This window comes from Dipodomys merriami, unplaced genomic scaffold (assembly GCF_024711535.1).
Source record: "Dipodomys merriami isolate MVZ:Mamm:240054 unplaced genomic scaffold, mDipMer1.0.p SCAF_42, whole genome shotgun sequence".
Taxonomy (NCBI): Eukaryota; Metazoa; Chordata; class Mammalia; order Rodentia; family Heteromyidae; genus Dipodomys; species Dipodomys merriami.
This window is the reverse complement of record NW_027205826.1, coordinates 10,042,063-10,113,768: the sequence shown is the minus strand read 5'-3', so window position 1 is coordinate 10,113,768 and position 71,706 is coordinate 10,042,063. Positions and strand designations below refer to the sequence as shown.

The 71,706-nt window shown below is 49.9% G+C and overlaps 1 long non-coding RNA gene across 1 annotated transcript; it reads left to right on the top strand.

Moving 5' to 3' along the window:
• Positions 1-40,650: 40,650 nt before the first annotated feature.
• On the top strand, positions 40,651-43,592 carry LOC138807506 (uncharacterized). Its single transcript, XR_011366182.1, has 3 exons — positions 40,651-40,865; positions 41,586-41,717; positions 42,878-43,592. It is a non-coding gene; the product is annotated as an uncharacterized lncRNA (long non-coding RNA).
• The last annotated feature ends 28,114 nt before the right edge of the window (positions 43,593-71,706 follow it).

The window sequence follows — 71,706 nt, the reverse complement described above, 5'->3', positions numbered from 1 at the left end:
ACAGTACAGACAGAGGCAGAGGTTGGAGGGATGTGGCCACAAGCCAAGGACTACCTGGCATTCTCAGAAGTTGGAAGGAGTGGGGAAAATCCTCTCCTGGTAGATTTGGAGGCTGCTGATGCCTTGATTTTGAACTTGTGAGTACAAGCTACAGGGCTGTGAGAAAATATATGCCTGCTGTCTGTTTGGTGGTGTTTTTGTTACAGTGGCCCCACCAAACTAATACAGCATCCTCTGAAACAAGTATGGACCCCAATTAGAAACAAAAATCTTACCCAAATATACAGTGCCCTACCTTTCCAAGGCCCCTATCAGCTCTGTCCTGGGGTGATAGGTACCGTAGTCAGGGGGACCGGTCACAAATATCTGGGCTCTCCCCACTTTCGGTGATGTGTTTGGCTCACACTCCTCACCTGCCAGATCTGGCCACATGACTAATTTAGGCCAGTTAAACATGAGCAGAAGGGAGGTGAGAGATTCAGGGACGGACCCAGTTCCATGTGACAGTCCTCTGGCAGCCTGGCTCCTGGAGCTGGCATGGTAACACGCGGGGCCGAGCCCCAGTTTGACCATGTGAATAAAGGAGACACAAACCGCTCATGTCTGTAAATGTCTGAGGCTGGGGGTGGGGGGTGGGGCGTTGTTTGTTATGCAGCCTGGTCCCTCCCAGCCTGACTGACAACAGGGCTGTGCAGACAGTGTGACTAACCGTTGTGTTACACCCGACTATCAACAAACAACAAGGGCGCACTCAAACATGCTAGGTTTTACAAGGTGATTTGAAGATGGCTGTTTTTCAGAGATATATTAGTCTATTTTCTCTCGCCAATCACACATCCCAGACTGAATGGATCGTGAAGAACAGAGAAGCTCACGTCTCTGGAGATCCAAGATTGAGAGGCTGTGTCTAGTGATGGCTTTCTTGTTGGCAGAGAACCAAGAAGCTTGGTTTGGAGCATCGCATGGCAAGAGACAGCACACAAAAGTGAGTGTGTATGTGCCTGTCTGGCTCGCTCTCCCAGGCTTCAGTCATTTGGATTCCATTCTGTGATCTCATCCTAACCCTAACCCCTTCCCAAAATCTCCAAGAAAAAGAGTTACAGTAAGTTTCTACACACTTTTTTTTATTTTGAGTTGGGAAGTATTCACTTTTATTATATTTTTATTTATTTATTTTTATTGTGAAAATACCGTACAGAGGGGTTACAATTACATGGGCAAGATAATGAGTACATTTCTTATCAAGCATTGTTGTCTCCTCCTTTGTTTCCCCTTCCCATCCCTTCCCATCTACCCCCCCACCCCCCCAAAGTTGTAAAGTTCTTTTTTCGACATAACAACTTGTACATCTCATTGTTGCAATGGGTCCACCTGTATCCCTATTTAAATGATTTGTTTTTACCCTTCCCCTCCACAAATTATACCAACATCAAATACAGTGAAAGCAGGGGTTATACTGTGGGGGAGGGACAAAGCAACAAAGAAATCATCTTATAAATATGTTAGAAACAATCGCAAGAAAGAAAAAAAACATTTGAATACTTATCTTGGGGTTCATTTTACCTAACATCAACTTATCTGACCTTTTCTGCTTATCTCAGACATATACTAGTTATTACAAATAAGGGAAACCATGGGACCTATGTTTCTTTGGGCCTGGCTTACTTCACTTAATATAATTTTTTCTAAGTCTTTCCATTTCCTAACAAATGGGGTGATGTCATTCTTTCTCATGGAGGCATAGAATTCCATTGGGTATATATACCACATTTTCTTGAACCATTCATCTACTGAGGGGCATGTGGGTTGGTTCCATATCTTAGCTATGGTAAATAATGCAATAAACATAGTTGTGCTGGTAGCTTTAGTATGGTCTTGTTTGTGATCATTTGGGTAAATGTCCAAAAGTGGGATTGCTGGGTCATAGGGGAGCTCTATGTGGAGTCTTTTGAGGAACCTCCATACTGCTTTCCAAAGTGGTTGAACACATTTACACTCCCACCAACAATGCAGTAAGGTTCCCTTCTGTCCCCATGTCCTCTAGCATCTGTTGTTATTAGAGTCCTTGATTATAGCCATTCTAACTGGGGTGAGGTGCTATCTCAATGTTGTTTTGATTTGCATTTCTTTTATGGCTAGAGAGGTTGAGCATTTCTTCATGTGTCTATTGGCCATTCTTCTTTCCTCTTTAGAGAAGTTTCTCTTTAAGTCTTTAGCCCACTTATTTATTGGGCAGTTGTTTCTTTGAGGATTTGTGGTTGGGGGATTTAATTTTTTGAGTTCCAGGTATCTTGTCCGTTGTATGGCTAGTGAAGATCTTCTCCCAGTCCGTGGGCTTTCTATTGATCTTGCTAGCTATGTCCTTTGCCATGCAGAAGTTCTGCAATTTCATGTAATCCCATTTGTCCAACCTTTCTTTGATTTGTTGTGTTTCTGGGTCTCTATTAAGAAAATTTCAGGGCTGGGAAGGTGGCTCAGTGGTAGAGCGCTTGCCTTGCATGCATGAGGCCCTGGGTTCGATTCCTCAGCACCACATAAGCAGAGAAAAAAAAAAGCCAGAAGTGGCGCTGTGGCTCAAGTGGTAGAGCACTAGCCTTGAGCTGAAGAGCTGAAGGACAGTGCCCAGGCCCAGAGTTCAGGCCCCACGACCGGACCAAAAAAGAAAGAAAGAAAGAAAGAAAATTTCAGCCTGTGCCAAGGAGACCTAGGGTTTCTCCTATTCCATCCTGTAATGTTTTCAGAGTGTCTGCTTTGACTCCGAGGTCTTTGATCCATTTGGAGTTAATTCTGGTGCAGGGTGACATATAAGGATCTAGCTTTAGTTTTCTACAAGTGATTAACCAGTTTTGCCAGCACCACTTACGGAAGAGGCTGTCTTTCTTCCATTTTATTATTTTAGCTCCCTTATCGAAGATTAGATGTTTATATGTCTGTAGGTTGATTTCTGGTTTTCAATTCTATTCCATTGGTCCTGAGGTCTGTTCTTGTGCCAGTACCAAGCTGTTTTGATTACTATGGCTTTGTAGTAGAGTTTGAAATTTGGTATAGATATTCCTCCAGCACTGTTCTTTCTGTTAAGGATCATTTTTGCTATTCTGGGTCTTTTATTGTTCCATGTAAAATTTTGGATTGCTTCTTCATTTTTGCTATTCTGGGTCTTTTATTGTTCCATGTAAAATTTTGGATTGTTTCTTCTATTTCCTTGAAGAATGGGGTTGGAATATTGATAGGTATTGCATTGAATTTTCTACACACTTTTTAAATTTTATTTTTTTGTCAGTTTGGGGCTTGAACTCAGGGTCTGAGTACCACCCCTAAGCTTTTCTGCTCAAGGCTATACTCTACCACTTTGAGCCACAGCACCACTTCTGGTTTTTCTGGTGGGTCATTGGAGATAAGGGTCTCACAGACTTTCTTGCCCAGGGTATTTTTGAACCCTCAGATCTCAGCCTTCTGAATGGCTAGGATTTACAGTCATGAGTTTCCATATTCTTAATAACTCATAATGGAGTTTGAATTTCAACCCACAAAGGTTTGGGTGATGATGGTCAGAACACATCCAAACCCCAATACCAGACTACAAGGAGCAAGTCACCACCATCAATAAATCTCCAGGGACTGTCACGGAATCTCTGGTTTTGTGGGGTGAGGCTACTTATACATACTACAGATCTGTTACAGCGTTCCTCCTCATCAGATAAGAGAAGTTAATCTGCAATGCACAATTGCTGAATTAAAGACACATCTTCCCTAAACAAGGCGCTTTGTTTTATAACAGTTATTCTTAAGTCTGTCATTCTGACAGTCATGGAAGACACAATCGTTGCTTTTTCTGAGACAACCAAGTCGAGGAAGCTCCTGATTTTTCTTCTTTCTTTTTCTATCAAAAGAGACTTATCCAGGAAATCTCAGGCCATTAAGACATATATTCAAAAGGAAGATGCCAGAACACAGTCTTGTTCTGCCTTCGCTTTGAGTGATCACTAGGTCTGCGAGGTGGCTGTTTCTGCCATACCTGACGCTCAGAACATCACTAGGTCCATGGCCCACAGTAAGTTCATAACTCTTAGCCAATAACCAACTTCTTCCACAAAGTCTGAAGTCAATAAAAGCTGCAGACAATCTGAGGTTCTCTTTATCAGATTTCTCCTCAAAATGAAAAAGGCTGTCAAAGTAATGAAGGGTAGAATAACGTGGTGACACCCTACTCATACCTTCAGGACGATTATTGGTTTGAGAAACTCGTATTTATTGTGAGCTGAGTCACCTATTAGACTTGTAGTTTCAAGGTGTACAACAAATAGACACTTGATTAAAAAGAATGGAAGAGACCAAATTCACTCATGTGCTAGCAATAATGAGGGCAAACAGGCTGGCACAGACTCTAGGAGAGATGAGGTCCCCTAATTCACCTTTAGTATTGATTAGGCATGTCCCAAGGTGAAAACAAAAATGTTCCAAAGCCCGAGAAACTTCTTGATTCGTCACAAGTGAAAATTTCTCAAGGGTGGGTCATGGTCAAAACACAGGTATATTAAAACAACAACAACAACAGATGATTTGGAATCTGTTTATAGACCGAATGAGGGCAGGGTGGGTGGTAGCCAGAGGCTCAGGACCAGGAACACCTGAGCTATTGACACCCAAGTCCTAAGAGGGACAAGGATCAGGCATCACCCAGGAGGAACTCACACAGGAAGAGGCTGCCATACACGGAGTGAAGTCATGGGTGGACACCCTGTAGGACAGCACCCTCCTCTCCCCCAAGAGATGACTGCCTGGTCTCATGCCTCTTTCCTTCAGATCTCTGACTGGGAATTCTGATTGGCCAATCACAGCCAGAAGCCACAGAGCCTGGGAACCCATGGGAGAGGGTGGCCCTTGGGACAAATACAAGATACCTGATGCCCCTCCTTTATCACCTAGCCCATGAGCATTTCCATTGCTGCCCTTTAGGATGCCAGCTCAGGAAAGTATGCAGGTGTGTGGGATCTGTTTTTTTCTTGATTGCCCTGGACTCTGCAATAGCAAAAGCTTCCTTTGACATGGGTCCACTGACAGGAAAGGAGAACCTCACATCTTTGAAGCACCTGGATGGTACAGAGACTGATTCTCGAGCATCAAGGTGTCATACCGGAAGTCAAAAGTCCCTCCCTTCAGTTCGGGATTCCCCAACTCCCAATCAATCAGGGTTGATGATTGCTAGCGCTCTCTGTAGCTCTTTCCCATCCATGGCCCAGGCACAGAGTACGGGATGCACAGGACACTGCCAGGAAAAGAGCTTGGCTGGGTGTGGGGAAGTCCTCTGTCTCTCCGTCAGTACACGAGATATGATAACCCTGAAATAAGACTCCAAGACTCCAAAACCCAGGTGTTTATTCAGTGCCTCTGCCTGAAGCTCTGGGCAAACATCAATTATTTCCTCCTAGGTTAAACTCAAGATGGCGAAGTGCTTACTTCTTTCACAGTTCAAAAACGTCCACCTTTTTTTTTTTTAAGGCAGAAAGTATCTGTAAATTAATCTTACAAATGTGGTGATCTTGGACTTGTACCCCAATTTTTCGAGCCTCCCTCTCCTTAGTATGTAGGAATAAGAACCCAGATTCATGACAAGTCAGGCATGGATTCCTCAGTAGGCAAGTCAGGGCATACATTCTACTGGTCAGCTATGCCCTCTGTTCTAATGGTAGGGTCATGAAATGGACTTAGGAAGAGGGGGAAACGTCTTGTGAATCTGTATGAATGTAGCATGTAAGGAACCAGAAGGGCCTCAGCCTGGCACTCATGGTGCCAGGTCAGGTCCTCAGGCAGGGAGGCTGGGATGGAGGCGGCGGGAAGCCAGAGAAAGCAGCCAGGGAGATGCTGGGCCCGGGGTGGACCTCTCCCCGCCAGCTGCTTAGTCTCCAGGTCCTCGGGGCTCAGTCAGCCTATGAATGTTAAACTTGTTTGTGAAACCTCTGGTTCTTCTAATGCACACACACACCGTGGGCTTGAGACATGCAGCAAGGTGGCTGAGAGCTCCATCTCTGGAGCTGGACACAGTTGGATTGACTCACAGTTTTGTCACAGGCTGAGGAGCCCCTGGGAAAGTTAATCACCCTCTCTGAAGCTCAGTTTCCTCATGAGTAAAATAGGGATAATAGTTCCATCTTCCTGAAAGGGTTAAGAAAAATATAAGGCGAGCACAGGTATGGTGTACATGTTTATAATCCCGGCTGCTTGGGATGGTTTTGGTCTGAGGCCAGCCCAGGCAAGCGCAAGATGATCCTATTTGATTTCAATTTCTTTCTTTTTTTGGGGGGGAGGGTTCTGGTCATGGGGCCTGAACTCTGGGCCTGGGCACTGTCCCTCAGCTCTTCAGCTCAAGGCTAGTGCTCTACCACTTGAGTTACAGCGCCACTTCTGGCTTTTTTCTTTTTGCTTATGTGGTGCTGAGGAATTGAAACCAGGGCCTCAGGCATGCAAGGCAAGTGCTCTACCACTGAGCCACCTTCCCAGCCCCAGATGATCCTATTTGAAACAAAACCAAACGAAACTAAAAGTAAAAAGGACTGGTGGAGGCAGATGGGTAGAGCTGGCTTAAGTGATAAGCGTACATGCCTATCAAACTCAAGGTCCTGAGTTCAAACCTTACTATTGCCAAGATGAGAGAAAGTTTGCTATTTCTAATCAGAAAATCTAAACCCCAACTACTCCTTTTTTTTTTAAGCCACTTTTGTTACCACATAAGCAAAAATTACTAAATGGGGCTCCATGGTTCATGCCTATACTCCTAGTGACGCGAGAAGCTGAGATCTGAAGCCATCTATTTGTCTGGGCAGACAAATCCATGAGATCCTTATTTCCAATTAGAAAAAAAGAAAAGTCAGGAGTGGAGACATGGCCCAAGTGGTAGAGCTCCATCCACGAGCAGAAAAAGCAGAGAGCATAAGGCCCTGAGTTTAAACCTCAGTACCAACACACACACACACACACACACACACACACACACACACACACACACACACACACACACTGCAGATTCTTCATGTATAGGCCAGAAACACCACAGGTGTGCAAATTAACTTTCAGGCTACATGTATACAGTATGTAGGAAACATAAATGAACTTTGTGATTAGACTTGGGTCCCATCTCCAAAATATCTTGTTATGTGTATGCAAATATTCCAAAACCTAAAAAAATAAAAGTTCTCAATCTAAATCCCTTCTGTCCCTGGCACTTTAGATAAGAGCCTGTATCTGTAAATCAGGTACCAGTGCCTACGTTTCTTGTGGCTCTTCCTGCCACCTTGACCTATTTTTCTCTAAGTTCATTTTGGGTACCTGTGTGCTGGGCAGGGGGCTGGGGTCCCAAAAATCAACACAAAAGTCTACGTGCACCATCTAGCAGGACAGACAGCCAAATAGCTTTGTGGCTGGGGCAGGGTCTTTTCGAAGCTTGAAGAAGTTACTAAAACGGAGTCACAGACAATAGATCAGTGAGTGGCTGCAGAGAGAAGCATCAGCTGGGGGACAGAATTGTGCGCAGCTTCTAGGGTAGGGAGATGGTAGCTCCCCGCTTGGCTATAGGGTGTGGGCTGCTGGAGGTCCATGCACCTTATGGAGAGAAAAAAGTTCAGAGGGTTTTCCTGGCCCCTCAGTCAGCATCGTAAGACATCATAACCTCCCAGGGATAAGGCCCTAAGCCGCCAGAAACCCAGTCGCTGTGGATATTTACCCAGCGCCTCTCTCCCAAGCCCTGGGCAAACACCAATTAGTTCTTCCTCCTACAAAGCTCTGAGCTCCAGGCCACTTCTCCCAGGGCAGACCCTTCCCGTCAGGAGCCATGCAGTCAGGATGGCCGCCCTCCTCTGCTGGGATTTGTCATAGGATCAGGGTGGTGGCGCCTGTGTCCCTTCATGACCTCAAATTAGAAGTGAAAATGTGGTCCCATTTGAGAGTTTAACCATATGTGTATAAGTGTGTATACACATAGCCATGCAAATTTATCCCATACATATGCACTGTATGTAAATGAACCCTATACATATGTACCATATGTAAATGAATCCCTGTGCATATATGTATGCACGCGTGGTGCGGGCACAAAGAGGAAAAACGGTGGAAAGAGAGGACTGGTGGCTGGGAGAGAGAGAGAGAGTGTGCGAGCGAGCGTACAAGTATACAGGAGGCGAGAAAGACATTTCACAGGTTTTTAATTTAGGAGTCTAAATATTTGAAAATCTGGAGAGCTATACATGTGCGGAAAATGCAGATCAGGCTTACAGAGTCAGCTATGAAGAAGCCAAAATGTTCACCCTGTTGAACTACTGTGAAGGGAAAATTGTGTGTTAAGGACTGTCTCTTTCACTCACACGTGCGCATGCACACATGCACACATGCAATTAAGGAGCCGTACAACACAATGCCAGGTAGACTCAGGGACAGGCAACAGGTGAGCATTCACCGTCCCGGCCAACTTCATGATCTCCTTCTCAGGCCTGACTGTAGCAGGTGCTGATGACACCTCCACCCCTACCCCCCCACACACACACCCTGCTTAGGCTTGCTTTCTGTGGACTGGCCAGACTCCAGCTGCTGACATCTGCCCTCCTGTGCCCAAGAGCTGTCCCCCAAGCTGCGCCAGGTGGCAGTGCCCACAGGGGCGTGGCCTACCAGAAGAGTTGAGAAATTCAGTCCTCTATGGGTTTAGTCCTCCGCACTGGGAGTGGCTGGCTGTCTGACCACCCCTGGGTGAGGTGAGTGTGGCATGTATTTTACAATGTTCCATGTATTTATTTAGCCCTTTTCCACTGTGATGTCGGCCTTCTTGTACCCCGCCCTTCCCTGGGCCAACAGGCTCCCTCTGTCTCTATAGTATCCAAGCATTTGAAATTCTTTTTGCAGACCAATTTTCTGAGGAACTTGGACAAACACGCATGGTCATCAGATGTCCCAGACTAGTGCCAGCAAAGCCATGCACAGACAAGTCTGCCTTCCTTCCTCACAGAGCCAACATGAAGATGATGCATAAGGGGCTTCCCCAGAGGTCTGGCTGTGTCTCTCTGTTCATAAAATACATGACTTGACACCCTAGCTACTCAGGAGGCTGAGATCTGAGGATCGTGGTTCAAAGCCAGCCTGGGCAGGAAAGTCTGTGAGACTCTTATCTCCAATAAACCACAAGAAAACCAGAAGTGGTAGAGCACTCACCTTGTGCTGAAGAGCTGAGGGACAGTGCCCAGGCCCAGAGTTCAAGCCCCAGGACCAACACCACCAACAACAAAAAGCTTGGCTTGAGTCCATTCTTTCAGGGGAGGAGGAGGAGGAGGAGGAGGAGGAAGAGGTGGAGGAGAAGGAAGAGAAGACAATGATGACATCTGGGTTGTTTGAATAACAGTTCAACTCTCAGTAACCCAAAAAGGCAATTTGTAAATTCATATAAATATACTACATACTTTAAAACAGAAGAAAAGGGTTGTCTTCTTTAGAAAGAGACCTTATAGAATATAGTTGGTTGGGACTGGTAGGGGGAATAAAGGATAAGAACTAACTTGTAGCGTTTCTTTTCTTCTTCCTTCTTCTTTTCTTCTTCTTCTTCTTCTTCTTCTTCTTCTTCTTCTTCTTCTTCTTCTTCTTCTTCTTCTTCTTCCTTCTTCTTCTTCTTCTTCTTCTTCTTCTTCTTCTTCTTCTTCTTCTTCTTCTTCTTCTTCTTCTTCTTCTTCTTCTTCTTCTTCTTCTTCTTCTTCTTCCTTCTTCTTCTTTTGAAGTACTAGGGATTGAACTCCGGACCTCTCATTTGGTAGACAAGCACTCTATCACTTGAGCCTGGCCACTCATCTTGTTGCTTTTAGTTTGTCTTTCAGATAGGGTCTTACACCTTTGTCCCAGTAGCTCTCAGACTACATATCTCTGCCTCCTGAGTAGCTGAGATTACAGGCATGCACTACTCTGCCCACAGAAACGTAAACAAGTATGTTAGCCCAATAGCCTTCTCTCTAGAGCTTAGCATGCTCTTTCCCTAGGCAACACTAGGCCTATTTAGTATAGGCAGTAAATGTAATGTAATCATTTACCCCCTAATCTGAGAGGGTTCTCCTTTGGGATAGCTATAACCATATAAGGCAGCAAGATTCCCCAAATCTCAGAGATTATAAAAAGATCACCTGAAAGCCGGGCACTGGTGGCTCACGCCTGTAATCCTAGCTACTCAGGAGGCTGAGATCTGAGGCTCACAGTCCAAAGCCAGCCTGGGCGACCAAGTCCATGAGACTCTTATCTCCATTAACCACTAGGAAATGGGAAATGGCACTGTGGCTCAAGTGGTAGAGCGCTAGCCTTGAGCTGAAGAGCTGAGGGACAGCACCCAGGTCCAGAGTTCAAGACCCATGATAAACAAAAAACAAACAAACAAAAAAAGGTCACCTAAGATAATAACCGGCACGTCTTCTCTCTTGTGAGAAGGGTCTTGCCCATCCCTTTGGTGGCAAGAAACCTTGTCTTTGTTCTTTGCACCTGGATGAATGTACGCTGGGTTTCTGGCAAAGTCAAATTTACTCTTAACAATGTGTAATGTTTACATTTATTTACCAAAAAGTATTGCATCGCATATTTTAAACAGGGGAATTATGGAGTATGTGTATTCCGTCTCAGTAAAGCTGTTCTACAAAAGCTTGCCGGAAACACTCAGCTTTAAGGCCCACATTGCCACTCCTGCCTCCAACAAGCTCTGTGAACAAGACCCCTCCAGCTCTCTGGAGCCTCTGTTTCAAGTGAACGCTTCTCCTTTAGAGTTGTTGAGCAGACCTGAGATACTTTGTACAGTGCTTGAAAAGTTCTAGGCATCGAACGAGTAGTTATTTTTAATAATTTTAATAATAATAATTAACAGCTGAAAATTACACAGAATGAACCCGCTACTAGAAATCACTATTGCATGTGAAATTCTCATTCATTAGCAAGGAAGGTAATTAGTGCTGAAAGGGAACCTCCCTCCCACAAGGAGCCTAGCTAGTAAAGACGGTTGGTTTAAGTGATGAGCGGTGTTAACGTGGGCTTTGGAAGGTACCGAGGGAGAGGCCCAGTGGTGAGCCACACTGGTCTTCTCCAAGTACCCGTCTCAAAGCAAGAGCGTGGAAAACATTAACATTAGACCCGAAGGGAAAATCACTTCTCTCCAATTGGCAAGTGAAGTAGGCAAAAGGGGGCCACGGGCTTTTCTGACACCCACAGGGTGGGTGGATTTAGGGTACCAAGGAGGCGGAGCTAGATTCCCAGACCCAGACCTGGAGGCTGCTTGCTGTCAGCAGGATTGTGTAAGATATTAAAAGAGGAGCTAATGTTGGGCTGAGTGTTTCCAATCTGTAATCCCAGAAGTAGGTCCGAAGGAGGAAGGCAGATGCCGGATGATCAGGAGCCTGAGGCCAGCCTGGGCTACATAACAAGACTATCTCAGAAAACCAAAAAGAACGGGGAGAAAGAAGAGGAAGAAGCCAATGCCAAGCTTAGACTCTAGTGAAACTAGAAACCAATCTTGGTGCCCGTAAGGTCCAATCTTGGTGCCCGTAAGGTCCACCCTGGGAAGGCCTGGCAGGCTCCTCCCTTCTCTTGGCTGAGTCTGTCCCGTACCTGTGTCACCCAGCCTTCCCAGGGCTTTCAGTGCCCAAGTTTTATATTTTCACTTTTTTTTCTTGCTGATTATATTGGGTTTAAACTCAGGAGCTCACACTTGTTTGTCTGGTTCTCTACCCCTTGAACCATACCCCCTAGCCTTTTTTTTTTTTTTACTTTAGTTAGTTTGCAGATAGGGTCTTGTGCTTTTGCCTGCAACTGGCCTCTGACCTCTGTCTTCCTACTGACGTCTCTTTGCATAGCTAGGACCTCAGCCATGTACCACCACACTGGGCCAGTGGAGAATGAGAGTGTCTCTTTGATCTTTCTGGTCTCTAGGTACTTCTGGAGTAGTTGAGATTACAGGCATGTACTTCCACTCCCAGACCTATTTCTTTCAACTCCCGATATAGATACAGACTCCAGCCGTTTCTTTATCTCCTAGAAAACGAAAAGGAACTAATCTATGCTCTTTCCTATCTAGTGCGGAAAGCAGTCAGTGACAGAGAATGAGTACTTTGTTTTAATATCTCCTGCTTACCCATCTCCTCAAAGCACAAGTGTTACTGAGAAAGAGATTAGATTAAGGCTCTAAGTTTAGGCTGGGCAAGGTCAGGTAGAGCTCCCACCCTATAATTAGGGGTGCGGAACCTTTTTCCTGCCAAAGGCCATTTGGGTGTTTCTAACACCACTCCTGGGGACACAGGAAATCATCAATACAAGCTGACAGCCTCGGGCAGCAGCTGGTGAACTGGCAGGAAGCGTGGTTCCTGTCTGGTCACATTTGACCCATGACAAATGATTCGTTGGGCCTCTTATGGCCGGAGGGCCAGACATTCCCAACCCCTGGTAGTGTAAGTTAGCACATCAGCCAGTCTTTCACACATGCTGGCAAAAGAAAGGGCGCCTGTGGGTGAGACACAAAGGACAGTTTATCACAGCAACCATTTAGCATCAGTCCCTCTAGCCACATTCCCATAAGGCACTGCAAAGCCAGCCAGGTGATTGGCCCATACACAGAGACTGAGGACTGGGAGATTTTTAACCAGAGCCTGAGAGCGGGCCTCAGCCTTCCCTCCACAGATCCTCACCACCACCAGGGTCCTCATCCAGATAGTCTGGGTCCAAGGCAGTCTGGTCTCTGCTGACCAGATGCACAGAAACATGGGCCCTCCCATTGTCTCCAGCTGTGTAATCCTGGACGAGTCACTTGTGCTCTCTGAGCTGTCTCCTCATCCGTAAAATGGTGATGACACCCATCTGGCATAGGGCTAGGAAGAAGAAATTTCACAATTCCTGGGAAACCTGGAAAATATTGTTCTCCTTCAGTTAAATAGAAGTTCAGTACAGACTTCATTCTATGCAAATCTATACTCACACCAACATCCCTCCCTCCCCCAGCCTCTTGAGGTATCATGCCTGTAATCCCAGGTATTTGGGGGAGGATTAAAGTTCAAGGCCAGCCTGGACAGAAGCTTGAGACCTATTTTCAGCTGATTAAAAGCTGGGGAGCAGTGGTGCAAGTCTGTAATCCCCCTGTTCCTGCAACTTCCCCAGGCAGGAACTGTGAGCAAGAGGATTGCACATCAAGCTGACCCAGACAAAAATAAAAATAAAAACCCTAAAGCAAAAAGGAGCTGGAGTATGTGTGGCTCAAGTGGTAAAGCACCTGCTTCACAAGATGAGGCAGAGTCAAGCTCCAGAATCATCACCAAATCTGAGTTGGAGGTGTGGTAAAGTGAGTGAAAAAGCTGAGAGCTTGAAGCCCTGGGTTCCAGCCCTAGTACCACACACACACACACACACACACACACACACACGCATGCACACACACGCGCACACACACACACACACACACACACACACACACACACACAGAGTCATCCTAGTACTCCTACAAAAACTTTACATGGTTAGTGTGCTTCAGGAGGGTGGCTTGCCTGAAAGGTAAACCCCATGAGTATTTAGATAGTATTTAGTATTATGTCAAACTTAGTGGATTTCAGCCCAGAGACCCACCATTAAGCATTTCAAGACTTCTAAACCCTCCACTTTAGCTGTTCTCTTAGTCACACATTTAAATCACCTGGAGAACTTTAAAGACTATGTCATCACACCTAATCCCCATTAACTCCCTTTGTGGGCTCATAGTTCAGGCCCCCACAGCTGGAGATTCTCAGATGAGCCCAGCACACAGCCAGGGAGCTGAGCTGGGACACTCCACACAGCAGAGGAATTTGCCTGTGCAACTTTGCAAAGTTAAGCCATTTCACTTAAGTTTAATTGGTCCAACTCTGCAAAGGTCACCAGACATTAGCAGATAGCTCACGGCATCCAGCAAGAGCTATGATGGAGTGGGGGAGAGAGAGGGGACACAGAAAAGAAATTGAAAAGGGGAAGCCAGGTACTGGTGGCTCAAGCCTGTAATCCAAATTACTCAAAAGGCTAAGATTTGAAGATTGTGGTACAAAGCCATCCTGGGCAGGAGAGTCCCTGAGAACTCTTATCTGCAATTTATCAACACAAAGCCAGCAGTAGAGCTGTGGCTCAAGCGGTAGAGCACCAGCCCTGAGCAAAAACAAAAACAAAAAACACTAAGGGTCAGTGCCTAGGCCCTGAGTTCAAGTCCCACTACAGGAACGCAAGAAAGAAAGCAAGTAAGAAAATGGGAGATTGCTTGTTCCCGTATGCTGTAGAATTCGCCATGGCTGAAGGGCAGGCCCTCCGTACCATGAGCACTCACAAATGGGTCAAGACTTCCCACCACTGCCCCCAGCATCAAGCATTCTGCATGCACACTTAGCATGGAAAACAGCTCCAGTACCAGCCTGGCTTCCTGGCAGAGTAGATTATAGGATTAACTCTTCACCTCCTGGCTGGACTGTGGGAATGCTCTTCTCCTCTTTCCCTTAGATCTAAACAATCAATAACATTGATTTTTTCCCTCTCTTCTCTCCTCTCTCCTTGGAGCCATCCTTAAGCTGCTATCTTTGCTTTACCTGAAGGTTTAGAAGGAGAAACTAAGGCAAGGCCCAGCCCTGAAGACCGTCCAACAAAGGCTCCCCGGCTACGTGCTGTGGTTCTGAACTGCTCACTTCCAAGCCCTTGCTTGCTCTCCTTCCCTGGAGTTGGGGATTCTCAGTCCCAAGTCAGAGGCTGGAATTGGCTTGGAGCTAGTGTTCATCCCCTCCCCCACACATGAACATGCAAATCGCCCAGGTAATTGGGACACCTGAAGTCCAAGTGTGCCTAATTTGTCTAAATAATTCAGGCAGGCTGTGGGTAAATTACCTGAACCTCATTGAAAGTAGGACTGGAGCCTTTGTCTCCTCTTGGTAAACCTGGCGGGAACAAAAAAAAAGCCACCAGCGCAGAGAGGATATTGAGGCACGCTCTTCAGTCCTCACTTTATTCCCAGTCACCTGGTCCTCAGCTGCAGTTCCAGGCTTTGTTCTCTGGAGCTGGGCGCCAGTGGCTCATGCCTATAATCCCAGCTTCTCAAGAGGCTGAGGTCTGAGGACTGCAGTCCAGTCTGCAGGAAGGCAGCTCAGGCAGGAGAGTCTGGGAGACTGTTCTTTCCAACATCACCAGTAAAAAGCTGGAAGTATATTCACGTGTACGTCTTTGGAAAGGTTGTGGGGAGGGTACTGAACTCGAGGGAAGAAGGGTAAAAAAAGTGCAGCAGTGGAGCTCACTGGACATGGATGAAAGTGAACTAAACAACTCGTGGGTGGAGAGGGGAGGGAGGGGCTGGGAGAGAGCGAGGGAACAGAAGACACTGTACGAAAGGAAATGTACTTTACCACCTGATGCATGTACATGTAAGCCCTCTATATTATCACTCCTATAATAACAATAAAGTAAATTAATATTTTTTTTAAAAAGCTGCAAGTGGAGCTGTGGCTCCAGCGGTAGAGCATCAGCCTTGAGCCAAAAGTCAAGTGAGAGCACAAGGCCCTACTTTGAAGCCCCAAAGCATGCGCACACACACACACACACACACACACACACACACACACACACACACACACACACACACACACACACACACACACACACACACACACACACACACACACACACACACACACACACACACACACACACACACACACACACACACACACACACACACACACACACAGAGCTCCAAAGTCTGATTTGGGCTACAGCTGGGGAGTTGAATGAGCTGGGCAGAGGTGCAGATGAGTGGGGATGGGGACTGAGGGCTTCCGGTCCGGCCTTTTGGAAGGTATGGGGCAGGAGGAAGAAAATGGCGCTCTGGGGGCGAGGCCACCCCTCCCTCTGTGACGCTGTGGCTTCCTAGGTGTTCAACTAGAAGAGGGGCTGCATGGGTATTGGAGGGAGGGGCTTTGGGGGATCATGCTGCGCGCTCCAGCTGCGCCTGCCCCTCTCCAAGCTGCTGGCGTGAGACCTGCCCCCCACCCCCCAATTTTTAGGAGGAATGATGGCACAAAAATAATTTTTTTTAAAGCGAGGTCTCTGTTCCTTCCCCCAGTGGCACGTGCTCGTCTCCTCCGCTCACCTGAAGGCTCCCGAGTGACATCACAGGCCTCTGGTCGCCTCGGAAACCAGCAATGAGGTCACACAGCAGGAGTTTGATGGATTCAGGGAGAGGAACCTGGCACTGATGGTGGGGGGGGGCATGTCTGGGGGATTAGAGGAGACACACAGTAAAGGAAAATGAGCCCCCCCCCCCCGGCCAGCTCAGGGGCTAAGTGGACCCGTGTTCGCAGAGGAACGCCGCCCCCACCCCCCACCTCCAGGAGACTCACGGCCTATTCTGGGCTGGTGACACTTGTAATTTGTTGGTGCAAAGGTCGGAATGGACACTTAAAGAAGATGGATTTCCTACTGGCTGTTCTTTGGAGGGGGCGGGGGGGGGGGGAACTGAGCACCCCAAACCAATTGGCCTGAATTTCAGCTCGATTTGGGCTTTTAAAACTCCCATCGGGAGTGGGAGTGGCCTCCCAGAAAGGAGAAAAAGAAAAGAAAAATGGAGACAAGTCAGAAGCAAGTGAGCATGTGGGGAGCAAGCCCGAGGAGGAGGAGGGAAGTCGGGGAGTGTGTGGGGGGAAGCGGGGACCGCCAATGGACTCCCAGGAGGCAAAGAGAAGAGGACACTTTACAAATCACCAGCTCCTTCAAGTAAAAAAATAAAATAAAATAAAATAAATGGAGTTCAGCCTCCCCCAGCTTCGCTTTGGAATTTATTCATGGTTTCATTTCCTTGGGTAATAATTCATTATCTCCCTGCTAGGCCAGGGAACGGGGCTGGCCCAGAAGTGACATTTACCTTCGTACCTTAAAAGTGATGCGCTTTTAGCTGTGTCATCAACCTCTACCCTCAGGCCCAGGCTACCCCTGGGCCTGGCAGGGCTGACTTTTGGTAGAGGTCTGGGGAGAGGGGGCCTGTCATTGTGAGAAGTTTGGGACAGTGGTGAGATGGCTCTGTCATGCTGGAGGACCTAGTGGAGAACTGGGGGGAGGGAGCAAGGGAAAGGGGGGAAGTATGGGCTGAGCTGGAAGATCTGAGCGGGCGATCTCTGTCTGGAATGAATGATGCGCTTTCTCTCCATGCACAGGGCCAGGTGATGCTCAGCCACTAAGCAAGCATCCTTTTCCCAACTTCCGGCATCTCAAAGCACCATGCGCCCCGTCAGGACTCGGGTGGGGAGTGCCCCCGTCACCTGCCCATCTGAGATGGCTCCCTGTCCATCTTCATCCTGCCCCTCTTGTATTCCTGACCCCGGCCCCTCAGAGTCCAGACACAGCGGTGTGCTGTGGTCCCGACAATCAAGCAGTGTGATCTGACATTTGGTGAATGCCCCGTTTGCTGCGTGTTTGCTGTAATGAGGGTCTGCGTGCCTTCTTTTCGCCGGCTAGTGTTTAACCCTTCTTTAGGCTGTTTGCTCTGCCATGGCTTCCTCGCTCTGACGATCAGTGCTTGGAGGCCCCGGGGCTCTGACTCTGGCTAGACTCCATTGCACATAGCACTGGAATCGCCAACTCATCACACATCAGAATCACCCAATGTCCAAGGCTGGGTGGGTTGCAGCTGAATGATGGCTGAGAGCTCATATCACCGAATCACCCCTCAGCCCCAGCTTCTCAGGGATACAGCAGCTACAGGGGAGGCTGCTCCTGGGTGCCCCTACTCTGCCTGTCCCCCAGGGAAGCTGCATTAGAAATCTCATTCTCCCCTGCCAGTTGACTTCTAGACATTTCTTATCTAACCCCACAAAGCCACCTTGGGCAGGCCAAACAAGGTGGTGCATTCTCTCCCCCAAAGGTCCCACAGCCAGGCCTAGGGAGGTTTATTTTAGGAATATTACTAAGCTCAGATCTCAGCCTTATTTTTAACCTGAACTTCGAGTTCTGTGAGCTAAACGGCTCAGGTGCCTCTGTTCGGGGCACCTGCCAAGAAAAGGGCTGAGGGGGTGGGGGACAGGAAGGCCTGATGAGAAGATGCAGGGAGAGGAGATGGGGCCAGGGGGCAGGGAGAGGGGATGAGGAGATGGAGGTCACCTTATTCCCCCAAACACAATGGGGTGGGCCTCTGCTCTCCAAAGGAGGATGTGTCATGGAGATATTGATTTGCTTTGTTAGTGCCCTGTTTCTGTTCATGAAGTGATGGCTTCGGTATTCTCTGAAATGTTCCACCTCTACCTTCATTGAGCAGGGACTGATAGCCACCATTTCTCATCCAAATAACTAAGGTATGAATGGAGAATGAGGAGCTGGATGGGTGGGCGGGTGCCGAGGGGAAGTAGATAAATAAATGATGTCAAATACTTGAGGGACTATTATATAGTCATTAAAAATACATAGACAAAGAATCTTTAATGACAAGGAAAATGTTCACGATATAAAATTACATTGGGGTTTTTTTTAAGGGCTTGAAACTGGGTTCTCATGACTGGTGCCTGTAATCCCATCTACTCAGGAGGCTGAGATCTGAGGATCGTGTTTTGAAGCCAGCCCAAGTAGAAAAGTCCCTGTGAGACTTTTATCTCCAAATTAACCACTCAAAAACTGGAAGTGGAGCTGTGGCTCAAAGTGGTAAAGCACTAGCCTTGGGACAGCACTCAAGCCTTGAGTTCAAGCCCTACAACTGACAAAAAAAAAAAAGCCTTGAAACTACTCATTTTGTACCAGCCATACTACACCATCCATTGAAAAAAGACCAGAAGGAAATTCACCGAAGGTTTGCAATGTGCCTTTATCCTGTCTTATTCTCAATTTTTCTTCATTTCAAACTCTTTTAAAAGTTACAAAACAAAAAAGACATTCTCTACGTATGAATAAATTCTAATTATACAGAAAAATAAATTCTAATTATACAGACAAGAAAGCTGTATTCGACCAGCACCAGGATTGCTTGTTTGGTATGCAGTCTCCAGAGATTTCTATCCAGTGCCTCCCTGTACTAACTAGACATAATCAGGTACCTAGAAGGGTCCCAAGGACTTCCCCTCCCCAATTTTGAGACATTTGCATATACATAATGAGATATCCTGGGGATGGGACTAGGCTGAACCTCCTCATTCATTGATATTCCACATTCAACTTAGACACACAGGCTGCAGTGATTTCACACGGTATTTTTAGTGAGGTACAAGCTGAGCTGCACCCCCCACCACCACACATTCCCCCCCCCATCATTCCACACTGCAGTGGCATGTTGGTGCTCAGAATGCTTCTGATTTGGGGTCACTTTGGAGCTGGAATTTTTCAGGTGAGGGAGGCTGAACCTAAAAATGTGTCTGTCTATACACATAAGGGTTGTCACACTAAAATTTAAAAATGGGGCCGAATAATGCACATACATATAAGGTTAGTGTTGAAAATGTCTAATTAAAATTTGTTTACTGCCAGTCGCCGGTGGCTCACGCCTTTGATCCTAGCTACTCAGAAGGCTGAGATCTGAGGTTTGCAGATCAAAGCTAGCCCATGCAGGAAAGTCCGAGAGACTCTAATCTCCAATTAACTACCACAAAACAGAAGAATTATTGTGGCTCAAGTGGTAGAGTGCTCGCCTTGAGCAGAAGAGCACAGGGACAGTGCCCAGGCCCAGAGTTCAAGCCCCATGACCGACAAAAAAAAAAAATTGTCTGCCTTAGTGGTCTGAACACAAGATTCACAATGGTGGATGTAATGGAGTGCGGGGGGGGGGGGGGAGAGAGAGAGAGAGAGAGAGAGAGAGAGAGAGAGAGAGAGAGCATGCACCCTGGTGTGTATATTGTGTCTAGTGGTCACAGGGTTCTATGAGAGGGAGGTTGAGGCTCAGAGTCCAAGAAGAGAGAGGAGGAGAGGAGAGGGCAGTTGATATGGCTGCTGGTGAGAGGAATACAGACAACCCCTGAAAGCTAGAAAGGGGTCAGGAGCTTTCTGGAAGCTTCTGGAACAATGCCAAGCTCTGAAGTGGTGGTTTTACCTTCTAAGAACAATTTGAGGCTTCTTATTGCTAGAACTATCAGATATTACAATTCTGTTTTAAGCGCTGTGTTTTAAATGATTTTATTAGTGTTAGAGTTTGAACTCAAGGCCTTGATCTCCCTGGGCAGGCCTTCCACCATGGAACCATGCCCCAGATCTTTTTGCTTGTTTAGTTTAGTTTAGTTTAGTTTTGTTTTTCAAAAAGGGTCTTGTGTTTACGCCTTGGCCAGCTTGGACTGTGAATCTCCTATTTATGCTTCCTGTGAGTAACTGGAGTGGCAGGCATGTGTCACCACACCCAGCCTTTTTTTTTTCTTTTTTCTTCTTTGCCAGTCCTGGGGCTTGAACTCAGAGCCTGGGCACTGTCCTTAAGCTTCTTTTACTCAGGGCTAGCCCTCTACCACTTGAACCACAGTGCCACTTCCAGCTTTTTCTGGGGTATTGAACCTAGGGCTTCATGTATACTAGGCAAGCACTCTACCACTAAGCCACATTTCCAGCCCTACACCCAGATTCTTATTGGTTGAGATGAAGTCTCTTAAACTTTTTGGCCTGGACTGGCCTCAAAGCATAATCCTCCCAGGCTATATCTCCCAAGCAGCTTGGTTTACAGGTATGAGCCACAGTGCCCATGTTAAACCTTTGTGTTTATGATCCTGTGTCACAGAACTGACAGAAACCTCACAACACCAGTTGATCTCGGGGCTTTCTGCAGGAGAGCTAGAATTTTGTTGAGTTCTTTGTGTCCAGTATGATGTTGCTACAATGCCTAGCTTCCATTTATATAATCAGAAAAACATATGCCAGGTGTCAGTGGCTCATGCCTGTAATACTAGCTGCTCAGGAGGCTGAGATCTGAGGATCCACAGTTCAAAGCCAGCCCAGGCAGGTAACTCCATGAGACTCTTTTTTTTTTTTTTTTTTTTTTTTGGGGGGTCCGATCGAGGGGCCTGAACTCTGGGCCTGGGCACTGTCCCTCAGCTCTTCAGCTCAAGGCTAGCGCTCTACCACTTGAGCCACAGCGCCACTTCCGGCTTTTTTCTTTTTGCTTATGTGGTGCTGAGGAATCGAACCCAGGGCCTTGAGCATGCAAGGCAAGCGCTCTACCACTGAGCCACCTTCCCAGCCCCTCTCTTACCTCCAATAAACCACTCAGAAAACCGGAAGTTGCACTGTGGCTCAAGTGGTAGAGCACTCACCTTGAGCTGAAGAGCTGAGGGACAGCACCCAGGCCCAGAGTTCAAGGCCAACAATTGACAAAAAAAAAAAATCATTACCAAGTAAGCCCAAGGACCAGCACCATAGCTGAAACTTTTGTAATCCAAACTATGTGGGAGGTTGAGATGGAGGAGGACCAAGGTTCAGTGCCAGAATGGGCAAAAAAGTTCTCGAGATTTCATCAATGGCTGGGCATGGCAGTATGGAACTGTCCTCCAGCTATAGGGGCTGGGCATGACAGCCCACATCTGTCATCTCAGCTACAAAGGGAACTAACTACAAACAGGAGGATCGTGGTCCAGGATATTCTAGGCATAAAGCAAGAAGCAATACCTGAAGGACCAACAGAGTGGCGCAGGTGACAGAGCACCTGACTAGCAAGTGTGAGGCTCTGAGTTCAATCCTCAGTATTGTCCCCACCAAAAAACAAAGAAAGAAAGAAAGAAAGAAAGAAAGAAAGAAAGAAAGAAAGAAAGAAAGAAAGAAAGAAAGAAAGAAAGAAAGAAAGAAGAAAAAAGGAAAAAATAGTAAGCACAAAGTTTTGACAGTGGGAAGAGCAATTATATATCCATACCATGAATGCTAGATAAATGCCCAGCAGGTGTGGGCATGGCTTTAGCTCAGGGTACACCAGTGATCAAAGCGCAGATTTCTGCCCTCAAGAGCTGCGACCCTGCAGTGCTGTGTGTGGGAGACAGATAGTAAATAATAAACGTAAGAAATAAATAAATGATGTCGTAGGAGGCAATGCACGCAGTGAGGCAGCCGGGGGCTTCCGTGGGTGGTGCTAGCCATCTTGGAGTCATTCTTTTAGCAGTTGTTCCTTTCACGCATGCTCCATGTCAGGCTCTAGGTACAAGCCATCTTCAATCACTGCATCCCCATTAGAACCCAAGAGTTGGTGCCGTTCTCCTGCTTTACAGAGAACTCTGGGCATAGAACCATGAGCTGACCTTTGCAGGGTCAGATGGCTAGCAAGTGGCAGAGAAAATGGCTTGAGGTCAGCTGGGAAGCACCAGACTTTGCTCTTATCCCCTCCATAAGGCTGCTTGGTATTCAGATGAAACATCCAAGGCCACACACAGAGATGTCTATGGGAAAAGCATTCTGGGAAGAAGGAACAGTTGAAACCAAGGTCCTGAGACAGGATCAGAGTTGAGCTGTTTGGCCACAATGGTACTCAGGGTGGCTGGGGTGGGATGGACGAGGATCCAGAAGGCACAGAGAGGCTACTTGGGCCACGATGTGAGGACCCCAAGTCTGTGCTGGGGACTTGATGATTCTTATTCTGGAGAATGTTCTGGAGAGTTTCCATAGGGGGCACCTTATCTGGGAAGCTGTGTTGAGAATGGATCGCCTCTGGTAGGAGGGGGGCGGGGTCACAGCCAGAGATGGTGGTGGCATAGGAGTAGAGCAGCATGATGGCAAATGCTGGGCAGGGTTTCCTGATGAGATGGATGGATGGAGGGATGGATGGAGGGATGGACACACAGATGGATGGGTGGATGGACAGATGGATGGATGGATGGATGGATGGATGGATGGATGGATGGTGAACAAGTGGATGGATGGACAGATAGATGGATAATGGATGGACAAATGGATAGATGGAGAGACAGACAGATGGATGGATGGATGGATGGGAGTGCATACTGGAAAGAACAGAAGCCATGATGGCTCAGAGCTGTCCATCAAGGATGAAACTGGAAGGACAATGCTGTTTATGCAGAGATGCTGGGTGAATCTGTATTCCACCATGTGCTGAGGGACAGCCTGACACCCTTGCTACTGGGACATTCAATCAAGAGAAGGGCTGCCAAAGGAATCTAGGGTTGGAAGAATACCTGAACCCAGGACTTCAGACCTGGGCCTCCAACAGTGAGGGCTTTGATGAGTTCCGTGGTTAGCAAGTCAGCAGAGGCATTCATGAACCCAAAAGGTTCAAGGCCAAGACCCAAGTTCAAGTCCTGCAAAGCGAGACACGGGAGGTAGGAGTTTCCTGAGTGCCCCCTAGTGGCTAGTTAAGCAAATGGTACCACAAAAAACCCAGCGCCCAGCCCTGGACCAGAGCTCGCTTCTCCTTGGACACATTCATGCGATTTGGTGTGCATTGTTCACCTTGGAGCTGTTGTCAGGTAAGAGGGTGAAGTCCCTTGATGACTTTTAAACTGGTTATACACGATGTCTCATAACACCTGCATTTTATCTTTCTTTTTCTGTTAGGTGATACTGGGGTTTGAATTCTGGGCCTCTTGCTTGTAAAGCAAACACTCCTACCCCTCTACCACAGCCCCAGCCCTTTTTTGCCTTAGTCATTTACTGGATAGAGCCTCCAGTTTCTGCCCAGGGGCCAGCCTCAAACCACAATCCTCCTCTGTCTTCTTCCTGAGAAGCTGGGATTACATCTGTGCTCTTCCATGCCTGGCTCAGTGTCTATATTTCTTTCTGTGATTGAAGGTGGGGTCGGCAAGGAATCCTCTTTGAACTGAACTCCAGACAGAAGAAACTCTCCTTGTAAAAGACTCTTGAAAGGTCCCTCTTGGAGCCCCAAGCTCCAAGATGCCTGGTGGTAGCAAAGAGCAGGGCCAGTGAAGATAATACAGAATAGCACAAGGATAGAGTACTCAGAAGAGGGGGACAAAGAGCTGCGAGGTCTCCTGGTCTCTTCCAGGAGAACGGAAGGTTGAGAGGCAATCACGGAAATAATGGATACTGGTAGCCACATTTTGAAGAACCCCAGTGGTCACTGACACCCATTCCTACACATGGCTCTTCAATGGACCTTTACTAACCACTAATTAAACGCTACCTCCAAGGCACAGCCCACAAAGCTGAAGGCAGGGCAGGTTCGCATGGAGCAGCTCCGCCATGGATGCCTATAGTCCAGTGAACTCAAGGGATTGCTTCAGCCAAGCCTCTTCTGCCGGCGTGGAAAGAAGCTAGATAGAAGGCCTGTCACCCAGGACCCTCCTGGGGGGAGGGGGGTCATCCGGTCCTGCCTTCTCCATCCCTGGCTGGGAGGATGGAGAAGGGGTGTGTCCTCACCTCTCACTTGATGCTGTCCATCACGTAACTCTCACTCATGAGTCCCTGTGTCTGCTTGTGAGGACGGTGCGTTTGGGAAGAGCATTCTGGAAGCTTCTGTGTCTCAGTCGATCTGTAAGCAAACATCTCTATACTGTTTTATGTTATGCCAGGCTGGGGTGATGCACTGTCCTATATAATAAACTCTCAATAAATATTTCTGAGCTTTCAGGGATGTAAACCTTATGAGCCTGGCTGGGCAGAAAGCCAGCTCCTACCTGCAGGTGCTTCTAGACCTTGTCCCTTATGCTATGTTCCAAGACAGAGGCAGTGGGGCCAGAACTCAGGTACCCAGGCTGGGGTAGATGCAACACTGGTTTTCTGCATGATGTGTCTCCTCCCCCACCACACACACACACACACACACACACTCACACACACACACACACACACACACACACACACACACACACACACACACACACACACATTCTGGGCCTTTGCCGAGCCTTTTTTTTTTTTTTTTGGAATGATGTGCTTCACTGTTAGTTCCCTGTTCGCCCACCATCTTCACACAAAGCATTTGAGCCCAGGGCCTTGGCAAATACCATCTCCCAGCCCTGGTCCTCCCCACCCCCCCTCCCCATCCCAGGCAGCCATCCTTCCCACTACCCTCAGCCAGGCTCCTAATTCAACTGGATCTGACCAGCCCCCGTCACACGAGTCCCGAATCTCGTGCTTTGGGTCTCATGGATCACACTGGCCAGGACAGCTGTCCACGCCGAGACAGGCCCAGGCCAGCGGTCACACGCTCACACTCGGTTATAAATATCTATAGTGTGCAATACCAAATAATTGTGGGGCATATTTCACCCTGCCTGTTGAACACAACGCAAGAAAGGAATTGATCCCTGCTGTTTCATTTATTAGATGGTGTAATACCACAAAAATCGTTTCCACAATATCCCAAACTAAATCATTTATTCTTGACAAAAATCCAATAAAGAGCTCAATCCTTCTCCATAGGCAGATAAAGCACAGATTAATGGGACTGCCTAGATCAAAAAAAAAAAAAAAGTGCTGGGAAAAGGAAAGCGAGATAGAGAGAGAAGGCTCCTTCCTCCTCCTCCTTCCCCAGGGCCACCTCGGCTCAGCGTTTTTATTACAAAAAGCCGCCTAAGTATTACAGGCTAATCCGTAAATCCCAGCCTAGTAAAATATGTGACGGATTTGTAAATTGTGCCCTTTACAAATCTGATTGAACTTTTTTTTTCCCCCTTTGGCTGAGAGTTTTTGCCTTTCTCATCTTCCTCCTCCTCTTACCTTTCCCCTCCTCACAGGCTTCTCCAGCTGCTGAAGATGCTGCACACAGCCGCCCGGGCTTCTATACAGCTTCCTCCCTCCGAAGCTCAGCCCCTTCCCTGACCTCTTCTCTCCCAGCTCAGATTTATGGAAGGTGGAGGGGCTGAGGGAAGCACTGGGAAAGTCGGGAGCAGGGAGTCAGGGCGGCAGGAGGCAGGGGTTTACCTACAACCACCTGTCATCAGGTAAAGGACGGAGGGCAGCGGTGAGGACCACATTGTCTCCCCTGGACTAGGGAGAGACTAAACTGGCCACATTACCAGGGATAGGCCAGGCTGGACGCGACTCTGTGGTAGAACTCATTTTGTCCCCTGATTGGAGCCAGGACCCCTCTAGATTCCCCACCCTGCTTCCCGCTCTGGGCCTTCTTCATGTGCTTGAGGATAAAGGGGGTCCCCAGCGTGCAGAATTCCTTCATGATAAAACCACATGAGCCTCAGGCAAGCCAAGATGTGTTATGCCCCCTTTGGCCCGCTGAAAGTTCCCGTCCCCTGCACCTCGAAAGGAGCTAGCACCACCCAAGCTGGCACCTAGCTTTCTCTGCCTGCTGCCCTGTCCTTTGCCCGTGTATGTGAGCCAGGGTGTGGGTTGGCTGGGCCCAGCATCAGACACTCATTTCCTGTGGGCGAGAGAGTATCATAGAGCCTTTTCCAGCCTGTTCTTCCTCATGAAAAAGAGGGCGAGTAATAGCTATTACATATGGTGTGTGTGTGTGTGTGTGTGTGTGTGTGTGTGTGTGTGTGTGTGTGTATACCAGTCAGTGCTGGTGCTTGAGCTTGGGGCCTTGTGTTGTTTGCTCAGCTTTTTCACTCAGCGTTTTCACTCAAGGCTGACACTTTACCACTTCAATCTTCCCTTCTGGCTTTTTGCTGGTTATTTGGAGATAAGAGTCTCATGGTTTTCAAGGATTTAGCTGTCCAGGCTGGCTTTGAACCACAGTCCTCAGATCTCAGCCTCCTGAGTAGCTAGGATTACAAGGGTAAGCCTTGGATGCTTTGTGTAATTAAAGGGAGAAGCCGATCGAAGCACCTGGCAAAGAGGCATTTAAATATCTCTTCTTCAACAAGAAGAAGTCTGAGAATGTTAGAAGAGTACTACAAGCTCAGTAAGCACCATCTTTCTTCCAGCCCACTGCAGGGGCAGAACCCACCACCCCACCCATCCTCAGCCCTGCAGCCAAGGCTGGCTGCACCTTCAGAGGAGCAGCTGGGAAGCAGAGGATGGCCGTGACCTGGCCTTTCTGCTTGGCACCATGCCACACATCGCTTTGATCCTATGGCTGTACCTCAGCACCCCAGAAAAATGACTGCTCCCTCTTGCTATACATTCCCCAAGGCACAGGAGAGAGAGAGAGAGAGAGAGAGAGAGAGAGAGAGAGAGAGAGAGAGAGAGAGAGAGAGAGAGAGAGCGCTGGGATGGTTGGTTGCCCTGGCAACTTTCTCCTGCCCCCTCCCACACTCAGGCCTGCTCAGAGTAGGAAAGAGTACCAGAGAGAAGTGAGGAGAAGAAAGGGTCCTGGGGCCCAGAGCTCCTGGAATGACTCAGTGGGCAGGTTTATAGAAATGGAGTAGAATACTGCCAGCCTTGAACCCCGTGCTGCTGCTCCCTCAACCCCTGCTTTGTTCCTATTGCCCACCATCCCAGGATGGAATGGTCCCTAAAATTCCCAAGTGATGGCTGATGGGAAATTCTTTCTACCTCCAGGCTATCAAAGATGGAAGGCATCTTTGGAACAAGAAGCAAGATGCTCCCAGCAGTGGCCTCTCTGCAGATGTGCTGAGTCCATGCAGTGACAGTGCAGGTTGCTTAGGTCCTAAGCTGGACCTTCTACAGGTCACAGGAAGTAGGAAGAGTCAGAGCAGGAGGGACTGGGTGGAGGTGGGTTCCCTGGAGATGAGAGCCACAGAAAATCCAAGGCCGGGGAACAGGATGGGGGACAGGGGCTGCAACGTGGCAGGGGATATGGACAGCTGGAGGAGCAGTAGGTGGGGAGGGTGTGTACTTCCCAAGAACATTCCAGAAAAGGTTGGGCTCCCATCTGCTGCCTTTCTGAAAGCATGGCGGGGAGGGGGAGGACTGTGTGACCTCAGCTGCTTCCCCAGGACTCTCCCTTCTGCTCCAGTTGGTGGGCTCTACTTCCCCTATGAACCTTGACCCCTGCGTCACCAGCCGAATGTTAATCTTGTGGCCTGCACTCAGGATAGGAGCTAGACATCCAGAAAGCCACTGGCTTGCACCTGTCCCCTGACCCTTGTTGGGTCCATGAATAGACTCCTCTGCCATTGCCCTGGGTAGGTTGCTTGAAAATGCCCCCTTTCAACTTTCCCACAGAGAATGGCAGGTCTTGACATGAAGATGCGATGACTCGGCCTGTGCAGTTGGTCGGGAAGTTGGTGATGAGGAGGATAGGAAAGCAGGTAAGGGGGCGCTGGGGGCAGGGCAGGTCCCTGAGCACCTGGGCCGCCTGGGCAGCCTGTGGTTAGAGGGAGAAGGGGAAGTGCCCAAATTCATTTGTGGACTAGAAGTTAAGAAAAAATGACCTCTCTTGTTTTGTGGGGCTCAAGTATAAGAACATTTGGGGGGGAAAGAAGCATTGATTTTTCTATTCTGGGACTGAGGAAAGATGGTATGAACGGGAGGTACAGAAGAATGGGGGTTCTCGTTCAGCTGGGTGTCCCTGCCTTACCTCCCACCCCCAAAACTCAAGTTATTGTAGCTTGAGGATAGGGGCTTTCAGGTATGAATTCTGGAACCCCTGTTTCCCCCCCCCGCCCAATCCCATTCCTACCCTATGATGCTTTGCGGAAGGCCATAGCACAAGCAAACTCCATTCCCAGGCACGCGGATTCTAGTCCCTCCTGGTGGATTTTACAAGGCAGGGAGTGAGTTCACAAGCCCAAGAGAACAGACAATGGCTCCTGTAGCTACAGAAGCTTGTGTGCACGGTACTGGGCCTCTCTGGTCTCCCTGACTCCCCAGGTTCTCGTCCCCTGGAACCTAAGGTGAAAAGGCCAGAGGTGTAGCCACTTAGGCCCCTGATGGCCTGCCTTCCACCACCACCCATTCGCCCAGGGGACTCCATGATGCCATGGGTGGAGCTGTCTGAGGAGCAAATGCACCGGGGTCAGGGTGAGCCGCTCAGTGACTTCTTATTTATGGGCCTCCTCCAGTCCCACAATCACTGCTTGTGCTCAATATTTTATTCTTGTTGCACCTGCTCAGAAGCAGGGCTGCAGGCATTTTTGATAAATGGATTGAAAGGTTTGTCTGGTTCGGCTGAAGCTTTTATAAGTGCCTCTGTATCTTCCGCTGAAATTACATTTCCCAACTTCCTACCGCGATCCCTTCTCCCCCGGTGGCCCCTCACTTCCTCCCACTGGCTCTCGTGCACGGGGAGCCCCTTGCACACATGCACACACAAGGTGTGCAGCTTGCACACAAGTGCAAATATGCATGCCCCGGGGCTGATTCCAGGGAGAGAAGGGTGGCCTCCAGTGAGCCTTCTCTGGGGACCCGGCAGCCCCTGCCCCACGAGCCAGCTGATTTTTTCAGCCTCCCCCCTCCTCCCTTCCTCCGTGGGCTCTGGAGGCCCCACAGGGCCAGCTGGAGGCTTCATCCAACCACATCTGAAACAGCTCAGGAGCTGCGCCTGGCCGCCAGCCCGTTTCCATAAATAACTCGCCGGGCCTGGCTCCCGCCCCCCTGGTGATGTCATTGGCTGCGGCCCAGTGATGAAGTCATAGGCTTCCCTTGCTCGCTCGCTCGCTTGCTCGCCCTCCTGGTGGAGTGAGAGACCGACCCTCCTTGCACAACTGTCTGCTGACAACTTGTCTTGTCCGCACCCCTTCCTCTTCCTGCCTGGCCCAGCCAGTGGCTGCGCTCTCTACCATCTGGACTAGCTATGTGGTAGTGCCAGACAGTATCTTCCCCGCCTCTCGTCGCCAACTTTTCCAGCCTCCCAACTTTTCCATCTCTCCCCCCACACCCCCGCTGCTTTCGCCCCTCCCCGGGCCTTCGTTTCCTAGAGACGGAGGCCTTATGAGCTTGGAGGATGGTGAAGGAAAGGCTGGCACCCTCCTAGAGCCCCACCCAGGCCCAAATAGTGGCTGTCTGTCCCAACCAACTAGCTGTGTGAGTTTGGACCAGATACTTTGCCTCTCTGTGCCTCTGCTTTCTGCTCTTTCCAACGGAGGTAAGAATAGGACCCCGCTGAAGGGTGGTGGTAGGCATACATGACTCAAACCTATAAAATCGGTGGCGGCACCGTGGCAGGCGCTGAGTAAATCCACTTGTGGTGGTGTTTCCAGGGGCCCATGTGTGGGCAAGGCGACCTCTGGCTTTGTGTGCTGGCTGCACTGTGACAGGCAGTGACACGGGCGATCCTCTCTGTGTGGCACCAACACTGCCCCGTGCCCAGGTGGAGTTCTCTTGGCCCCTTGGTCCTGTTTCCATGGCAACCTGGGCTCCTTCCCAGGGCCACTGCCTTGGGGCCGGCAGTGGAAGGAGCCAGAACTGAGGCAAGGGAGGAAAATGATGCTGTGAGCATCTATAGGTAGAAGCAGCTAGAATCCTCTAGAACAATCATGCAAGGAAGCTGTGGAGGTTATACTCTTCTAGATGAGGAAATCGAGGCAGACGTTAAAGAACGGACCTAAACAGTATCCAGAAACAGACACCATGGGACCAGCCCAGAGCCCTCGCCTTCATTTCCAGAGGAGAGTGAAGAGAGAACACAGGTGGGTGGAGAGCAGGCAAGCGTGTTTTGATCATTTGTTGTTATTTACTTGTCAATGTTTGAACTTTAGGCCTCTGAGCTTGCTCGGCTGGTGCCCTACCACTTGAGCCATGCCTCCAGGCCGGCTTTTTAGCCGGTTAGTTTGGACATGGTGTCTTATGAACTTCTCTCCCTGGGCTAGCTTTGGACCCCGATCCTCCAGACCTCTGCTTCATGGGTAGTTGAGATATTACAGACGTGGGACATTGGTGCCCGGATTCTCTATGGCTTTTGAGCCTGGGCTCTGCCTGCGTGTCACCATGGTCTGGCGCTGAGGCTCCAGGTATGGGACTAGGAGTGAGCTGGAAGAGTGAAGTGTGCACTGAGTTTTGAGGACTCAGTACAGAAAAGAGAACCTCATGAAGAAGCCTTCTACATTTACCTCATGCCGAGATGATACTCTTTGTCACAGGAAGGTTAAATGAGATATGCTGTCACAGACGACTTCCCCTTTCTCACGTGGCTGCTGGAAGATGGAAAGGTACACACAAGGCCTGTGTGTACTTTTGGTGGATAGCTCTGCTCTGTGCTCCCACTGAGTCCTGAAGAGTGTCCCATTGCTCTCTGGCTCCTAAGGTTCTGACAGTTTGTATGGGGCCTTGGGAGGAGAGAGCGCTTGCTGCCTCCAGCCAAATCAGCCATCTCCCCCTGTCCAGGACCCCAGGGGATGGGGTGGCTGAGCAGGTTGCCATTTCTGGCTCCTTCCACACAGAATGTCTGCTTCACATGTTTTGACCAAGGGCCCCCAATGTCATCCAGGGCACCCCAGCCTTAAATCTCTTCCTGTCTCCTGTCGGTGGTTTTTCCCCTCCTGGAACTTTGCCTAGAAGTCTTGTCTCTCTCTGCCATTCTTGGATCATGTTCATTCTTCAGATCCAAGATCAAAAGTCACCTCCTCCATGTAGCATCCCTGGACTGCTTCCGTGAACAAACGAATCAACCAGAACCTGACCTGAAAGGAAACATAAGGTACCAGACTATTTCTACTCGTAGGAACTCTTGGGAAAGTATTACAAGGTAGTTACTGGGATTATTCTTCTCTCCCTTCGAGGAAAATAAAGCAGAAAGATTAAACATTTTACCAAAGAGAGTAGGAGTAAGGAACGCCAGCAGACATGGTGGCTTCCAGATATTCAGGAGGCAGAAGCTGGAGGATCATGTGTAAGAGGCCAGCTGTGGTGCACGCGGGCGCGCGCACACACACACGCGCACACACACACACACACACACACACACACACACACACACACACACACACACACACACACACACACACACACACACACACACACACACACACACACACACACACACACACACACACACCCCAGGAAGCAGAATTTCTACCCACAGCGTCTGGTTTTCGGACACATTTCCAGTCACTGCTAGTTTCTTATGTGGTGCTCCAAAAAACAAATAAAAGCATTGAGGGCTTCAGTCACCCATGGCTGTGATCCCCACAGCATTGAGGCCCACAGTAGGTGCTCAATAAATGACCTCCTGCCAATCAGGGCTGAGTTATCCACTCTTCAAAGCCCATAGGTACCTCCCAGCCTCTTCCTCTCGGCCTCTCCCTCTCAGCCTCTCCCTCTCGGCCTCTCCCTCCCTGGAGTCCTCTCTGCTCCTGTTTCATATTCAGTTACTATCGCCTGACCTCTGTTGGGCAGGAATTAATTCTCTAGGTTGCCACTGCATAAAAACTAAATTCCCTTTTTATGCTCTGTGCATGCACTGCCCTTTCCCTTTACGTGGGATGCACTGCACTGCTGAGGAATAAATTCAGCGGAACTTTTATCAGCCTTAATCAACCACACTCTGTCCACTCGCTGGACCTGAGCTTCCTAGAGATATGGGAGGCACCTGGCCACCTTCTGGGACCTGGCCTGGCTGCACGGACAGCGTCACAAGTTCCTCGGGGAGGTCCATGGGTCCCTTGGTGCCCATTCTGGGCACTAACCAGCACCCGTGGCAACACACTGGGCTGCGGCTGGCAGGAAGGGTCTACTTCAGTTCAGCAGTGAGCCAAGCCAGGGCATGGCAGAGGCTGGCACCCCTGACACAGGGGGCTCAGGGGTCCAGGGCCCCAGCTGTTGTACCTGTCCTCCTGAGATAGATGCCAAGAGGATTTCTCTAGGGCTCTGGACCATGGCCTGTGATCTGAAGGAGAGGTGGGTGGGCATCCATCCCTGTGCGCATTCAGTGGGAGACTGAGGAAGCTGGCCGCCCCCCTGCCAGCCCCCAGGACTCCTGTCCCTCTCCTGCCCCTCCCTGGACCCCGGCACTCAGGGCCCCTGTGGGATGGAGTCTGATGAGCGATGCATCAGCTGTTGTGTGTGCATTTGGCTCCAAGGTTTTTAGGGGGGCCCTTGGGGCCTGGGGTCCCCACACCTATCTTTGAGGTCCCCCTTTATCTTACCATCACCACCGCCTTGGCTCAGCTGGGGAACCTGTATCCAGGGTATTTCTATATCTGGGGCTTCCCAAATGCACACACCCCCATCTCATGACTCCCCACCCTCCACCAAACCGTTCCTGGAGCACGGAGCAGCTGTCTCTAAGATAATTGCTTAATTAGAGGAAAATTACTTAAATTTCAGCAGCAGCAGCCATGGTGCATTTATGGCCGTAAAAGCCTCTAATCTCAGCTCACTCAGAAAGAAGATCTCTGCCCACGCCACACCCACGGCTTCTTCTCCACGGGGCGGGAGGTGGGGGGAACCCTGCGCTGGGGGTCAGGGATCTTTTGCACACTCCAGAGTGCAGGCACACACTGTTCTTGCTCTCAGCCTAGCCTGGCTTTGCTAGATGGACATTGGCACGTTTGTGCTTTTCCCCAAGGTGAGGGATAACACAGGTTACAGACTAGGCATCTGTGCTCTCCCAGAACTCCTGTATGCGGAAGCCTTCATCCACCATGTGATGGCATGTTAGAGATGAGGCCATTGGAGGGGACAGTTAGACCGGGCGGGGGGGGGGGGGCTTCTGGTGAAATTAGTGCCCTTGTAGTTGTTTTATTTTTAGTGTCCATCTAAAAGGAATCTCTCTCTCTCTCTCTCTCTCTCTCTCTCTCTCTCTCTCTCTCTCTCTCTCTCTCTCTCTCTCTCTCTCTCTCTCTCTCTCTCTCTCTCTCTCTCTCTCTCTCTCTCTCTCTCTCTCTCTCTCTCTCTCGTGAGAACACAGCAAGAAGGTATCTGTCACTCATAACATTCCATGGATATGTGTGAAAATGGAGCTAGGAAAATTGAGGGGTGAGGGGTTGGGGGAGCTGGGGGGAGAAGATTGAAAGGGGTGACATTGATCAAGATGCATTGTTCTCACAAACTGATGTGGCATATTGAAAGCCTTTTTGTACAGCCCCTTAAAGAGTAAAAATCAAACCAAATCGCAGGCCTGGTCCCTGCTTTACAGCCGTGGGCCATGCTCATGCAAACCTCAGTGGTGGCCCTTGGGCCAGAGTTTGCTCACCGTGTCTGAAGCTGACTCTTGGGGCTGCAGCTGCGGTGATGGCTGGGGAGTTGGGGGCTGTGTGAGCAGCCGAGTCCTCCTAGGGCTGGGAGGTAAAGAGGAACGCCACAGGCTGGCTCTGGCTGCAGGCTAGCAGCATCCCACTGAGGCCTGGGTGAACAGCTCCCCCTCTAATCGAAGCCCCAGGCCTGCAATGAGCCACTCGCCCACAGGGGGTGCTGGAGAGTAAACCCCGACCAATCTCCTAGGCACCCAGGTGGTCCTGCCAGGTGTGTATTCTTCACGTCTCCTCTTTCTAGGCTGCCTGTTGCACCCCAAGCCTCCTGTAGACAGGTCCCTCCCAGCCAGAGCACTTGTTCCCATACCCTCCTTCCCAGAGTCCCCACAGCCTCCTCTAAGTCCACTGTGGGCTGGAGAGGAAGCTTGGCTTAAAAGCAGCTGTCAGTGCCGTAGGACTGGGCTTGAGGAGCTGGTGCCGGTGCTAATATTGATGCCAGGAGAGACAATGCATGCCCACATAAGGGCCAGGCCACTAAGTGTGGGGAGGGTGAGGGCAGGAACCCCAATAGTGACCATCGGCAGAAGACGGAAGCTGATGCCCAGCATGCCAAGTGGGAAGTAGGGCTGTGCCTTCAGAAAGCTGGGAGAGACATCTATCCATCTGTCCAGGCCCTGGTGCTGGGGGAGCCAGGGTCCAGAGATCAGCATGCTGCTTCCCAGAACAGATCCCTTGCTGAGTTCCCCACCTCCCCACCCCGGGGAAGATGCCACAACTCTCTCAGAAGAGTTTTCACCAAGAATAATCATGAGAGCCCTGGGGGTTGGGGAGTGGGAAAGGAACGAGCCAGAAAAGTGCTTGTGCATGTTATACCCAGTAGTTAGAAGCAGACATGGAGGCCATCCGGGATTCATCACCAGCCCCCACTCTGTGAACTGAAGAGTGTGAGCCTGAGCCATGACTAAGGGACATGAGGTCTGGCTTCCTTGAAAGTCACGTCCAAACTCTATGTGCACCGTGCACAGTGGATCCAGGCACCAGACCACAGCAGCAGGAGAGAAACCCCACTCTTGTGATGCCCAGATCCAGTGTTAAGATGCAGACAGCAGCTGGAGGTGATCCACGCTGGGAAATTGGTGGGCGTGTCCATGTGGGCTCCTCTTCCTGGACTGTTGCCCCCCTCCCGCTGACAGCCTTACAGCCTCTTGCCCTGCCCTGGCTAGTTGCAGAAGCCTCTGAGAACGGCTGCATGCAGCTCTGCCCAAGGCCGATTCGCCACCCTTTCTAGCCAGCTAGCAGCCAGATTGGAGGGGTTCTGGCTGGGTGGTGTAGGGCCTGCATCCACAGGGTGCTGGGCCTGAGCAAGATGGTCTTTCTCATCGCTGGACTGGAAATCAGGGACATCGATGTTAGCCTCCTTGTCCAAGGGAACCCCGTTTTTCTCCCACCTGCCCAATTTATGGGTCTGACCTGCCTCCTTCTTACCTCTGTGCACTTGCGACCTTCAAATATGGCCCCAAGCCTGAACTTCTTATCTACAGGTTGGGGAGATTACACAGGCCTGGCCCCTCAGTACCTCAAGAGAGGTAGACTCTGGCCTCAGCCTCATTCCCTTGGGACTTCAACTTTGCCCCTGTTTCCAGGTTCTGTGCTGCATTGTTCTTCCGATCCTTTTCAGCATCTCTGAGACCATGCAAGGTCTTGCCACCTACTGTCCACATCTGGGCTCAGCCCCTCACTAGCCCCCTGCAGGTAAGATCTCTGCAGCCCGTCTCTCCTCACCCCATCTTCACATATGTTATTGCCCCTTCTTCCCCCACTGGTGGTCTTGCTTCCCCGCTCCTCTGTCTGCTATGATCTAAAGTCCCTGGCTCCCTGGGCTGCACCTGGGAGCTGGTTGGTTGGAATTGCAAATTCTGCACTGCAATGGAGACAGAGACGGAGACGTGCTGAGTCAGGAACCATGGGGCAGAGGCCAGCTGTCTGTTTTCACAAAACCTCCCAGGCGATGCTGAAGTTGTCAAGGCTGAGAACCAGTGTCTAGCAGCTTCCAGAGAAGGCTCTCCCAAACCCACGCCAAGTCCTCCCTTTCCCCTGCCCACCGCCAGTGGGACTTCCTCCCTGCCATCTTCATTCAGAATTTCTTTATCTTTTCTTTTCTTTCTTTTTTTTGGTGCCGATTCTGTCTTGATCTCAGGGCCTGGTGCTGTTCCTGAGCTTTTGTGCCCAAGGCTAGCACTCTACCACTTGAGCCCCTGCCCTACTTCTGGCTTTTGGGGTAGTTTATTTAAGATAAGAGTCTTAAAGGTTTTCCTGCCTGGGCTGGCTTTGAACTTCAATCCTCATATCTCAGCCTCCTGAGTAGTTAGGATCACAAGCTCGAGCCACCGGCACCCAGCTCAGAATTCATTTCTTAAGCACAGGACCGGAAGTCCTTCTCCTCTGAATGTCCCTCACTAGCCTCTTCTCCTCCTACTCCCCTCTCAGCCCAGCTACTCCTTAGCTGCCCAGGCTCCTGCTCACACATTTGGCTCTTGCTTCTCAGTGCTCCAAGTGCGGGCTACCTCTCCTTCTCCTACCACACTAATGTGCAGAGCTATTTGGGAATGTGTCAACCTCCCACTCACAGCAGGGTTATCTCCAAGTGGGGATAATGGTCTTGGTTAACATCACCGTCCAGTGCCGGCCACTGGGCTGGTGCCGAGTCATGTCCAGCAGCTCTGCTAGTTGACAGGAGAGACAATGACTCTCTGGAGCGTCTGTCTCTAAAAGCCCTAATCCACCCTGGCTACGCTGCCAAGCCTGGAGTGCAGAGGGAGACAGAGGCCTTGTGGGCTCTCTCTTGATCCCTAGGCAGGAGGGTCTTTTGGGGCTAAGTCGTTTCTAGCATAGTTATTCTGCAGCCCAACAGTACATAGGAAAAGCGAAGGGCAGGTGGTTCCCAGGGCCTGGTCGGGCTGCCGAGGGTCCGTCCCCTCCCTGGAATGTCAGGAGGAGACAGCCGTGGGATCTGTCACTCAGATCCCTGCAGATGCTACCAGCTGGTTTCCAGGAACAGAGGAAAGCTCCAGACAGTCCTCACCAGTAGCTACCCTCCCACCGCTGTAGGGAAGGGCATTAGGTAATATTTCTTTATTCATGAATGTATTTATTTATTTTTGGTGGTCCAGAGATTTGAATTCAGGGCTTTATGCTTGTCAGGCAGGCACTCTACTGCCCAAGCCAGGCTTCTAGGCCTTTTGGCTCTGGTTATTTTTGAGATAAGAGTTTTGGGGAAAGGAGGTTGGTCCCCTCTATAGGAGGGGACCAACTATGCTTCCATAATAGCTGGGATAACAGGGGTACATTACTGCACTGGGTTTTTCTGTGGAGAAGGGGAGTGATCATGAACTTTTGTTGCCTTGGCTGGCCTAGAACTGTGATCCTCCTGGTCTCAGCCTCCCTTGTAGCTAAGATTAGTTACGTCTCACCATACTTAGCTATTGGCTGAGATGGAGTCTCTTCAACTTTTTGCCTGGATTAGCCTTGAACTTCTATCCTCCAGATCTCAGCCTCTTGAGTAGCTAGGATTATAAATGCAAACCACCATGCTGGACGATATATTTGCCTTGCTTCCTTCCTCATAAGTATGTCTGCTATTTCTATGTTAACATGGGTTTGCTTTCTCTGACCACATAGCAACTGATATTATGGCAGGGCGATCCTACGAAACAGCAATGAAATCACAGCTTTACCTTCTAGGAGCCCCAGGGAAATCGTTGGGAGTGGCAGGACATTTTTTTTCTTTTTGGTGAGGCCTGTGTGACTTGATTGACATCTGGGCGATACCTTAGAGCTGTGTGTGACTGCACCGGCTCCTTAGATGCATTTTGTAATGTATGAAGCAAATCCTCCATGGCTTGGTGCCAGGCAGGGGTTGAGGGGACATTCCTGGGGTCCTCACTTCTCTGAGCCCTCCCACCCCTGAGGCTGGAGTCCTTCCAATGCTGCTGAACTTAAGGACTGTGAAGAAGTGGTCGTGAGAATGTGTAGTTGGTCTCCGCGGCCTCCTGCTGCTGGCTGGATAGAGCAGTTGGGTTTTGTCCCATTCATTCTCAGTTACAGTGAAGCACACCCCACAAGGGACCCCAGGACAACACTCTGGAGAGAGCAAGCAGGACCTCCCTCTCATCTGCTCAAGCTTCCTCACAATGTCCCAAGTTCCTGTCCCATTCAACCTTCTTAGAGACACCCACCCCCCTCAATGGCATTGTGATAGAAACCCACTCCATCCTTTCTCTCTGTCAGGTGTCCTAGCAACCCTGACAGGCAGCCAGCTTAGCCAATCACCTGTGGCTCAGTGCCATCCACCTGCCTCCCGGGGCTGGAGGGAGCCAGCAAATCCAATGCTGCCCAGCCTTGCCTGTGGCCTGCCTCTCCAGGCCACCCCACTTTCCTCAGGCTCCCACAGAAGTAGCCCAGTGACCAGTGTGTCTCACCTCACCCTTTGCTCCCACCCGAGGCCCATTCTGTGGCTTAATCTGTGACATTTAACATAAATAGTTTTCCATTCCCAGCTGACCTTTAATGGCTTTTATCATCAGCTGTGGCTCCTGGCAGCCGTACAAGAACTGCTATCTGTTGCCTTGGTCCATTCCAGCAGCTTACCCAAGGAGTGCCCACGGCTTTCGCCACGTGAAGCCCCGGAGGGCCCTGGAGATGTCTGCTAAGGCTCAGGCTTGCCACTCTCCGCCCGGAAATATCATTACGTGTTTCAATTAGAATTAGTGGGGAAGCCAGTTATTAAGTGGTTAGTTATTATGGTAATGGAGGTGCTTCACATTCACGGGGAGCCGGCCGTGCCTCTTCTCTAATGGCCATTTTTGAAGGGCCTTGTCATTCCCTGGCCACTCAGAAGTGGGAGAGGGAAGGCCAGAAAGAGAGGCAGGGTTCACAACCTCCCCCTTCCCTGCAGCTCCCCTCCCACAGACACCTGCTCCAGGAGGTCAGGTGGGGCAGTCCCTCCACCAGAACCCCCAAAGCCGTGAGAACTGCGATCATGAGCTGCACACACAGGGGACCCAATTGGCAGCACTTAACTGACCTGACCTATGTGTTCAGCCCTTATAAACAGGAATCCCATCTATGAAACTTCCAAGAGGAGGTTAGTCATGTGCCTGTGGCAGTCGCCACCTTGCTGGAAAGTTCTAGAAAGTTCTCCTTCAAATGGTTCCGACAGATACACATGTGTTTCCTACCCGAGAGCCCTCCTTCCCGGCTCTTCTTGAACATGACAGCTCTGTTAGTTTCCTGTGGTTGCGCTGACAAATTGCCACACACCCAGGGGTATTACAGCAACAGAAATGAGTTCTGCACCGTGAGGAGGCCAGAGTCGAGGTGTCATGTCGGCAGGCCGCTCTCTCTTCAGACAAGGATGCTGTGCACACAGGGGTCCCTGGGCTCGCGGCCCCATCACTCCGGCTCTGCTTCTCCTTCTTCACATGGCACTCTCCCCTCTGCCCTCTTCCTGCGTGTTCTGTCTTTCTTTTACCATACCTGCTATGGCATCCAGGACCTAGCCTGAATCCAGAATGACCTCATTTTGAGATCCTTTCCTTGCTTACAGCAATAAAGACCCTATTTCCAAGTAAGGTGACTTTTATAAGTGTTGGTACTTAGGATTTTGACAGATCTTTCTTTTTGGAGGCAGGGGGAGGGGAGGTAGGGTGGTGTCACCATCTAACTCACTATACGATCCAAACACTAAAGACATCCCCTGGATCTCCTCTTCCTCCGGCAAAAACCAAACCTCAGGATCTTTGAGTTTGTCTTCAGTGGGGCCCAGCAGAGCCTCTTGAACTAAATGTGTAGCAACAATACCCAGTGAGTCTGCAGGAGCCTGAGCTCCTGCAGGACATGTGACTGGTCACCTACAGCAACATCTCTTCTGACCAAGAAGGAGGAAACCATGAGGAGAGGGCTTCTGGCCTAGCAAGGAAGGGGCAGGCCTGGTTCTCGAGCCCGCCAAGCTGTACCAGGCCAGGATGAGCCTAGACAAAGCCAGTCTGCTGGCTTGCTGGAGCTGTTTGACAGCCATCACGTTCTCCTGCCTTCAGAGAAGCCAGCTAGCTTCCCTCACCACAGCCCCTACCCATATTGTCTCTTCCTGGAAAATGCTCCCCTGCAGGCCTGTTTCTGAGTTAGGACTGGGAAAGCCAGGCTGGGTGTGTTTTTTGCTCGGTGTTCTGCCCTTCCTTCCTGGACTGACCCACAGGAACACTGATTCTCCGCCATCAGCATCCAGGTCTAATGAGCAGGTGCCTAGAAACCACTTGAGCCAGTGAATGGCTCTCCATCTGAGCTGGCAGGGGGTGAGCTTAGGGTCATTAGGACGAGTACCACCTGTGGGCACTCAAGCCCCAGGCAGCCCCCAGAGCTCCCTGAACTGTACCAACATGGTATACAGTTGCTGGCTTCAATGGTGCCCATCCCAGCGGGGGTGGGGGGGAGGAAGGGGGTGGGGGCAGGGAGGGCAGGCCTCACCCCCATCAATGGTCTCCAGGCTTGGTTCTTTAATCTCACCTGGGTTTGGTTCTTGACTGTATCGTTTACTTTGTGGACTAAAAGTGGTGATTCAACCTCCTATTCTGTTACATGGCTTGATTCCTTAATACACTCCCCCCACCCAAGTCAACGTGTAGAAGACTTGGTACTACTGGGAGGTCATAGTCCCTTCAAGAATGGAGGAAGTTACATCATAGAGATATTGGAACTCTGGCCCCTATTTTCTCTCTGTCTCTCTGTCTCATCTCTCTGTCTCTCTGTCTCTCCTGTCTCTCTCTCTCTGTCTCCCCCCCCTCTTTCTGTCTCTCATTCTTTCTCTCTCTTTCCTGGCTGCCATGAGGTAAACAGTCTCCTTTCCTGTCACCATAATGTTCTGCCTCACCATAAACCCAACAGAGACTGGGCCAAGACTAGAACGAAACCTCTGAACTGGTAAGCCAAGAAGGAAATCGTTCCTCAAGTGTTTTGTCACAGCCTTGGAAAACTGACTAATACACTCAGAAATAACAATGGAACCTCCTGCCCAGCAGGTTGTCAGAAAGGTGGTGGGGATTGGTGAATGGAGATGTCCTTCATCATCTGTAAATTGCCCCCCCCCGCAATTCATTACTGTTCTGTGGTCACTGCTGTGTGGGTGAGAATAGTGTGGGTGGTCAGTAGGAGTCTCCTGCCCACAGGCACTGGCCTTTCTGTCCCCCTTCTTGTCCCTACCATGCTTCCAAGAGCCACTGCATTGTCATGGTTGCATTGAGTCCTTCATCCAATTGGTTTTTTTTTTGCTGTTTGCTTTGTCAGTCATGGGGCTTGAACTCTGGGCATGAGTGCTGTCCCTCAGCTCTTGAGCTCAAGGCTAGCACAGCTAGCACCCTACCACTTGAGCACCACTTCTGGTTTTCTGGTGGTTAATTGGAGATAAGAGTCTCACGGGCTTTCCTGCCCGGGCTGGCTTTGAACCGAGATCCTCAGATCTCAGCCTCCTGAGTAGCTAGGATTATAGGCTTGAGCCACCAGCACCCGGCTTCCTTTATCCAATTGTTATGGTGAAATTCTGACCCTCCAGCCCCCTGGGATGTGACCATGTTGTGAGAGGAGTCTTCAGCAGCCACTAGCTTGAAATGAGGTGGTTCTGAGGATGGTTTGTGTCTTTATTAGGAGACTGGAACGTAGAGGCATAAACAGCGAGGATTGTGCGGAGACACCGGGAGAAGGCAGACCTTTCCTCCCACCTCAGACGGCGCTGGCTGTGTCGCACTGTTGATTTTGGACTTCTTACCTACAGAAACCGTGAGAGGATAAATTTCTGTCCTCCCCCACCCCCACCGCCCCAGCAGCCTCAGCAAGGGAACGTGGCTCTGTCTAGCATGGTGTATTGGGAAACGTGGTCCCTGCAGGACACTAGGGGGTTGTGGAAAAACAATGTTTGGCCCCTCAACGAAACAGGTTTGGGAACCATTAGTCTGAGAGAAAGCATGACAGCTCCAAGCCATGACACGCTAAGAGGCATTCCATAGATTATGTGGTGTTTCCCAGACTTGACATGGAACTCTGTCACAAATAAGCATGGAGTTCCGTAGGGCACATGTTCAGGCATTCTGGAAACTTCTGCCTCCAAGGGAGGCAGGGCCTCAAGGGCTCAACCTTTGCCCCCCTCTTCCTCTTGACTTTCCCTACCTGCAGGGGGGTGGGATGGGACAGATGAGAGCCTGGCACTTTATATCAGTGGAGTAGGGAGGGATGGGGGGCAGGGGCAGGGGAGGGGAGGCCTGCATGGTACCCAGTACTCACCGTCTGTGCTGAGCTCAGTCGATCTCCCTTATCAGACACCCAGCAGGACCAGCCGAGCGCTGTGTTTTATGGTGCTATCGTGTGTGAGATCTTGCCCATTAAGGAGAAGCTGTCAACGCAAACCATAGATTTCAAGACACACATTCTACTCCTGGATTATGAATAACCCCTCTGATCATTAGAACCAGAGCATTTTTAAAAAATCCAATTTGTTTCTCACTTCGAAACCCATTTAGTTTGCTTCCTGCTCTGTGTTAGAAAAAGGGAGGGCTGGAGCCTGGAAGCGTCCAGAATCCTAGCTTTAGAAATCTTGCAACCTCCTCCCCTCCCCAGAAATTATGCAAGTCCCGCCTCCTACACCCTAATTTCCCCTGTCATCACCTGTTATCCAGCTCCTGCAACCTGGCCAGTATCTCTCTATTAGAAGGCATCCCTCTACTATCAGACCACGCTGGACTGGTCCTGGCAGGATGGGTCGGCATCCTTGAGAGAGGGAGGGCTTGGCAGAGGGGCATCGTAGGGGGGGGTTCAGGACGGTGCTGATTTTGGTTTGGTACATCCTAACGCCATGCATAAAGCCAAGAGTGAAAGAAGACCAAAATATAAAAAATCACCAGGCAGAAGAGCATGAAAAAAAATCTCCATTTCTGTCTTCTCAGGGCTTCGTGGGAGAGGCATTGCGTTCCCCCTCCCCTGCACGCACAGCCTCATAAGTCTTCAGAGAAAACAGAGATTCATTGGAACACGTGCCCTCGCTCTACCTCCATCGGCCCACCGCAGGGAACAGAACTGTTCATCTTCTTTTTGGCTCAGCCTGTAGCCTCTGGGACACTTACAAGGGGCGCCTTGCCCAGCTCGGTGATCAGAGGGGAGGAGGCAGGGTCACAAACACTACCACTCTTCCAAGGGGCAAGTTCATCTGTTCAACTCCCTTCTCGGTGACATCCAGCCAAGCCAAGCCAGAGGGGACAATGTCTTCGCAACAGGCCAGACCACCACCCTCCCTAGGGAAGCCGGGACTGCAGAGGCTCGGAGACATCTGCTTCCTCGCTCACTGGAGCTGCCTGACCCAGTGCTGCGGGCTGGAAACAGCCTGTGAGCCAGGCACCCTGCCTGCTGTCCACAAGGTCAATGCTCCTGAGGGAGGGGGCTCAGGAGCAGTTGTCACAAACCCACTCCGGTGTAGTAAGAGAGGGCCTGGGCAGGAGTGACCGGAAGTCCTAGAGAGATGGCCATAAACCCTTGGAAGGCATTGGGGAAGGGTCCAGAAGAGAAGGGCGTCTTGAGCTGAGCCTGCAAGATGGACTAGGAAAATCATCGGGCAGACCAGATGATTTATTCTCCTCGAACGTAACAATCTCTGAAATTACCTTCCTCACGTCTGTGACTCATTGTGTGTATTTCCATCCTCTAAAATATCTGAAATCTCCAGCTCCCTAAAATAGAAACTCACAGAGAACAAGGCCATTGTCTAGGGCCTTGTGCGTGTCCAACTCAGCACATAGTTGGTACCCAGAGCTGTGTGCTGATTGGTTGGGAATTGAGGGGCGGGAAATCAAGGCACACAGGAGAGGGTGGGCAGGCCCTTGAAAGAGAGTGACAGCATCTGCCCTGCCCTGCAGTGACATAGATTCCCTCTGAGGGGCACTGGAGTGACCTTGTCAAGAGCCCAATGACCGTGAAACAAGAAGGTTCCAGATGAGGTCACTGTGCACCAGGAGGGGAATGATTGGCTCTCTGTGTCATCCTGGCCCCATCCTTAGGCACCAGTGGGTCCTGTCCAGCCTCTGGAGAGCCCTGATGCCCAGCTTCTGCCTTCTCTGACCCTCAGTCCTTTTAGCTCTCATTTGTCAGTGGGCTTCAGCCCAAGCAAAAGATTCAGCAGGAATCCGGCCACGTTCCCAGACGCTTAATTGGAGCTGGGCTCTTCATTACCCGCACACCTGTTCCCCAACACCATATGGTCTGAGGTAAATAGACTGTAATTGTTTATCCAGAGTCAATTCTGCCATGAGTGAGTGCGTGCAAATGCATGTGCCCAGTGTGTGTGTGTGTGTGTGTGTGTGTGTGTGTGTGTGCACATGTGCATACACACACACACACACACACACACACACACACATGTGCAGGGAGCTGCAGCCTCCACTTCCTCCTCACTCCTACAGCCCATCCCTCTCTAGAATGCTGAAGGTTAAAGAGTCCATGCTGGGCTGTCCCAGCCAAGCTGCCTTCCAAATCCAGGGCCTCCTTGGAGCAGATCTTCTGCCAACTCCAAGAAATGGGCCCCGCCCGGCCCTGCTGGCTGTCAGGAGCTTGGCAGCCAGTTCCTCTGCCCTTGCCAGGGTGGCTGAGCAGGCAGATACCTCTCTACCTCGGGCTCATTTATCAGCTTCCCCCTGGAGGCTGAAAGATGTCTGAGATGGGCTGTGTTCTGGAAGGCCAGGCAACACGTTAGCCTGCTCCACCTCAGGCCCTCCTCTTTCTAACTTTATGGCTTCTAGAATGTTCCTTCCTGTTTTGGAATCTGGGCACCAAAACCAAGGCACAACTTCTGTGCCATGTAGTCACTCACTAAATCTCATAGGGGCAAGCACTTAAAAGGTGCGTCTTCATAGGTCAAGATCTCCGTCCAGAAGAGCAAACCCAAACTTGGGCTACTTAAGTCTCTTGTCTAGGACTACACAGCCTGGAGCAAGGGGAGAGCCAGAATTCTCACCCAGCTCCGTGGACTCTAGAATCCAGTCTGTTGACCACCATGCTATATTCAGCTCATGAGATAATATACCCGAGAAGGCTGGCCTGAGGCCTGGGATGCAGAAATCAATAGTGTCCGTTCTGTTCTCTGCCCTTCCTTGAGTAAACGCATCCTGCCCTCCCTCTCCTCCTGGCTTTGGTTTCTGGCAGCATACATCAGGCTCTAGCATGCCCTCCACAAGGTAAAAGAGGGGCACAGCATATGCCTGATCTGTAAGGGAGAAGATCTTTTATCCTCAGGCCCCTCGTCTTCCCTCCTGGCCAGCCCCTACCAAGTGAGTCATCCTCTAAGCCCGGCCCGGTCTGGAAGTTCCCTGGATTACCCTGCACTGCAGTGCAGACACTGCAGAATAGAAGAGAAAAAGGTACGTGGCAAAACCAGGTGACCATACCTCTCACCATAGAGAGGTAGGACGAGCGGATATTCACAAAGGATAAGGACCCCTAAACACTCCGAAGGCCTCGTTAAAGGAAGAATTCATGCAGGATGCAGAGCCATACAAGAAATCTAAACACCGCATACACCTGAGTATATTAATTTGCTAGTCCTGAGGCTTGAACTCTGGGCATGGGCACTATCCCTAGGCTCCTTCTGCTCAAGGGTAGCACTCTACCACTTTAGCCTTAGCACTACTTCCAGCTTTTCCTGTGATTAACTAGAGTCTCATGGAGTTTCCTGCCCAGGCTGGCTCTGAACCTCGATCCTCAGATCTCAGTCTCCTGAGTAGCTAGGATGACAGACATGAGCCACCGGCACCCAGCCTGAGTCTTCTCTTCAGGGGCTGGATGAGGTTACTGTTTCCTGCTTCACTACCCAGGTCCTTGTCCTTCCCTATCCAGAGTTCCCTGCCCTCTCCCTCAATGCTCTGAGAGATGGATGACATCCACAGACCCAAGGAAACAGATGCTGTGTGCCCTTCATCTGCACCCAGTTGGCTTCCAGACCTTTCAGCACTGATAGATCTCCTTTCTATCAGAAGCTATGCAGAGCTACCTGGGAGTGGACAGTTCACTCCAGCCAGGCAGCAGCAGCAGCAGCTTCCAGCCCACGCCTTCTGCCTGGCTCTGGGTGAGACTGAGATACTGTCATCCCTCTGGATAGAGGCACACCACGTTCCCACTCCATTCACAGAGACCAAGCATATGGCCAGGAGACAGCTAACACACAACGCAGGAAGGAGGAAGAGAGGGGCACTGGGGCCTATGGGGGAGATTAGGGACACACCCCCCCAGGGGGCTGGAGGTCTCTGATCCCCAGGGGCTCCCTGATTACTCTGTAGAAATCAGAGGATGAGTCGGGAGCAAGAATTCTGCCACAAAGAAAAAAAATACATATACATCTATATATCTATATAATCTATATATGGAAAAAAGAAACGAGTTTTTCCTAGCAAGTTTTCTAAGTGCCCAGGGGGATACCCTTTGAAGCTGAGCCTAGAGCCCTAAGCAACAGCCACTGCTTCCCACATCTGTGGATAGGGAAGGAGTTTTAAAAGATGTTTAAGTTGCTGTGTAAATTGGCCCCTCAGGGGATGCACATCCCCTATTTTAGTGACTACAGGTATATTTTCTACTGCAGGCATCCGTCCGGCTAGAGGCTGAGGGCGTGGCCCCTGGGGACCATCCTCTACTCCTGGTCTGGGATAGCTGCAAAGTATCCGGGAAGCAAGAGTCCCACAGCTGGGAAATTTTGCCATGGAGGAAATCTCCAATCTCTCCTAATGGAAGTGGGTACCATGGAGAAGGGCAGGAAAAACTGTAAATGTACAAGACTCCTCGTTAGCGCTGAACATTCTGACACTGTCCCCACAGCAGAATATGTACTTCATAGATGAAGTGAGGCTCAGAGGGGCAAGACGCTGGCCTGAGCATGCACACCCAGGTGAGGCTCAGCCTATGTTCAAACCCAGAACCCACACTAATAAGTGTGACTACTCTCAAATGCCCCCTCAGGGAAGTTCCAGGGAAAGTAGAGCAGCTGGGCAGAGTCCAGCTGGTCCTCTGCCCACTAGCCTGGATGTTATGTTGTAGCCTTGAGCCCTGGCAGAGATTGCAATGAGGGAAGAGGGAGCCATTCTCTACTCACAACACTCATGCCACTGTCACCCACGACCCATGGTGATACAGCCTGTGCTGCAGGCATCTGTGGCTTGCAGCTGAGGACTTCTTGCAGCCTGGGTAAGGACCAAGGGCAGGAGAGCTGATGATCTTATGAGCAGCCTCAGCCAAGGTCAACCTGGAAAGAAAGATGGAAAACTCCAGCTTTGGGCTGGGGGTATGGTTCCGTGGTAGAGTGCTTGACTAGCCTTGGAGAATTCTGCCCTGCATTTGGTGTCTGGTATCATGAGAACAAACCCCCACAGTCCCCCAGATCCCTCCTCCCATGGGCAGGACAACTGTGAGGTGCTCCTCACTGATAAAAATGAATCCCAGACACACAAGGCTGTAATCTGCTCAGTAATAGCCCAGCATCCTTTCTGTGTATTTCCCCTCTGTCCTCACTTTCTCTCTCTCTCTCTCTCTCTCTCTCTCTCTCTCTCTCTCTCTCTCTCTCTCTCTCTCTCTCTCTCTCTTCCTCCTCTCTCTCCCTTCCCTTCCTCTCTCTGTCCCAACCTCTCTCTCTCTCTCTCTCTCTCTCTCTCTCTCTCTCTCTCTCTCTCTCTCTCTCTCTCTCTCTCTCTCTCTCTCTCTCTCTCTCTCTCTCCCTCCCTCCCTCCTCTCCCTTCCTTCCCTTCCTCTTTGCCTCCCAGTTCCCTTCCCTACCTCCTACCAGCGCCCCCAAAGGTCACTTTCCACAACGACCATTTGTGTTCTACTCCACCTCAGGTCTGATTCCAGGGTAATCCAATGTAAGCACTCCCTGAGCCTCCTCCCTCTGACCAGCACCCTCTCTGTACCTCCAGCCCCCTGATTGTCTGTATGGGGAACAAGAAGGCAAGTTTTTCTTGGAGAGACATAACTATAGCCAGATCACAGGCACCCACAGACACAAGCGTCAAGTATTACACAGCTAGCAGCAGATGCCATCACTCCCCGGGAAGCAGGACGCTCTTTAACCACAGCTGCAGCTGCCCAGCCCTCCCATTGATGAAGTGTGTTATAAGTGCTAAGTAATAATAATACCGTCAAATGCCTCGGTGCTCAAGCACGAGCTCTGGGCTCCAGATAAAATGCCAGACAGATAGATTAGCTGGCTGAGGAAATGCTCCAAGAGCCGTCTCCTTGCAGCTCCTGGGGCCTAATAGATAGGTCCAATCATCCCACTTCAATTACTGCTTGGGGACTAATAGCCTAGAGCTGATTAAATCCCCTGCTAGGGAGCTGTGGCTGTCATACAGAGCTGGTGACACCGGGCAGGTGCTCCCCGGGGAGGGCTGTGGTCTGTGCCAATCTGAGGATCACCCTCCACGACGCTCCATTCATCCTCTCTGAGACCTGGTTGTTATCCAGCGCAGGCTGGGCTGGAGCAGGATTGCCTTGCTTGCTTGATGCCCTCCTTCGCCTCCACTCCACCTCTCCTGAGGGCTCTGAGGAAGGCAAGTGGGGACCTTTGCTGGCCCTGGTAGAAGTTTCACAAAAAGTAGGCATTGTGACACAAAACTACAATCCCAGCCTTTGGGAAGCTGAGACGGGAAAGTCGTCTATTTGAGGCCATAGAGCGAGACCCCTTAATCTTCAATGCCAAGGGCTTGAGGCTGTAGCTCCATGGTGGGTATCTACCTAGCAGGCACAAGGCCCTTGGTTCTGTCCTCAGTACTGTTCACACACACACACACACTCTCTCTCTCTCTCTCTCTCTCTCTCTCTCTCTCTCTCTCTCTCTCTCTCACACACACACACACACACACACACACACACACACACACAGCGTGCTGAGAGTCTTGCTGTGGTTTGAGTGTATTCCCCTTCAAAGTTCATAGGTTGAAAACTTCATCCCCAAGTGCATTCCTCCATGAAAAAAAAATATCTGGAGCTGGGGGCCTTAGAAGATTATTAGGATTTGATAAGGTCATCAGGACATGAGTGACTTTACAGGAAGAGAGGCCTACACTGGCACCTTGCTCGGCCCTGCCCTGTGAGGCCACGTTAGGGTACAGCCTGAGAACCTTGCCAGATGCCAGCACCATGCTCTTGGGCCTCCTCACCTCCAGAAACTCGAGCCCTAGCGAGCGTCTCACTCTTTACAAATCACACAGGCTCATGCATTTTGTGTTAGCAACAGGAAACAGGTGTAGACAAGGAAGCAAGGGAGGGCACAGCCAGGGAAAGCCAGAATTGACGCTTTTCTTTTCCAAGGGGTGGGGAGGGGAAGGACCATTTTGGAAGAAGGAGGTGGCTATGTTTATTACAGAGCCATCAGAGGCAAGCCAAGGTAGAGAAGAGATGCACCAGGTGACAGGCCCATTCCCAGAGGTGGTCAGAAGGGAAGAACATTGGCTCTAGTGACTGTAAGGTGGACTCCGGAGGAAACAGCCCTACTCTGGGGAATGAGGGACCAAGAGACACACCCTGAGTTCTGCTCCATTTCAGCTCACCCAGACTCCAGTTGCCTGATCATCTCCTTTGTAGCCCAAAATGCTGAGGTCTCTGCTGCTGCAGCTATGGAGGGTCTTTCCAAGTAAGAATGTCCCAAGCTGACATCTTTTTTTTCCATATGAGGCCATTCACATTTAAAGAAACCATCTGACACAAGATACCTACCCAAAGGATGGAAGCAGGCAAGAGGAGACTAGGAGGAGGAAGGCAAGGGAGGAGGACAAGGAAGAGGAGGAGGAGGAGAGAGAAAGGAGAAAGAAAAGACAGGTAAGGAAGAAGGCATCAGAAAACAATTTATACTACAACTTGTACTTGAGAGAGCACACAAGAAAACGTTTGATTTTTTTTCATGGTCCTTCTGAGAACAAGGCATTGGGAATGTTGCTGAGCATGTGTTTCTTCAGAAATTAAAACAAAACCCAGACAATGTAAAATGCTGTTCTGGCCTCCCTACAAGTAATCCTTAAGCACTCACAGTTGGGTTTGTTGAGCCTTGGGGAAGGGAAAATGAGCTCTGAACACACATCAAGGTTTCTAGCTGATGTGGCCATGACCTGACGCTGATGGTTTGTGGCAAGTTTTCCCTAAATCTCCAAGAGACTCAGGAAGAGTGGGGATGGAGTCACATGGTACCTCCCCCCCCCACTCCACCCCCTACATACACAGAGCGCATCAAGGAGTCCCGATGAATCCAAAAAGTAAGCCAGGAGACTGAGTTTGCCTCCTGGTGGGAAAAAAAAAACGGTTCTTGAAGACAGAACTCAAAGAGTTATAATATCAAACACTAACATTCAAGGCCTGGACTCTCAGGCCCAAACCTGGCCTTCAGCTACCTCACAGTGTCATCTTCACCGAATTTCAAATGGCAAAGACAATTGGATGTCAGAGACGCTTTGAATCTGCGATCAGAGCAGCAACTTTTATGGAATTCCCAGTGCGAGAGCCTCCAGGCTCAGGGAAAATTTCCCCAGTGGCCATGCTTGCTTCCCAACATGCCCCTCGCCTCTCCCCCGGCCTGGCGCGTTATTGAATCCAGCATGATTGTCTCCGGGGCCCGTAATGGAATTTTATCAGGGATCCCTGTAACTGGATTGCTTATTTTCAGCCTGTGCTATGCTGCCGGCGGCTCCAGATAAAGAATGCAGAGTCTGTGCTCCCGCGTCAGAAACCCAGCCTGGTTGCCATCCATCATCCTGTCAAACATCACCACAGACAGCCCCGCTTCAAGCCCCATCAGGCTGGAGATTTTCCGCCCAAGAATAACAAACAGCCTCCCATTGAGGGGCCTCTGCCCCACCCCGTCCCTTCATTACAGGTGAGTGAATTTAGGGTTCTCCCTCTTGTCTCCCCTTCATCTCATCAGAGTCACCAGATCTCCTCTAAGTGCAGAAGCCTTTAAATATCACAGAGGGTCTATACAATCCTGAGACACTGGAATAATAATTCATCACAGGTAGAAAGCAGGTAGGAAGTGTACCTGTATTCTCTCCTGTTGATTTTTCCAGCCGAGCTAGGATGGATATGCTGATATTAGCCACCAACGGACAGATGGCCAGGGGAGGTTCAGAGAAGTCAGATGCATCTCCAAGGTCACAGGGGAGGGGAGGTTGGGACTTGCATCCCAATTACATACTTAACTCACCCTCCCATTCCATTTGGGTTATGACTCTTCTTTCTTCCTTAGACTCTTCCTCTCTTTAGCCAGTCCTTTGCTGTCTGTGTCCAACCTTGGGGTGAAAAGAGCTGGCTGGCGCTGTGGCTGACCTTGCATATCTATCAGGGGACACTGGTTGGTCCTTGTCAGGGCTGCCCTCTGCATGAATCACATCAGCTGGTGCAAGTGCATCAAGGGCTATTCAGGTGCCGATGGTGACCCAGGCCCTGGGAGTCTGATAGACCAATGTTCAGGGAGCCTGTGAGCCAAGTGGAACCCCACCCCCTCCTCAGCAGAGTGCAGCTTTCCCCCCAACCAAGAGTCAGATATCTGAGACACAGCACCCCAGAACACCACCACCTACCCTCCTTCGAGAAGTTGGAAAGCAACTTCTCGTGAGAATTCTTTTGAGAGTGATGGGGCCCTGGGCTTGACACTTGCTTATTCCCATGACACCAGCCACTGTTTCTAAGCCTCCATGGTACTATGGACCCCAAAATGAAGCAGAAGGGAGAGGAGCTGAGCTGTATAGGACAGAGAAAGGAGGGTACCAGACATATCTCCATTTTCATTCATGAGCTCCAGGGGCAAAAAGAGACACAGAAGGCCAAACAATGGTGCACAGAAGCTAAGCATGTCTTAATTTCTAGAACTTTATATGATTTTATTGTGGGGGGAGGACTTTGTAGATGAGATTAAGGTTCTCAGAGTAGGGAGATGATTCTGTATTATCTGGGTGGGCCCCAAATGCAATCAAAAGAAGGAGGCAGAGGGAGGGTTGACAGCAGAGAGAAAGAGAACAGAAGCAGAGCCTGAAACACAGCACAACCACAAGCCAAGGGATGCCGGCAGATACTCAAACCTGGAGAAGAGAGAGAAAAGATCTCTCCCCACCCAGAGTCTCCAGAGGGCACACAGCAAGCTTATGCCTTGATTTTGACAGTTGAAATGTATCTTATTTATATAGCCTCCAGACGTGTAAGGAAATAAATTTCCGTTGTGGTAAGCGACCCTATATGCGATCATGTGTTACAGCAGCCACAGGGAACTCACACCCTGGACTAAAACATCACCAATGGTAACCACCACTGCTGGAAAAACTTATCCAAAACAGACCTGGCCCAGGGTCACTAAAGCAAGGGTCTCCTAAGGAAGGAAAGGGAAGGACTTCTGGGAGGAGAAATAGCAATTAGGCCACAGCCAATGGTTGTTTCTTCCATTTCTGTCCATATTTATTTCACTCTATTCACTCCTCTCCATCCCCCATCCTCCACCAACCTGCCCATCTCCCCAAAGGGCACCTGCCTTGACCTTGATCCTTACACAAAGCCTTGTTCTCTCCGTGCGCCCATACAGCCTGTGCCTGTAGTCTGTCCTGAGGATCCAGGCCTGCAACCCAGAACTTGTCTGTATATCATAAAGGCTGATCTGATTATCTCTGTCCCCTCGCCCTTTGTGGCAGGAGCCTGTGGCTGCTTGTGGCTGCCACTCAGGGCCTCCCCAGGGTCTGTGCCCATTTCTTCTTCTTCTCTGCCCACCTTCGTCCACCTGCTGCTGGTGACCAGGGAGAGGCTGAGTGAGGAGGGTGAGGCTGGAGGGTGAAGCACCTCCATATATGGGGGTGTGCAGGGGCCAAGCCTAAGCATAGAGGAGGGTAACAGGGGGAGGAGGACCACAGGAGCAGACGGCAGATGATTCTGGTGTCTTCCCAAGGCCATGTAAAGACACAGGCCCCACAGGGAGGGATGACTGTGATGACTGAGACAGAGAGTGGGGTTACCACAGGAAAAAGAAAGACCACCAGGGTCAGCCAGAAGCCACTAGAAGCAGAGAAGCAGCAATGAAGGACATTCTCCAAAGCCTTCAGCTACCAGAACTGTGGGAGGATCCATCTCTTGTTTCAAGCCATTAGCCCATAGTTGTGATAGCCAGGAAGACACACCAAATGGGTTCCATTTGGGCCACGCGGGGGCCATGTGGGGCTAGACATACTGAGGAACATGGCAGCTGGCAGATCTACCAGGGAGCTAGCCTTAGAGACCTCAACCTTAGAGTATGAAGACGAGAGGCTGTGGCATCCGCATGCAGGCCGGAGTAGAAGGAGTAATAATAGTTTTATCTTATGTGAGGTGGGTGTACAGATGAGAAAATGCAGGTGCTGAAGGCTGACCCCAAGAAAACACTGTTTAGGATGAGCCTATAAAGATGTCCCTAAAGAGATGTGGATGGATGAGTTCGTTCGTTAATTAATTAATTAAAGAATGAGGAAACTTGGGGGGGGGGTGGAAAGAATGTTCCAGAACCTGTGGAAGGACAGTAAAGTACAACAAAGCACTTTGTACCCTAAAGTGACCGACCATTCACTATCTGGGATCTGTTGGCATGGGAGCGGGGGGCTACAAATTGTTCAACAGTTCCTGAAGCCCTGAGAAAACCCAAATGACTTCCAAAGGGTTAACTATCTCTGTGCAAGGGTTGAACAATAAACCCCAATGTCTCCAAGCAGCAAGTACATCATTAATTAAATTAATTGCACTAGCTAAAACCACCCAGAATTCAGAGGACATGGAGTGAGCGCTTAGGGCTTCAATCGTTGAGAGCTGGATTTGCGAAGCGGGAAGATTTGGTTTGGGGTTGGAAAAATCTGTACCAGGTAGAATCTGTACCAGGAAAGATGTAGGCAGGAGTTGGGCAGGTCCTGCCCAGCTGAGAGGAAGGTAGGGAAAATGCATGAACTCCAAGAGTGCTGGGACTGAGGAGCCTAAGGGAGAGGTAGAAAGGGGAAGGGAAGTAGAAGGCCTGCCTTTCAGACTAACAACACTGGACCTGGTCTTGCCTGTGTCCAGGACAAACAGATGTTAACCAGGGAAGCAATAGATGCAAGACAAGACAGCATACTAAAGTGAACCCACAGACAGGGTGGATTGATGAGGGGTGATGGGGAGGAGAGGCAGAGCTCACGGACTCTGGGCTGAGGATAGAAGGGAGGACGATGCCAGCTGGGCTTCTCTTGTTATTGTAGACTTGAGACTCTGGGCTGGGGAGCCCGGATCACCCCATCCAGCACTGTACCTGACTATATACTATCTGACTAGATATTAATTTGTTTGTGCCTCTATATGGTAGCAGCAGGTCTGGAGCTCTGTTTAGCAGCCGCATCCAGGTTAGTCTGGGAAGAACCTCCAGCCTTCCAGGGCCTAGGACTAGGTGGCACCCTCTTCACCCCCGCGAGGAGCCCATTCCTTGCCAGCCTGCAGAGCTCAGGCCCAGGGCTCCTTATCGCCAGCAGCACCTTCTGTAATAAACGTACTGAAGCAGGAACGAGGAAGAGAAAATTCATTCTCCCTTCCTCTCCACAGCTCAGAGCTGGATCTTGCCCACAGCCCTATTTTGCAATCTCTCCTCTGGTGCGTTTTAATATTTATAGCTGTGTGGACAGAATGTGGAGTATGAGATTTTCAGCCCCAGGAGCAGAGACCTGACTCAGACCTGAGGACAGAGAATCTACAGGGGCTGCCCCCAGAACCGTTTCTGGATGACCCACCTAAGGGCCCCTGATGACTATCTGATCATCTCCCTGTCCCCACCCAAGTTTGCCTAAGTGTATTTCTCATCCATATCCTGTATCTCCACCAACCCAACCCCAATCATCCTGCTTGATGGTGAGAGCCAATTTCTTTGCCCTCATTAAAATCTTTTCAGTGCTGTATCAGTAATCTATTGCTGCATAAGAAATTAGCCCATAACTTTCTAGCCTAAAACAATACACAGCGATTCACTCACTGTCCCTGGAGAGTTGGGAGTTCAAGCCTGGCTCAGTTGGGTCCTCTCAGTAAGAGTAGCACAGCTGGGTGCCAGTGGCTCACACCTATAATCCTAGCTACTCAGGAGGCTGAGATCTAAGCATTGCAGTTCAAAGCCAGTCTGGGTAGGAAAGTCCGTGAGACTCTTATCTCCAATTAACTACCAGAAAACTGGAAGTGGCGCTGTGGCTCAAGTGGTAGAGCACTTGCCTTGAGCTGAAGAACTCAGGGACAGCACACAGGCCCAGAATTCAAGCCCTACAACCACCACCACCACCAACAACAACAACAACAACAACAAAAAGAGTGTATCACAGGCTGAGTCAGGTGTTGGCCAGGATGGAGGTTTCATCTGAAGGTTGGGTTGGGGCCGGATTCCATCTCAAGCTCATGCCCTGGTTATGGGCAGCAGGCAATGCCTCATGGATTGTGAGCTGAGGGCTTTACTTTCTTGCTAGACAGAAGCTTTCTTCCTTTGCCATCAGGGCCTCTCTGCTGTGACAGCTTGCTTCACCAATGTGTGTTATCCAGTCAAGAGACAGAAGAGAGAGAGAGAGAGAGAGAGAGAGAGAGAGAGAGAGAGAGAGAGAGAGAGAGAGAGAGAGAGAGAGAGAGAGAAATCAAGCAAATCCCACAGAACCCAGTCTTCCATCATTGTTACTCTATTCTGCTCATTAGAATCAAGTCACCTGGTCTAGCTTGGGCTGGAAGAGCCAGGATCACACAGGGCATGAATAACAAGAAGGGAGATGTCTGGGAGCCACTTCAGAAACTTTTGACCACAGGAGGTATCTATATTGAGCACTTGTTGAGTACACAGGATAAACAATGGGGTTTTCTGGGTTCCTGAGTAGAGTAACAAGTCAGACAAATCAACCACAGTCAGGCATAGTATGGGATGTTACAATATGGTGGGTGCCATTAGCTGTATTCTATACTTAAATGCAAGGATAGTTCCTAATCTAGACATGCAACTCAGGCTTCCTGGAGGAGTTAGACAGTCAGGGATGTACCCTTTTTCCTTGGGCTTCTACAACCTGGACAAGCCCCAGGAAGAGTAAGGTAACTTGGAGCTATTTGCAAGAACTACTTCCAAATGAGGGTCTTGCAGAAAATTCCAGACAGTAGACAGTCTGTCTCCCTGCCCCACCAGTAGAGAACATCAACACTAGGCTCAGAGTCCAAACCCAACCTTGTCTATACATGACACCTCTCCTGGTTTCTAGATCTTGGTTTGTTCAATGAAGGGTTGGATGGTGAGGAAGAGATGGGTGCTAAACGATCTCTGAATTCCTTCCCAGAACTTCACCTTCACCAGCGCAACATGTTGCATTTTGCCAGATGTTCCCATCTGACAGTGGATATTACCAGACAGGAAGACATGAAAACAGAGTGACACAGGGCAGGAAGGGAAGAGAATGACAAGGGCCTTACACATGCTGTGCTGTCTCCTGGAGAGATGAGGATATTGTCAGGGCTGGTAAAACGAATATCCCCAAGTTGTGTTAATAAAGGTGTATTTCTTATAGTAACCATCTAGCTAAAGCATGCCACTGGGGATGCTCAGTGGTCTCCCAGCATCAGAGGCCGTGCACTCGGTACCCTCTGCCCTTGGCTGGAATGCCAGCAGGGAGAGCTTGGCTTGTAAGACCCAGTCATGGAAGTGACAGTGTCCCTATGGCCCAGATTGGGATGAACCTCAGTCCTCTGGTCCCACCTACCCGGCTGAGGAGGGGAGAGGTATAGAAATGTGGACTGAGGTAGAAGAGAACAGGAATGGAGGGGGGGAATTCTGCAGCCTCTGTGTCATACAAGAGTGATATAATAGAATGGTGACTGGGAACAAAGCCAGGCTCTTTCTGGCCTAGGCCCTCCTCCTACCTGCTGCCCACCATCTCCCAGTACTGCCCCATAATCCCTTGGTCCTACCCAAGTATCCTTTCCTGGCATAGCTCCTACCTGGCCACATCCCTCAAACTATCAGCTGCCAAGATTGTACAGGTGGGATCATGCATTCTAGAATGTTCTTTCTACATGACCTCTTTCCCAGCATCTCCTGCTCATCTTTTTGAAACTTCCTTCACAGCAGAAGCTTCCAGACAGTAGAGAGCCTGTCTCCGTACCGCACCAATAGAGAACATCAACACTAGGCTCAGAGTCCAAACCCAACTCCGTCTATACATGACACCTCTCCTAGTTTCTAGATCTTGGTTTGTTCAATGAAGGTTGGGGTGATGAGGGAGCGATGGGTGCTAAACAGTCTCTGAATTCCTTCCCAGTACTTCACCTTCCCCAGTGCAACATCTTGCATTTCACCAGATGTTCCTGCTTGCTGTGCTTCACCCCCGCACCTGGGTTTCCACATATCCATCACCGCATAGCACCACCTCCCCTTCCACCCAAGGAGACAGCTGCTGCTCAGTGAAAGTGGGGCTGGTTGGGCAGCACCTGGCTGCCTCTCTGAAGCCAAGACCATCGCTGGCCAATAGGATGTTCACTAATAACGGACTTATCCTATAGGGTAGCCCCAAATTGTATTTGGCAGTTGAGCACTAAAATGTTACAGTGCAACAGGCCAGTGGCTCACGCCTGTAATTCTAGTACTCAGGCGGCTAAGATCTGAGGATCAAGATTCAAAGCCAGCCCAGGCAAGAAAATCCATGAGATTCTTATCTCCAATTAACCAGCAAGAAGGCAAAAGTAGAGGTGTGGCTCAAGTAGTAGAGTGCTAGCCTTGATCACAAAAGCCAAGTGAGAGCAGGAGGTCCTGAGTTCAAGTCCCCATACCAATGCACGCACGCGCACACACACACAGTTGCAATGCAATGGAAATGTTTCATTTATGCATGACTAGCATTGGACTTTATTAGCTACTGTGTCTGGGACCACAAAGGCCAAGCCATGTGAAAAGGTGAGATCACAGAAGAGGGGCCTTTCTCTTAGTCTCTAGAATCTTGGCAGAAGGTCAGCATGACTCAAGGAACTGAGACCTCCCCCATAACTAGCACAGTGCTGCTCAAATATGTGTGTATACGTCATAGCTTATTAAAAGCAGACTAGGACACTGTGAGGGCATACCTCTGAGGGTCTGCAATTCTATTGTGCTTTCCAGAAGATAAATATACTGGTCCTTGGACTCCACTTTGAGTACCCAGGGCACTCAAGTCTCTGGGCACTGATGGCACACACTTGTAATCCTAGCTACTCAAAAGGCTGACATTGGAGGATCAAGGTTTGAAGCCAACCCAAGAAGGAAAGTGCATGAGACTTTTATTTCCAATTAATTCCACCAAAAATGCTGGAAATGGAGTTATGGCTCAAGTGGTAGAGTGCTAGCCGTGAGCAAAAGAAACCCAGGCCCCAAGTTCAAGCCTCAGAAGCAGTACACACACACACACACACACACACACACGCGCGCGCGCGCGCGCGCACACACACACACACACACACACACACACACACATCAGAGGCCTTGGCCCAGGCTGACATGATGGGAGAAAATCCTTCCAGGCTGCACACCTCTCCACTCAGACTTGCAGCGTCAGCTGGGCTTTTTAATAACTGTGCAACACAGCTCACCTGCTCAGCACCAGCCAGGAGTCCCACAGGACCTCTGGCCTTCTTACCCTGCTGTCTGCAGAGCAGAGCTCGCAGAAGAACTCTAGAGACTTCCACTGAGAAATCTGTTCAGAGAAGCATACATGTGGCCATAGACATCAGAAATCCCAGTATTGAAGCTAAAAGACCAAGACACCAGACTCACACCTCCCTTCCTGCCATGCAACAAGCTGCCTCATGAGCATGTCACACGTGCCGGCCCATCTCATCCTCACTGGGAACTTTGATAGGTGCTGTGTTAGCAACTCTTACAAACAAAGAAACACAGACTGAGAGAAGGTGAACATCTGATTTACAGTTGCACAGCTGGCAAACAGTAGAGCCCAGAATTGAACCCATGTGACCTAGTCCCACTTACCTGCCATGTGCTTTGTGTACCCTTCCTTGTCTGTTACATGGAGATCCTGATTCTGTCACCCTCACCTGCTGTCTAGGAAGATGGAGAAGGACTGAAGACACATGTACAAAGCGTATGATATCTATAGGCAATGGATATTGGTGGCTAAGAAGCCACCGGGGAACAAGGGCGCACATACACACACACACACACACACACGTGCACACACGCACACACACACACACACACACACACGTGTGCACCTGCCTCTACTGCCTTGGCCTGGAGCCTCCTGAGGGTGGGGCCTTTAAGCTGAGCACTGGGGCTCAATGCTTAATCACTTCTCTCTGAATGAAGTCCTCAGTATTCAACCGTCCGCACACCTGAAACTTCTTCCTCTCCCTTCCCACATGCACAGGTTTCTCTGAACACAGCTCTGGCAAAGAACTACCAGCTTCTGCCCCACCCAGGTTGATGCTGTTCCCTTTAATAGGCAATGATTGTCCCCTGGGCCACCCAGTATCCACTTCCTTACCAGGCCTGGGGTGACATGATCCTTTCTTGTATCCCATTCACTACAGGACCAGCCCCATCTCCAACTCCAGGAGCCAGCAATCAGGAGGCACAGCATTGGTTTGAGGATGCCCACATGACCCAACCCAGGCTCCAAGTTGATTTTTTTATTGATTGGGAAAGAAAAGCTTGCTCATCTCACCAGACTGGAGATGGATACCACCATCTTTTCTCACTTTCCCCAGCAAGATGTCAGATAGAAGGAAGCCATGCTGGGACACCAAAAGACTACATCCCAGGGATACCACCAGTGCCTGTACCCAGCCAGGCATGTGTGCTTTAATAAAAGGACCCAGTAAGAGATGTTCATCCTTTCCCTGTCAGCTTTTCTGAAGCCATTTGGAGGTACCTTTCTTGACACCCCTCTCCTCTCCTAACTCCACACAACCCACTCTCGTGCCCCACACCTGCTGGCTTGGTCTCCATACAGGAAAGCCAGCCCCACTCTGTCCTGCCATCAGGCCCAGGTTTGCATGGTTCAGTGGGCACTGGTGGGGTGCCCGCTCCCTTCTTGCCATTCACCCGGACACAGCTAGACTTAGCCACCTGCTGCCAGGTGCTGATTTCACAGCTCTCTGAGGAGAGGGTGCAAGGCTGTGCCTTCCGCCTGGCTGCACACGGCCCAGCCTGCCCAGTAGCTTCTACATGCATCGCCCTGGTCGTGGGGAGCCCCTGACAGACAGCTGTGACCCCCTAGGCCTGAGGTGCCCAGCAGGTTGCTTCATGCTCCTGGTCAGGACCTTAATGAAGACAGAACTGCCAAATAGATCAAGCTTTGGGACATCTACCCAAACCCTTCAGAATACAAGTCAATTGTCTGCTGTTTCTGTCTGTAGAGCCAGGAGCACAAATAAATATGTAAGGTCTTTGTAGGTGGTAAAACCTACCCTGCATCCCTGAGGCAGGGATGGGTGGCAAAGGACGCAGGAGGCACCCCCCCCCCCACTGCTACAGCTATCCTAGCCTCGGTAGGCTGAAGATCCACTTCCAGCCTAGCCTAACCTCGGCCTGACTGTGACAGATCTGGAGCTGTCCAGCATAAAACCGGGAGAGGCAACAGGGCAGCCTGGCTTATGATCAGCAATAAGAACTTATCGATGGGCCTCTCTGGTCCTCAGTTTTGTCATCTGGAAGATGGGGTCACACCAAGATGCTGAGTGAAAGCACCAAACTGTCCTGTATGATTTTAAAAAAGAAAAAAGAAAAAAAAAAGATGGCGGCTCTCAGATGGTTTTCAGGCATTCTTTTAAAAATATATATACTTTTTATTGTAAAGATACTGTACAGCGGAGTTACAGTTACATGAGTAAGGTAATGAGTACATTTCCTATGGAGCATTGTTACCCACTCCATTGGGTTTTCAGGCATTCTGAGTTCTTGTCCCTGTTGCTGGGCTGGGCTTCTGCTTCCCCTGTCAGCAAAACATGTACAAACCTTTCAGTGCACACACACACACACACACACACACACACACACACACACACACACACACACACACAAGTGCACACATGCACACAGGCTCATATGAGCACCCAGTTTTCCTAGAGAGGTATTCATCCAGAAATGCCCCACCCTCTGGCCTGTCACGAAGGGACAACACCCTCTTTCTCTCTGCTGCCAGTATTCACACGCCTGCCAAGCCAAGTGGGTTTTGGAAGAGAAATTTGTTGCAAATCAGAATCCTAACACATTCCAAATAGAAGTGATTTCTGCAGGATTGAGTCCCACCACCTCCCCCAGGGTGGGATTGTCGTTAGCCTTGGACCTCTGGGTTTGAATATGTCACCGAGATACAGTCCTGAATCTCAGAGGTGAGATGCAAAGTTCCATTGTTGGCCACTCCTATGGGGATGACTCAGGGTGGCCCTGATTCCCCAGGCCCCATGCTTCTCAGGGCTCAGCCTAGGACTTTCCATGTCCATTCATCTCCAGTGTCCCCAGGCTCCACCCACATGATTCTGAAAAACTTCTGTATTGTCCTTTCAACAAAGATGCTCAGCCAGCACTGACTGTATCCTGTCTCTGTCCCGACCATGGCGTGGCATTTACCAGGACCAGAGTGGACCCATTCTTCTTCCCCCTAGGAGCCTGGCACTCCAGAAAGCCCCTTGCCTTCAGGGAGCTCCCACTGGGTGCTAGGATCTCAGAAGTGACTGAAATGCTGGTCCCTTCCTCTGTAACCGCAGAAGGACCCCAAGTGGGACCCATCAGGGAAGCAGCAGCTGGAGGAGCTTGGCCCGGAGTCTCTCCCAAAGTGGACAGACAGAGCTGAGCCTGCTGGACACCTGTCCAGCCCCCATCAACTTTCCTGCCTCCATCTGCCTCTGCTCTCAGCAAGTCTTGGTGTTGAGAGGAGTCATGGAGCAGTGTCTGCCAGTGGTGGTGCAAAGGCCCTCACAGCTGGACATGGTGGCCATGCCTGTAATCCCAGGATTCAGGAAGCTGGGGCAAGAGGACTTTGGTCCAAGGCCAATCAGGGCCATATAACAACACCCTGTGTCAGAAACAAATGGCAAACAATCCAACACACTTGTAAGGCACTGGCTTTCTGCTGAGAGCCAGGCAGGGGCTCACTTGTCCACACCTGCTCACTAACGTGTGACAGGTGGGAGGCGGCCAGAGGGACACAGGGCCGGAAGGGACTCAGGTCACACAGAAGGAAGGCCCACCTCCTCTCCTGCCCTCCCACAACACCTCCACACTTACACACACCCCGTTCTCTCTCTGCTCCTCTCATACCAGCTCTCTCCTCTCTCCCTTACACCTATTCTCTCCCCTCTCTTCCCTCCCCCATACACCCTCACCCCACCCAGGCATGACTAGGATAACAGAGGGCGGGGCCACATCCCCTGTGCCTGGGCCAGCTGCTGGCACTCTTGTTATTCTGGCAGGGGTATAGATGGTACCTAGTTTGCACGTCCCCAGGAGAGCTAAAGAGAGGACCTTAGGCAGGAAGCCACCTGGGGTTACTTGAGGAGGCTACAGAGGAGAAGCTCCAAGTCTCATCTACTTTGTTCTCTGTCCGTATCCTGATGGGCCCTTGGAGAGAAGACTGCAGAAGACCACCATGTCTTCCCAGTATACCTGAGCCTGGCTCTCCAGTCAACCACAGGCCCGGGAGCATGTGACCTCCTCATTGGAAGCCTTACCATGTGGTAGAAGCCCTTAGTCTGAGGGCAAGGTGAGTGATCCTTGATCTGTGTGCTGTTACACACCACTAGGCATTCCCACCTAGCTGAGGGACGCTCCCCCCCCTCCCCCGCAGCTGCCACACCTCCCTCTACCTCAGGGAACCAGTATTAACATGGAAGATTTGGGGAAGTTTCACCTTGATGTGAGCTGTGAATCTCAGTATCAGCTGCCTGTGAAGGACTCGAGGGCTGTATCCCAGATGAACGTCAGAATACCACAGAGTACGCATGCTTGGGGAAAGGGAGATGGATTGGTGAGATCCCAGTCTTTGCTGCTCTTGTCCCAGGAAGAACGGAACAACTCAGAGCCCTTGCTGAGCACCAAGCGCAGTGAAGGTCTGTAAATGACACTGGGGACATGGCACAATGCCTACGGGCTTCCTCTCCAACCACAGCAGAGCCAGTTGTCTGCAGAGGGCACAGTGTTGGCTGCCTGCCCTTGGGAAGAAAATTGGACAAGTCTGGGGCTAAGAGATAGCCTGGGCAGCCCAGATGCCTTTTCAGATTAGAGCCAGCTCTTGGGGAGGGGGGGGGGCGGGAAACCTGCCTGCCTAGCACTGTACCAAACAGGGCTGTGACATGTCCAGTGTTGACACCGTGACATCCCTACCCCCTCCCCATCCCATCTTGCACCCTCCAGACCTCTGCTTCTAGTATCTAAGACAGCAGAGAGGCAATCTGACTCTGCAGGCTTAGCCTCAGGCTCTCAAACCTCTCTCCCAGCCTGCTTAGGGAAAGAATCCCTTGCACAGACAGAGGGGCTGCTGCAAACTGTTTCTCGCCGGGATAGTCCATCAGGGCATCTTCGTCTGTGGCAGGTGTGTCTTGAGGGTCTATGGTACCTCCTTACTCACAGCTGCCCCCTCCAGACGGGACAATGTAGAAGGAAATCTTCCAGAAGATCCAGCTGCCCAAACAAGAACAGATTCCCTCCTCAGATCTCGCAAGGTCACGACGTCAAAGGCGCCGGAAGCTCAGTCAGAATGGTCTATTATCTGTTCTTTCAACCAGCTACAAACGAGACATCACACATGTCTGCCCTCCTCCAGGCCCTCTTTCAAATCCTGCTGCCCTTGAAGTTGATCTGGGAAGGGTTGGTTCTCACGCTAGCCGGTCCTAGTGACGTGTCACAAAGGAAATAAATTACAGACGACCCACAACATCCATGAGGGATGGTTCTATATCCCCTTGCAAGAGATATATATTTATTATATTTATTCCTGGATTAAATGGCCTAGCAATTGCATATGACTAATGCCCATCCTCTCATATACTTTAAACCACTCTAGATGGTTTATAATACCTAATACAATCTAATACTGTGTACACAGTGTTAGAGTATGTGGTTCAGGAAATAAGGACAAGAAAAATGTCTATACCTGTTTAGCATAGATGAATTTGTTTTAAAAAATTAGGCAGTACCAGGGATGTAACACTTAATTGCTAGGCAGGTGCTCTACCACTTGAGCCATGCTTCTAGTTCCTTTTTTCTTTGCTTATTTTCCGGGTAGGGTCTCACTTGATGTTCAGGCTGGCCCAGGCAGCAATCTTCTTTGTGGTTCACTGCTGCATTAGGATAATAAACACACGCCACCTCACTCAGCTGCTGGTGGAGATGGAATCTCTTGAACTTTTATCTCCAGCTGGTCTCAAATTGTGATTCCCCACCCACACAAACCCCCAAAATCTGGGCCTCAAAGTAGCTAGGATTACAGACTTAATCCACCATGCTCTGCCATAGATATTTTTTAATATTTTCTATCGACAGCTTGTTGACTCTGTAAACAGAAACGGCCAGCAAGTTGAAGCACTCATTGTACTCATTGAACTCACATCTGCCAAGGTGGATCACCCAGGAACCTGAGGGCAGGGTGAGCTTTGGGGAAATGGCCAATAAGTCATGGAGCTCTGTTTTTATCCGGTAGCTTCCAGGCCATCCTGGAAGACAACCTTCCATGATTCCACAACTGAACCACAGCTCAGGTCACCACTGCCCAGGAAACAGGCACAATGGCTGAATTAGGATTCCCGAGTCTCCCTTTACTAATGACAGTGGTGAATACATGATCAGGGTCCACATATCTGGCTGAGGTTAAGCCCACAGTTGCTTTCTCTTAGACTTTGTCTTAGTATGGTCTCAAGTGACATCAACATTAACCATCTAAATTCTGCCAAGGTTCTCAGCTCAGAAATGGAGATTTAAATGGCTTAAAGTTCCAACAAAAAGGGATTCCTGTCTGAAGGCCGTTGGAGGGGACAGAGGGACACTTCCCGTCTGCAGTTCTGTGCACCTTACACCAGGGCTAGTTTTATGCACCTTCTCAGGAGTCAGTGGGATTCAGAACTGGTCCAGGGCACGTCCCCTGGTCAGCTCCGCTTCCTGTGTGTCCATCCTCGCCCTATCCGTCTCTCCTGGTTCTGAGACCTGGTGGACGAACTGCCTGCCCTAAGTGCAGTCCATAAACCCACCCGTGCTGACATTTGCTATGGCCGGTCTTTGGGTTTATCTTCAAGCAGATCCTGAGTAGAGGATGCCGTGCACCTTCAGGTGAGGCAGTACCACGCTGGGGAGGCAGGAGGTGACCCAGGGGAGAGCAGGAAGCCAGAGCACCATCACATCCACCCCCAGGTGGGCAGCTGAAGTTTCATCCTGACCACTGGAGTCTCCGGGACCTGGGTAAGGGTGAGGGTCCTCAGTGCTGAGGAGCCCCCTCCGGGCTAGCTTCCCTTCCTTCTAACCAAACCCTTACAGCTTCAGAGAGGGCCCCAGGGCAAAGAGATAGAGACCCTGATAGACAATGGAAGTGATGCCAGCTAGGCATCTTGGGTCCTTTCTTTTCTCCACCAAATTTAGAATGATGAGGCAGGAAAAGTGGGAGCAGAGGCAAAGGTAAGAGTAAGGTACCAGGGAAGGCGCAGATGGCCTCTTGGCTACGAGGGGGCTGGTATAAGTCTTCAACTGGGACCCTCAGCTGGGATGGCCATATGAAGCCCTCTCCACCTGCTTCTTGGGGAGAGGGAAGAGGAAGAGGAAGGAGATATTGCAGGCTTCTCAAGAGAGTAAGAACCAGAACCTGGAAATCAGTAGTCCATTGTAGCACATGAGAAGTTTCCCCCTTTTCAGATCCCTTGGGGCAAGACTCTGCTGCTCTGGTGTCTGATTGGGTCACCGTCCATCTCACCCCAAGGGAGAGGTATCGGTCTCCTGGGAGGGTCTGGATGGTGTCTCCACCAGGGCTGCTATCTCTAAAATTCTTGGGTCTTCAGGAAGAAGAAGAAGGGGTATTGTCTCCACTGGGCCCCTGTCTCTCCCTGTCTACCCAGTCTTCCTTCTCTTCCTGCTTCTCTCTCAGAAGGCAACAGGGGACCCTGGAAGCCATGAGGCCATTGGTGATTGCCTCGATCACTCTCTTCTTCTGCTCTGGGACGGGTTGGGAAACATGAGCAGAAGACTAGGACAAGGCTCTTTGCTTGGTCCCACTCACCATTGGACCCTTCTGTGCCTTCATCCTGCTGCCTGCCACTGGGACCACAGGGAGACTGGGCCCTGGGGGCAATCCCATGCTTCTAGAAAGCCAGTCCTCAAATCCATAACCAAAATGCAAGTGCCCTGGGGCTGGAGACAATTAGATGTGATTACAAAAGGGCCTCAGCATCCTTCTTCCTCTGGCAGCAGATGCTCCCGTCATGTGCTTTGAAAAAGTCCAGATGTGTTTGCACAGGAAGCGGAGCTGGGGCCTCCCTAGAGTGGGGATGAAAGAGCAGCGACTCAGGAGCAGCTGGCACACAGAAGAGGCTGGTGCAAGCTGGGGTAGCGATGGGAGGTCTTGTGTAGCAACCGGTGGGCTTGCGTTTCTGGTGGAGGAGGAGCCAGAGCCAGGCAGAGTCCTGCAAAGAGGCAGCTGCAGCCCCGGGATAGTGCCCAATTGACTGACTTCTGCTCTTGGGACTGTGAACTAAGATGCACCACCCTATGTTGGCACAAGATGGTCGTGCGTGAGAGCAGGTGTTTCCTTGCTGGCCGCTGCCATTGGCATCACAGAACTCAGGGAAATTGAGACATCACAAAGACAGGAGGCAGATCTCTGGACTGACACAAAGCCAACACAGCACTTCAAAGCACTGGCCAGGGGTGTGGGCACAGAGGAAGTCCCCAGGACAGTGGGTAGAGTGTCCCAGGGGAGGAAGGAGGTGACATTTTCCCTCACCTACTCCTCCCCAAGTAACTACGCCTCAGAAAACAGCAGCTTCTCTCCCAGCTCTTAGACTAAGATCTGTAGATGCCTCCTTCATCCCCGTCTCTCTGCCACATAGCCTTTCCCCTGAAAGCTTCCTTCTCCAGATGGATCTAGAAGCCAGCCACCTCCTACCCACCACCTCTCCAAATAGATCTAGAAGTCAGTAACCTCCTGCCACCTCTCTAGGTGGATCTAGAAGCCAGCCACCTCCCACCACCTCCTTTGTTGGCACCATGGACTTGCTGCCAGCATCTCTACCTGTATGTAAAACCGATGCCCAAGTGCCAGCCTCTCCTTCCTACCTCACCTCTCCTCTAAGATTCTCCCTTGCAAAAAAAAAATATGCTCAGGGACAACACCTAGGCCCTGAGTTCAAGCACCAGGATTGGCATCCCTCACCACCACCACCTCCGCCCAAAAAAAAGTACATGCAGAATTCATTCCAGTTATTGCCCTGGTGTCTGTGAGTTTCCATCCATAGATAGCACTCTGCAGGAGGGTCAACCCTGCCCCCTCGCTCCAGACTCCTATGGTCCCTAGCACTATCCCCACAGGTAGAGAAAGCATGAAGCTGGCTGAGCCTGTGTCAAAGGACACCAATCATCACAAGGGCAGACATGGGTGGTGCATTCCTGTTCTCATCCTCATGGGGCCTAGCCCGAGTCAGTGCTCCTCATGGAGTTGAAGGGAGAGAGCAGGGTGGCTTTGTGCGCCCTTAATCCCCTCATGCATATGACGTCTGCAGCCCTAAGTCTTGCCACACTTCTAGATCCAGCTTCCAACACAGAGTAACTGCTCCAGAATGTCTGTAGAATAGGGAAGGAAGGAAGGAAGGAAGGAAGGAAGGAAGGAAGGAAGGAAGGAAGGAAGGAAGGAAGGAAGGAAGGAAGGACAATGAACCCCAAGTACACTTGGCTGAACCATCCAGCACCCAAAGCCTAGTAGGATTATTTGTCCAGCAAACAGGAGAGTCAGGTGCCCACAGGATGGATGCAGGCAACTGTCACCTCAGAGAGCATGCAAAATTGCAGCAGCAACTCAGAAGCAACAGGAAACAGGCCAGGCCACAGCCATCCAGAAACACTTCCAGGCCTTCCAAGGCCCTGGCAGGTCCAATCCAGGCAGAGCCCTAACTCTGCTCAATTGCTATCTGTGTTTATGGGCCCATAATCAAATGGAAACTGAAAGTTTCTCGCGAGAATCATCTGTCAAAATTGTGCGGTGTCCAGGCCCCGAGCTGGGAGGCTGGGTTATAAATACCTTCCCCGCTCTGGCTCTGCTCCATCTCTGGGGACTCGTGGGTCATTTTTCAACCCAGCACTAATCTGAGAAACTCGATCTTCAATCAGGCACCATGTCTAACAGGCTGGGGATGTGGGATACTGATTGTCCCCACTGGGATTGGAGAGGTAAAAGCGATCATCCATGGGCCATGCTCACCTTTCCAACAACCCAGCAACCTGCAGGCTGTCCCCACCTGAACCCCAAATAGAAGCTGTCAGTGAGCCCCAAGACCAACTCCACCAGGTACTCACCGTGGCCTGGGTGACTATGAGTTCTGATGCCAAAGGACTTGTAACAGAGACACTCCATTTTGCGTTTTAAATGGTCTTCCTAGTTACTAAAGGATCTTCTTGACATCATCAAACGTGGAAACTTGAGAAGCAGGTGGAAAACTCTCATATTTCTGGTGTATTTTGGTAGATATTTTTTCCCAGCCTTCATTTCTTTCTCTTCTCCATATCTTTCCCTGATTAAATTAAGCATTGCACGTACTGCTTGCTGGGCTTTGGATTCTGAGCAGTCGGCTGCATAGCTCTCTTTCCTCTCACGTAATTTTTAATTGTTAATAGCCACATTAATTTTCTTGGTCAGTCCTTTCTGTTGAACAATTGGTCTGTTTCCATCTCTCTGAGAGTTTGAAAGATGCGGCGAAGAACATATTGTACAAAGATCTTTGTACAAATCAGATCATTTCCTCGAGATAAATTTGTAGGAGTAGAATTATGCTGGGTCAAAGAATATGGATGTTATTTTTTTTAAGTCTTTGGGTATAGCTCATCCTGCCTCTCCTGTTCTGTGTCCTTAGAAAGAGCCAAATATTTCTGGAATAATTTGAGGCAGTAATCAGTCTACAGCAGTGAAGGAAGGAGGAGAGTGACCTATGGTTTGTCACTAACTCCAGTGGGACAGTTAATCTTTCTGCTTACTCAAGCTATTTTCAGAATCATAGTTTAATCTCTTGGCCACCTAAAGCAGACTGGAGGATGTGGTGCGGCTTGGGATAGTGATTCCTTTTCTGAAAGGAACTCTGAGTCTCCAAAGCCCTAGCTGTGTTGGAGCTGCAGTTTGAAACTGGATCTGAGCTTCATTGGGGGCCCGTGGGTAGGAAAGGGGTCTAGCAGAAGGCATGGAGCTGGGAAGGCTGGCTCTGCTGGGATGCAGATTCAGGAAGAAGCAAGTGGAGGCACTGAGGAGGGCAATTGGAGAAAGTTTTCAGATCTTTGGGACAATGGAGAACATGGAAACCTCTTCTCCGTTGCTGAGCTTCAGTAAAGCTCACATTACAGTGCTGGCCTGACTGGTACATTGAAATGTGCCTAAAAAGTAAAGGACTAGAGCAGAGAAAGTTTGGCAACCTCCCTGTGTTTGCTATCTAGCTTCCATTTATTCATCCCTGGTACAAACTCAGGGGCGATTGAACCTTCCTTGTAGAGCTTTCCCTGTGAGTATGCACGGAGGCACCCACAGGCAGGGCCAACTCTAGGAAAATTACAAATAGGGTCAAAATTTTCTTTAGGGATACCCCCAACTCCCTGGCAGTGTTTTTCAGCCTTTGTAGTTCCCTCCCAGAAGTATGATATCAACTGACTAAGGCCTTTTACCCTCCAGCAAGGCTGCCTGGTGCTGGTGGCTCTCACCTCTAATCCTAGCTACTCAGGAGGCTGCAATCTGAGGGTTGTGATTCAAAGTCAGCCTGGACAGGAAAATCCATGAGACTCTTATTTCCATTTAACCACCAAAAAGCCAGAATTGGAGCTGTGACTCAAGTGTTAGAGCACCCTCTTTGAGCAAAAGAGCTGAAGGGCAGCACCTAGGACATGAGTTCAAGATCCAGTACCAACACACCACACACACACACACACACACACACACACACACACACACACACACACACACAGAGAACCAAGACTGGCTGGCCAGAGAGACCTGTGCTCCACCTTGAATTCCAGCTCCTACTTCCCTGTGCATCCTTAGGAAAGTTATTAAACCTTTCTGATCCTCTGTTTTCTCATCTGTAAATTAGCACAAAAACATTTTCTTCATTTCTTAATGATGTAGGCATATACAAGATAATAAATGTGGACGTGTCCAGCTCTGTAGCTGGTACAAAATAGATGTCCATGACATTCTTTACTGTTTTTCGTATCTACAGATCTAGGGCTCCCACTCCCAAGAGAACTATGAACCCTGTATCACAACCCTGACTGACCATTCTAGAAATGCTAAATGAGGATTTTAAATGTTGGAGTCCATGAGGAATTTGTCTTAAGTAAATGATCATGAATTTAGCAACAAACTTGTTCTTGGCGATACTATTTAGAATGCCTAGGGACCAGGTGCAAGCTATAGAGGACAAAATAAAATATAACACTCCCACATAGTGAAATAATGTCAATATATATATTCCAACCCATTAATGAGGTTAAGAAAAGCCCACATTTGGTGTCCATTTGTGTTTCTTTCATCATTTAGTGAATTGCTGGCTCTCGCGTGTACTTTTTTATATATATAGGCTCTAGCATGCACTTCCCAGCTACGTAATAGACACATCTTTCTGCTTATTTGTATTTTTTCTTGTGGATTTTCTGAGTACTTTGCAAAATTAATCAATCAACTTCCACTCTGTGACCTGGGCTGTAAATATTTTCCCTGACTCTTCCTCCCATTCTGTCTTTGATCCAAATTGTCCTTTGTCTTTATTTCCTTGTGCTAAAGTTTTGTTGTTTTTCTGAACTACAATAACCAGTTTTTTTTTTCTTCTTCTGTGGTTTCTGGAATTTGTTTCTCACTTGGAAATCTTGGTTTCCAACTCCTGTGTTATAAATACATTTTGCCCAAATGTCTCCATTCACTGTTATTGCTTTACTTTTTAACATTTAAATTCTTGATCCATCTGGACTGTACTTTGATAGGAGACAGGTGAAAATCGTGCTGGATAATTTTTTCCCCACGCTTCTTACTGGGTAATCTTCCTTTGGGGGCAAATCCCTTGAATCAATCTTTTTTTTTTTAGGTTGGCTCATGGGTTCCTTTCAGAATCTGATAAAGGTCCAGGATCTTCTCCCCAAGAAAAATGATGTGTTTTTTAATACACACTAAGTTTCACAATCTGGATGGGGCCTTTGGCCTTTCCAAAGGCAGAACCATTGGCTATATTGGGTCTATAATCTCTGAATGAAATGTCTTTCCTTAGCATAGAAGAAATAGAGCAGCCATGGTGGGAATAATTCCTTAGAGCAGGATGTGCCCAAAATATTCCCAGAACTGCTCCAAGGAGAAGACTCTCTGGCTGACCCTCAGAGCCATTGAAGACCCCATCACCTTGTAACTCAGAAATTTCCACACCCTGTTCTCTAATTCAAAGCATCCAATGGACGCCACAGACCCACAACGAGCAACCCTTCTCCTCCTGCATGCAAGAAGCGCCATGGTTGAATAGCTAGCCTGACCCACAAACGTGGATGTATTGTGTCCTGTGACTAGTTTTTCCATCTCCACCA